The sequence below is a fragment of the Onychostoma macrolepis genome, chromosome 07, assembly GCF_012432095.1.
Source record: "Onychostoma macrolepis isolate SWU-2019 chromosome 07, ASM1243209v1, whole genome shotgun sequence".
NCBI lineage: Eukaryota > Metazoa > Chordata > Actinopteri > Cypriniformes > Cyprinidae > Onychostoma > Onychostoma macrolepis.
The window spans coordinates 8,444,099-8,516,187 of NC_081161.1; the positions used below are offsets into that span (position 1 = coordinate 8,444,099).

Here is a 72,089-nt window from a genome sequence, read left to right on the forward strand (position 1 = left end):
GTTTGCAGCCTCAAGATAAAAGTGAGGTATGGAGCATAGATTTAAACAAACAAAAATACTAATTTAAAACATTTTAGCATTAGGCTGCATCGTAAGAATATGTATTTAAAAAAATGAATACTGAATACTTTCTGAATGCATTTTATGTTATAGTTTAATTGTACAAAGCAACTTTAATTGCATCGAGGGGTATACATTTAATCAGTTTATGCATTCGCCGGAATCAAACCCATGTTGTTACCTTGGCTAGTGCCATGCTGTACTGTTTGAACTACAGGAACACTAGTTAATATGTACAGGCAATATTTTTGTGCTGCTAATGGACTCAACAGACCCACACATGAACTCAGAATTTTAGACTTGGCTTTATTGCTAAATGTTATTAAATGTATAGCAATGTATTACAATTTATAACTTCTAAATGAAACACTCAATGAAACATGCAATTTAAATAAATGTACAGAATAGGGGAAAAAAGATAAGTTACCCATTACATGTCTTCTGATTTAATATGAATCATACAAAGGAAATACTTAGCACTGTGCATCTGTACAGTAAATATAGTGAAACCTCTCTAAAGTTCAAGATTTTGCCCCCAATATTTTTTTATATTATATACACAAAACAGTTTACACATTGTATTCTGCAGACGAAAGTAAATCACAGATTGAGAACAAGTAGTATCTGAAATTGCCCCCAATACCCTCATTCACTATTCCCAACATTAGTCCACTTCAGTGAGTAAATGAAAACAAGTAGTGAACTCAGACAGTGAAGTTGCATCCGAATCTGTAGTATATGGACATTTTATTTTGGGTTAGGGTTAGCTTGAATTCGCAAGCCTTCCAGTGTTATTCGCTTCCAGTTATTTTACCCCTACAAAAACGGTCCGTTATGCTGCTTGACATTGCAATCTGGTATTTTGATATAGTATTTTAATTCATTACCATAATGTTTTACCGTACCGTTTACTGCACTTATTCTTCTAGTTATTTACCTATAGCGGCTAATGAATCACATATTCAAAGAAAACAGCTTACTTGCACATTGCAGAATAAGGTGGATAAGGGTGTAGAGGTGATTTCATACACAGCCAGTGTGGAATTGTTTCACCTCTAGAGGCACCAAATTAACTTGGGGAAAAAAGAGAGATTGTTTTTAAATAAATAATAATAATAAAAAAACTGTTCAACTCATCATGAGCCTGGTCATTTTGGTTCCTTGTGTTTTTCAATAGTGAAGGTGTCCACAGTGGATAAAGACTTGGTATGAGCTGCTTTCTGTTGTTCTGGCCTTGCTGTCTGACACATCCACAGAAAGATAGAAAAGCCTGCCAACAATAAAGATGATTGACAAACTGTATTATATTATATTATTAGAAAGCATTTATTTTGTACAGCATTATGTCTTCAGGTATATTTTACCAATTTTTTTTTTTTTACCTCCACTGTGGTTCTGTGACTAGAGCATACCTACCTTGCATTGTGTTTGAAATGCAGAATATGTAGAGTATCGGGTAGCTGGTGTATCCAGATCCAAGAAAAACCAAACCCCATGATGTACCCAGCAGACACATGAGGCCCAGCACTGTACTGGCATCCTTCACTGGTATTTTCTTGTGCTTGTTGTCTACTTTCTTTAGCTTAAAGATCTGTCTGGACACTGTGATTAGAACTGTTGTGTTGAACAGGAATACGATGGTGAAGTAGGAAAGGTTCACACCATACAGGACGAGAGGCTCTGTGATCCAGCAACTGTAAAACATATAATAAACAATGCTGAAAGCTAAAGAAGAACTAAAAGCAAGGTAAAAATGAAAAGGTTAAGTTATAATATGAGGACTCACACTGGATTTGTTGCATTTGAATTCCATAAGGTCACATATTTGGCACCATAGAATGGATGGGTGAGTTGCTGAACTGACATCAAACTTCCAACAAGGACAGCAGGGACTCCTGTCAAGAGGAAAATACTACAGGATGAGCAAATCTACACTTTAGTCATAATTTTTCTAATATTATCGCATCATGTCTGGGTTTTTGGGGGGGCCTACTTTGTAATACATAACATGTAAACTGTCATTGTTAACCCTGCTAACCCTTTTTCAAATTTGCTGATTTGCTGAGTTTCAAAAGACATGATATAGGAAAGTAATTTATTCTTTTGTGAAGACAAGTATGTGTCAGAGTCATAAGACAAGTTCGGACCTTTATTATGAAATCGAGATGTACATGTAAAATCATGCAAAGTTAGTTTCAAAGTTAGTTCAAAGATGACATTCATTCTAGTTTTGTGTCTAAAAGTGTTTAAAACATAAAGAAATATAGGCAGAATCTCCATTTATGACGCATTATATCTTCAACACAATGCCCGGTTGCTTTTATGTTCTTTCCGCGTTTTTTTGTAACAAATAAAAATGCTGAAATGAAAATAAAATATTGCAATACTGCCCATACTGTTACTTAATATGATGTCTGCTTCATAAATACTGTGAATAGTATGGAAATACATGGTTCTCATTGCTCAAACCGTATAGGGCAGTGGTGCCCAACCCTGTTCCTGGAGATCTATCTACCTGCAGAGTTCAGTTCCAACCTTGCTTTAGCACACCTGCCTGTAATTATCAAGTGCTCCTGAAGATCTTAATTAGCTGGTTAAGCCGTGTTTGATGAGGGTTGGAGCTGAACTTTGCAGGAAGGTACATCTCCAGGAACAGGGTTGGGCACCCCTGGTATAGGGTGTCCTTACTTTCTGGAGGTCATCTAGTGGAAAAGTTTGGTACTACGCCCAAACAAAATCTTACTGAAAGTTAATTATTTGAGATATCAGCCTCAAATTTGGAACACACAAGTTTAGATGTGTCTTTGATTTTATAGCAGTTTTCTATAGAAGATTATTTTTGCATTGAAAAAAATAGACAAAATGTAATTGTCAAGTCACCTTTATTTATATAGCGCTTTTAACAATACAGATTGTGTCAAAGCAGCTTTACAGTATTAAATAGGAAAATAGTGTGTCAATAATGCAAAAGGACAGTAGTAAACACTCAGTTTTCAGTTAAAGGCAGTTCATCACTGAATTCAGTGATGTCATCATCCAGCTCAGTTCAGTTTAAATAGTATCTGTGCAATCAAGTCGACGATATCGCTGGAAATTAAGTGCCAGTATACTGAGACTTTTTTTTCTTAATTATGACTTATATCTCGCAGTTGCAAGTTATAAAAATCCTGACATTTTTCCTCAGAATTCTTAGTTTTCATATTGCAATTCAGTTTATTTTTATTTATTTTTTGGGGGGTTTCTGATAATGTAATTGTCACAGTACGCATAACAGAAATAAAAATGAATTCAGTCATGACAACCCTCTGAAAGGTTTAGCATGGTGATGGATATGACAATGTTAATGTATTTGGTCTCGGCGGAATAGATCTGCTACGCTGCTGCTGTTGGTTATTGCTGTAGTTATTGCAAGTACAGGAACTTGCTACTGCCAATGCATATGGCGATACGGTGCCGTGAGTATTTAAGACATACAGTGGGGCAAAAAAGTATTTAGTCAGCTACCAATTGTGCAAGTTCTTCCACTTAAAAAGATGAGAGAGGCCTGTAATTTTCATCATAGGTATACCTCAACTATGAGAGACAAAATTAGAAAAAAAAAAATCCAGGAAATCACATTGTAGGATTTTTAAAGAATTTATTTGCAAATTATGGTGGAAAATAAGTATTTGGTCAATAACAAAATTTCATCTCAATACTTTGTTATATACCTTTTGTTGGCAATGACAGAGGTCAAACGTTTTCTGTAAGTCTTCACACACTGTTGCTGGTATTTTGGCCCATTCCTCCATGCAGATCTCCTCTAGAGCAGTAATGTTTTGGGGCTGTCGCTGGGCAACACGGACTTTCAACTCCCTCCAAAGATTTTCGATGGGGTTGAGATCTGGAGACTGGCTAGGCCACTCCAGGACCTTGAAATGCTTCACGAAGCCACTCCTTCGTTGCCAGGCGGTGTGTTTGGGATCATTGTCATGCTGAAAGACCCAGCCACGTTTCATCTTCAATGCCCTTGCTGATGGAAGGAGGTTTTCACTCAAAATCTCACGATACATGGCCCCATTCATTCTTTCGTTTACACGGATCAGTCGTCCCAAAGCATGATGTTTCCACCCCCATGCTTCACAGTAGGTATGGTGTTCTTTGGATGCAACTCAGCATTCTTTCTCCTCCAAACACGACAAGTTGAGTTTTTACCAAAAAGTTCTATTTTGGTTTCATCTGACCATATGACATTCTCCCAATCCTCTTCTGGATCATCCAAATGCTCTCTAGCAAACTTCAGACGGGCCGGACATGTACTGGCTTAAGCAGGGGGACACGTCGGGCACTGCAGGATTTGAGTCCCTGGCGGCGCAGTGTGTCACTGATGGTAGCCTTTGTTACTTTGGTCCCAGCTCTCTGCAGGTCATTCACTAGGTCCCCCCGTGTGGTTCTGGGATTTTTGCTCACAGTTCTGGTGATCATTTTGACCCCACGGGGTGAGATCTTGCATGGAGCCCCAGATCGAGGGAGATTATCAGTGGTCTTGTATGTCTTCCATTTTCTAATAATTGCTCCCACAGTTGATTTCTTCACACCAAGCTGCTTACCTATTGCAGATTCAGTCTTCCCAGCCTGGTGCAGGTCTACAATTTTGTTTCTGGTGTCCTTTGACAGCTCTTTGGTCTTGGCCATGGTGGAGTTTGGAGTTGGACTGTTTGAGGTTGTGGACAGGTGTCTTTTATACTGATATCGAGTTCAAACAGATGCCATTAATACAGGTAACGAGTGGAGGACAGAGGAGCCTCTTAAAGAAGAAGTTACAGGTCTGTGAGAGCCAGAAATCTTGCTTGTTTGTAGGTGACCAAATACTTATTTTACCGAGGAATTTATCAATTAATTCTTTAAAAATCCTACAATGTGATTTTCTGGATTTTTTTTTCTCATTTTGTCTCTCATAGTTGAGGTATACCTATGATGAGGCCTCTCTCATCTTTTTAAGTGGGAGAACTTGCACAATTGGTGGCTGACTAAATACTTTTTTGCCCCACTGTACTGCTGCTGCACAATAGCATGTAAAATAACCCAAAGCAGATCTATACAGGTGGAGCTGGGGAAGGTGAAGGGCTTCAGATAACTCTGAAAGCACGCTGCAGGAATCTCAGTGGATACTAGCCAGCCATATGAATGCAAGGCATTAAGCTCATTGGCTGCATGCCCAGCATGAACCAATCAGCTTGTGCCAAGTCATTTAACTCTCTGAATATCATCAGTTACGTTAACAACCCGTCAGCTTGCGCCATCTAGAGTTTCATGGCTGAACTATTTATTTAAAAAACATACTGTAATTGTAATCTCACAATTCTGAGATTTTTCACGTAATTGCGAGTTCATATCTAACAATTCTGACTTTTCTTAGAATTGCGAGTTAACATCAAAATTCTGACGTTGTTTTTCTCAGAATTGTGAGTTCAGATATTGCGATTCTGGGTTTATGTCTTGTACTTCTGAGTTTATATCTCATAGTTCTGAGTCTTTTCCTAGGCAGAAAAGTTTTCATGGGAGAAATGAAATAGGACTTATGTAGCATCTTCATCTTGATCTGATTCTAATGATATGAGACACTTGAGTCTACGACAAACGGTTAGTTATTACAGAGGAGTTATTAGCGATTTCACAATTTTGATCACTGTAGCGCCTCCAAGCACGACATTTGACTAAGCCTCTACGCCTTACGGTTTGGCCTAGTTTATCAGTTTTATGACAGAATAATAATAATAAAAATCCTTACAAATACAATGGGGTTTCCCTGGCTTCACACTTGAACTCCTAAATATGTTGCAAACACTGCCATTGACTTATGAGTTGTTCTACGAGTCTGTTTTTGTAATGTTACTGTACATTTAGTCTTGATGCTCACCCCATCCGATCAGAGACAACTTCACCATGTAGTATTTGATGTAAATGTTGAAGACTTTGGCCAGAAGAAGGTAGAGGTGCAAGGCTTCAATAGCCATCCAGGTGAAAGAACACAGCAGGCTGTAGTGTATCGTCACAGCAATAAACACACACACTTCTTCCACTGTCCATGTAGCGGCCCACTCGTTGAGCATGAAGCTCATGTTGAGGAGCAACAGAGCGCCGCTCAGAGACACGTGAATGCTGCTGGACACTTCTGCTCTTGCGTTCCTGTGAAACACATGTACTGTATGAATTTTAACATTTTTGTCACCCATTGTACATACTTTGATAAATTTATATGCACACTTTTGGGATCAGTGTAAAGAATAATGTGAATTAAAGTGTTGGTTATATACAAAGTTATATAAAAACGGGAGGAACAGCACCTGTTGAAAATGAACGACAAGATAGAGGAAGCAGAAAAGACCGCAGACAGACTGCAGCCTACGTAGCTGATGTACGACAAGATTTCCCATTGCTGACCATCAATGTTATTCACATCTACCTATTCAGAGTGTAGGAGAGACAGAGGGAATGTGGTAGTGGAGGAGAGAATTAAACAATATCAGCGCAGAGTGATTTCTGCTTCCTTACGTGTTTAGTAATGCTTGAATGAATGGCTCAGTACTCACCAGAAGCACAGCAAAAGCGGTCATGTGGTCACAGGAGCACTCCACAACAGTATCATTGATCTGAGTGGTGTTACAGCCATTCGTTTTCCAGGTGTTGTTTCCTACATATTCCATATTATTAATACATTTTAGTCCAAAAAAAAAAAAAATATATATATATATATATTTTTTTTCAGTGAATAACTTCAATTCCAGACAATTTGACATATAGACCACTTTTGTGGCACTTTTACAGAATTCTTGTCTTTTTTGTAGCTTGACACACCACTAAAATGAAACCACAAAAAAAAAAAAAAAAAAAAAACATATACTAAAATGTATGTAATATTTTAGGATTGGATGGACCCAATATTTCCTTTCTTTTTATTTTTTTAAGAAGCGAGAGGACAACAAAATCATCCTCAATGCTTGAAGACTCCATTTAGTATAGACTACTGTTTTGCTAATTTTTTCTCAACAGATTAATTAACAACGCATACGACAATTTTGGACTCTGTGTGCAATGACCTTTAGTCTTGAGCAATATGTCAGTAAAAATGTTAATAGGTTTTAACTATACTTAAATTAATGTGTTTTACTATGGTCTTCTTTTGTGTTCCACAGAAATAATAACAGCATACAGGTTAAGAACAACATGAGTGTGCATAAATGATGAAATGAGTTTTCATTTTTGAGTGAACTATCACTTTAGTTCCCACCCACCTTTTTCATCATAGTATTGACAGGAATATATGTAGCTTTTCTATGAATATAAACACAAAAATAGAATTAAATAATTATTACATTATTTTTGGACATTTTGAGAACATTAAAAGGTATGCTTACGGTCGAGTGGTTTGTGTAATTATTCACTGGGAAAAATATTTTAAGTGGATTGGTCAAATTCACAATGTCACGTCCAATAACTTCAACCCGTATGACTTCAGACATTATAGAAGCATTTCTCGGCTGTAAATACACAACCACAGACAACATGTAGGTTAATATAATAAAGACAGAAAGGGTTAAGAACAGTTTCCATAGATTTATAAAACAGTCAGAACAACAAAATGAAAAACTTTACATTAAACTGCTGATTGGAATTGTAAATAACTATTCCAACTTTCTGCTCGGCCGCAGAGACATTTTGGAAAGGCTCCACTGGGATCAATGTCTGTACTGTCCGAGTTTTACTAGACACCTTAAAATAAAAGATATTAAGTAATTTTTCTGTATCATTAACACTCAGAATTCGAATTATATTATATTTATATGACCTTTTTAAACAGTGGCAAAAATTTAAGCTGCAAACTGTTACATGTGTCATCTTAAACAAAATTCTACCTGGTCTCATAGCATTTACGTACCTGGGTGCACTTTTTAGCGTGACATGAAATACGTACCAATAACTACATATCATTGCAGTTTCTAAAATAAATGAACACTTTCACACAAATTTACAGAGTTGCGATTAATAAAGCGTAATTTTCGCACAATTACTTGAAGAATATCATGCTATGACTGCAAAACAATATTAATATGCTGGGAGATTTGAAAACTGATGCTTTTGAACGTTAGCATCGCACACATCCAGCTTCATATATATGGGTTTTCATCGATGATTGTTCGGTAGCTCACGGAGTCCAGAGACGGACTCAGGAGACGAGAAGCACCGGTTCAAATCCTGTGTAACTACGGTTCGACAAAGCAGTTAAAATCTGCGTAAAAGGAAGTTCAAATGACACAAGTGCATCATCCAATACGTTTTATATCAGTTTTGCATTTGTTAACACTATCGGGTAGGTTTAGGGTTGGATTTGGTGTAGGGCATATTTCCAACAAGACAGAGCATTAACCTTTAGCGACAGTCCCCGGATATTTGAACTCTGAACCGCCGCAATAGGTATCTGAAGCAACGTAATAAAAAAAACAGCAATACGTACCAATATCTACGTAATAAAAACGTGCCAGGATTCACATATTGAACCTGTGTTTTAGCGCCACTCAGTGGACATTTCTATTTGAAACTGCGGCGAAACGTGCAGCAAGGTACGTAAAACGGTGTCGCACAAAAAGTGCGCATGAGGTACGTATTTTTATGAGACCAGATTGACAAAATTATATAATGTTTTGGACCTTTGGAAGAAGAGTCTTACTTTTGGAGCGGTGATTGGTACAAAACCGTTTGTTAACTTCATCTCAACCACAGTCAAAGCCATACACCCAAAATTGTATTCGAAATTCGAATGATTTGTCATTTCCATAATGCTGTGTATGACTTCTTTCTCCGCTCTGCATAATAATGTCATTAACAGGGATACAACCAAATCAAAACAAAATTCATGCAGTTTGTTTAGATCTTAAATGTAAGATAGGTACCTGTTGTAGGTTTTCAAAGTTGTTTCACTTTGTAGCATTTCAGGGCAGTCCTTTGTAAGACTTGGAAATGTCTTTGTTGAACTTTGTTGATCCTTTGAGACGCAAACAGCTCTGAAGTGGTCAATTTCTTTGTTATGAGGAAATTCACGAGACCCACCTGCTGGATTTGGTACAAAAATAGATGAGGAAAAAATGCTGTAAGTAATCAGACACTTTTTGTCTTTTTCTACACTTAGGTCTGTTTGACATTCTAACTCTTTAATTCACTAATAATTAAATCTCAAAGAAAAAAAAAATATCTTAATGTTTATTTTCATTGAATGAAAAATGAAAACAGATTAGCTTGAAATGAACACAATTCAAAATTAGTTTGTTGCAATTAAAAGTGCACTAGCCACAATATTGGAATAATTAAAATCTTTTAATGTTTTTGAAAGAAGTCTTATGTGCTCACCAGGGCTGCATTTATTCAATAAACAATACAGCAATTTTGTAAAATAGTATTACAATGTAACTGTTTTCTATTTAAATGTATATAATGCAATTTATTGCTCTGCAAAGCTGAATTTTCAGCATCATTACTCTTGTCTTCAGCTGTCACATGATCCTTCAGAAAGCTTTCTAATATGCTGATTTACTACTTAACAAATAATAATCGATTATTATTTGTGCTCAATCATTGAGAATTTTCTTCTTATTATTAATGTTGAAAACCTGTTTCCCTGATTCATTTTCAAGTTAATGTGTCCTCACTAAATAAAAGTATTATTATTAATTTTTTAAATATCACTTACTCCAAACTTTTGAATGGTAGTGTATCACGGTTGCCACAAAAATATTAAGCAGCAAAAAAGTTTTTTTCAACATTGATAATAATGAGAAATGTTTCTTGAACAGCAAATTTGCATATTAGAATGGTTTCTGAAGGATCATTTGAAACTAATGACTGGAGTAATGATGCTGAAAATTCACATCGCAGGAATAAATTACATGTTATAATATATTACAACAGAAAACTTATTTTAAATATAATATTTCACACAATTATTGTTTTATTTTTGATCACTCAATGTAGTCTTAGTGAGCATAAGAGACGTCTTTCAAAAACAAAACAAAACAAAATTCAAAACTTTTGACCAGTCGTGTATGTTTACGAAACTGTGGATCATGAATGTGCAGACTTAATGCAAATACATTTGCTCATGGTGATGGGGAAATACGGTATCTCACTACTGTCTCTAAGATGTAAAGTACAAGTTTAACAATATTGAAATAGTGTGATTTGAGGAGGGTTTCAGAGAACTTACCTACGCTGTTGCTTTGTTTTAGACTGTTGTCAGATGGTTGTTGCAGTGACACTTCTGTGGTTTTTCCATCTACTCCATGGATCACGATCAGAAGCAGAAGGATTGCCATATCTCTGTGGAACAAATTAGGATACAGACAAAAATTAAATTAAATACAAAAAGACAAATAGATTACAACATATTGAATACACAATAAACAATGCATTTAATACAAAATATTTCATTTTCTCATTGTTAAAATAGTTTATAAAAACCACTCTATAATAAATACATAAATAAAACATACTGTATGTAGGTTTAATATATGTATAATCCAATAAATATTTACAATTATTTTAATAAATATGTTTAAATAACCTGGATGTAGTCTTTCTTTTCTTACCTCACTGTTTTTCTAGTCATCGAGGATGAAGTTGTGACAGCACTGTGGAAAGGTTGCAGTTTACACAATGAGAAATGAAGAACCAAACTCAAATTTTGTGGCTTCAGTCACACTCACTGATGACAGAGCACAATGATAAGCCTTGTCATCACATTTGGTTTTCAGCAATACAATTAACACACATATACACATACTGTCCACATCTGCATACGAATGGAAAAATCACAATGGCCAGCACAAAAGGGCTGTTTTACTCTTTCAAATGACATTAACTGACATGATGTAATTAAATAATATAATATGACCAAATCCTCAGCATTAAGGGTGAAGTGTAACTTACTGCCACTTTCTGATCATATTGTAATATTGTGCTCATTTTGGTAGTTACCTAGCCAGATTATTTTACATCATTACAAACATTCAAGTCTTTATGAAAAAATAAAACACTATGGTAAATAAAACTTGAAAATAAAACTTTATGCTTGGTATTATCACGATACTATGTTTCTTGAAGTACCAAGAAATACTAAAAAATTCTCTATAAAAAGATTTTTTAAAAAAGAGAGATTTTAACCATGCAATTGCAAATAAAAAGATTTTTTTTTTGTCTCTACAAAAAGATTGAAAAAGTTGATAACTTCCTTCTGAAGACTTGATTTGAATAAATGAGGTCACTTATGGAAAGAGCAAACTATAATTTGACTCACTGTGGAAAACTAGTACAGCTTTGGAAACTAACAAACAAACATGTAAATAAATATTCGACAACATTTAACAACAATATTAACATTTGTCTAAGGTATTTAGAAAATGTAGCCAATTTTATTTCATGCTATAGCCATGAATTGTGTTTAATATGGAGATAACGATAAACTTGTTTTGTGTTACATAAAATAAATGTGGTACTTTACACTACTCCAGCTAGGGCAGAAATTATTATTAATAAGGGGCAGTCATGGCCTAATGATTAGAGAGTTGGGCTTGTAGCAAAAAGGTCGTGGGTTTGAGTGTCTTGGTACCGGCAGGGATTGTCGGTGAGGGGAGTGAATGACCGACCACGGCTCTCTTCCAACTTCAATAACCCCCAACTGATCCCCGGGTGCTGCTGCAAAAAAATAAATACAAATAAATTTGCCTGCCCACTGCTCAAGGTGTGTGTGTTCACTACTCACTGCTGTGTGTGTGCACTTGGGTGAAATGTCAAATTCTGAGTATGGGTCACCATACCTGGCCACACATTGCTTCCTTTCTTTCCTTCCTTCCTTTTCCTAATTATCACTGCTGCACAAAATAAGCAATGTATTTATTTTTAAATAATTTCTTTACATGATATTCATGTCATTTATAATCATCATTATGGTCCCAAAAATCAAAAAAAAAAAAAAAAAAAAACCTTGGATGACCAAAACAGCATGTTCCATTATTAACACAATATTTTTTGACATTTCACATAAACAAGCACCAACTCATAGCTCACTTTCTCAACATCCAGAGCTGGTTTGGCTGTCTACATCTTGATTTACTTACAGTGTAGGCAGCACTTTATTCAAATTTGAATTAAAATAAATTCAAAAAAATGTAAATAATTGCAATGAAATTATCACTGAAATATCTGTATACTAAATTGTAACTGATGTTATATTTTTTATTTAGCAATTAAACAAGATATTATCAATCAAACAATATATTAACAATATTCTTCAACTATCTTGAAATGATCTGCCTTTTCTTTAATACAGTCGAAATCTAGTGAAAACAGTTTTCTCCAATATTATATGAAGTAATTTTAAGGCATCATCATGGTTAAACAAAATTATATTTCATTGTAACATCTGCTTAGTTAAACTAGAGAAATTTAAAAACAAATTGGGCAAGATGTTTTTGTAAGTGTCTTCCCATCAACAGTTTTTCTCATCTGTGTGGGTCTGTGTGTCTAACTGCTCTACTTCCGTGTGTGTTTGAATAAAGGGATTTGAAAAGAGCCTTCATTTGTTTGCGTTGACAGATGTTAGAAAGCACTCTAATTTGACAGCTCTAGACACTCTACTGCTCTCAGCACACAGTCAATTACGCTCTTATCTCCAACATTCACTGCAGTCCTTTAATACAGCTGTCTAAAACACAAGACAGTTCAAATAGACTAAGCTTTTTAGAGGTAGGAGCGAACACAAGACAGACGCCCTGGTAATGACAAGTCTCAAGAATGCAGACTATGATAGATTTAAATGTACAAACTTTTCACAAATATATGTGAATGATTCAACAGTTAAAAGCATACTTCTCATGCTACATTTAAAAGGAAGATTTCATGTAAGTTTTTTTTTTGTGTGTGTGTGTTTTGTTTTCATTAGCTTAGTTTCTTGTACTCTTGTACTTCTTCAAAGTTAATATTAATTCTACAGTTTGTATTAAGCTGTCATTAAAATGTCCAAAGAGTCAAAACATTAAAATGGTTTTAAAAATATACAGAGCACTCTGAACTGTAGTAATTATCATTTTGATCACAGAAGCAGAGACTACTAAATAATAATAATAATAATAATAATTGTGTTCTCCTAATTTTCATGATTGAAAAGACAATTATTTGACTAGGCTGTGTGTGTATCATTTTGTCTGTTACATGTTGTGCATAACAAAATTTTTGGACAAAAATTGGGAATGAACACTCATAATATATGAAGGTGACCTTTGGGCCTCGGTTAAAAATAAAACTAAAATGTGGGCGGATAAATGTGGTTCGGAACATCTTTTAAGAATGGACGGACAAATAAATATCCATTTCTTTGATTTTACAATCAGTAATTTTCTGGAGGTTTACTGTTTTTAATAATCCATCTTCAATTTTTCTAGTTTGTTTTGACAAACTTTCATATTTTTTAAATTAATTGATTAATAAAGATGCTTGGAAAACAAAACAATTTTCATCACTGTCATACCATAACAATACAACAAGCCAGGGTCCATCAGTCTTTGTCCAGATTGAGTGCCTTGTCCTTAAACAAATCATTGTTCTTAGTGCTTTAAAGGTTATAGAGAACTCAATAGATTCAATGTACATTTTAATTTCAAGTCTGAATCTCAAAAAGAGGTTTGCATTTAGAAAATGTACATTTATGGACGTGATACCATAGCTAACAGAAAAATAAGGTTTACAATTTTTTTTTCTTTACAGATTCATTGAATCCAAAAATTACATTTGTAGCCTATATGTAATTTCTAAATTATGATTTATATAACGTTTGATAAAATCAAGAATATCACACCAAAAATTCTAAAATAGGCCTAATTGTAAAGAAATTTTGGGTTTCTGTAAACATAGGCCTACTTTCATCTTCACGGTACTGCCACGCGGGCGAATGACATATGTATGCAATTTCCCACGAAATCCGTCCTGCTAAAATATAAATAGCTATTATTAAAGATTTAACTATTATTTAAGTATATGTTTTTATTGTTTTTTTTTGCACTTTCTATAAAAAAATTGCATAATACAATCTTAACAAAACTGGAACTCCTTTATCAGTTTATATTCAAATTCGCTTTTGAAGATGAAGAGCACCACTACTCAAGTTATGCAGCCTATGTAGCCTATAAATAGGGTGAATTAGGGTAAACTTTTTGAAATTTTGACTTGTGCATCATATTTTCATATGAAGCCAGAACAATATATCAAAATGTTATATCATTATGAAATCCCAAGATGGTCTCTATCTAAATCAGAATAAATTTTTCAGATATTGTAATTAAAGGGGAAATGACACATATATTAGTGCTCCTTTGTAGATTTTCTAATGTGGGACAGCTCATGCTCAAATCTGGGACACTATGTTTTGGGTTATAAATAGTCAAATTTTTACAAAGTAAACTTTACACTCATGGTTAAATGTGAATACACATTTTTGCTTAATTAATTTAGTAGGCCTACGGTGTTTTCTGTCTTCATAAGTCTAAAAAACTAGTAACCTATATGTTCATATATGGAATGTTAAATACAATTATATAACACAGAAATTTTGTTCTGGCAGCAACAATAATAATAACCATGTAATAAAGTCAAAACTGTAAAACTGAACTTAATAAAGATAGCAAAATAATTTCATAATTTTTTTTAAAAATATGAACAATTTGGAACGTGGAATGCCTTTAAAACTGTTATTAAACTTCTATAAACTTCTAATATTAAACTTCTTCTTTTTTTTTTTTTTCAAAAGCTTGTGTTAAGCAAATTGTAAAAACGCTTCATAACAGAAATAAGCAGTCCTGGCAAAGTCATGGACTCATCACGGTCCAGGATCCCATTGTCCTCTAGTCTCTAAATTTTGAATCTGGATCTTAAAACAAATAATACTGCTGCATTATAAGTTCAAAAATTAACAAAAATACATGTATGATATTTAACTTTCTTAATGCACATTTTATCAATTGAATAACATAGTATATTTGACTGTCCCACATTAGTCAAAACATGCTGTCCCACTTTTGAAAACATCATTTTCTAAAGTGTGACGACAAAGATTGCTTCAAATAGAAAATATTCTTAACACATTTTAACAATATTGTGGCAAATTTCGATGTACAAATACATCACAAATATAATTTGATAACAATTTAGAACATTGTCTTATTTTTAACAGATTTATATCCGTAACATTAATTTTGTCTAAATCCTATGCCACTGTCATTTCAGTGAACTTTACAAGAGGTACTTCCTGTTTGATGATTTTCATAGCCACATTTCTGACATAATTTCCAGAAAGTCAAGTGATTTCAATAACTTGACACAACACTGCTTGAATTCAACACCAAGCATGTTCACTTTAATGTTGTAAAAGAAGAGATAAATGCACTGAAGCTTAGGTGTCCCACATTAGTCAGTGTCCCACATTACACTAATCCACCAACAAAACTGTCCTGTAGGAGACGCTGTGTGACACTATCTGACTGTCAGTTTACGGGACGCAATCTCATTAGTCACTAAGCAAAAGAACGATTGTCTCAGTCACAATAACTGTGAGTAGCCTAAATTCTGCCATTCTGTTCATTTTTGTTTTTGCATTGTGTAAATAAATAATCTATAATTAATTAATTCATTATTAACCAGAGCATAGGCTGTTTCTGAATGTCTGGCCGATATTTTTATAGAAATTTATTTTCTAAAGACAACTAAGCTCATATGGGTAGCCAACTTTTTTTTCTTTCTTTCTTTCTTTCTTTTTTTTTTTTTTTTTTAATTACAGAGCTCAAAAGTACTACAAAGAAGAAACAACACGTTAGGATAAATGTCCAGACTGGAGGTGGCACTGGACACTTTGCTGGTGTCCGTCTTGTTGGGCCCCTCCTCCAGCTTCAGCGGGACACGCCGCAGGACTCAGCACAAAGTCCGCGTCCCTCGCTGCACACACGAGGAGCGTCACAACAAGCCACCGGCGACCTGGAACCCGCCCAAAAAAACCGAGAGAAAACGTGGATTTTATCGAGAAGAAACTATCGTATTAAATATTTACAAGCAGGGCGGTGATCCAAGACAGGTGTCGGAGCGTGTCGCAGTCATCTGATAATAATTTGTGCGCTCTTGCATTGTGGTTACTGCGCGAGTCGCGCGAAGACCGAGTTTCTGACCCAAGAAACGCAAATCTCTGTTGCAATAACACCAGCCGTTATTCATGCTTCGTTTACCGAGTCATACTACAAGAGGAAATTGCAGCGTAAGTTTGCACAGCGCCTGCTTTGAAGTAGGTTGTAGCTGTAATTAATTTATAGGCACCACGTGAGTGGGATGAAACGACCCTTAAGTGGGCACACCCGCTGGATATGATACCTAACACACTCAGAAACTTCAGCCAGAGCATCGGACCTCTTTGACTCTTGGGACAGCGCCTGGGACTGGCGTTAAACCTCACTGAATGACCGTAGCGCTGAAGAACCGCGCGCTTCTGCAGAAAGGACACACGACTACAGGAGACCCCTGTCAGAATGATGTTTTTCATCTGAGAGCATTGGACTTTTTGTGTTTTTAGTTACAGACTGTTTGATTTTAACTTCTTTGGTTACACTTCTGAAGAGTTTTAGCTGCTATCACTGGTCCAGATGAGAATGATGGCAGTATTATGGGATGACCCGTTCTCGTTGCTGTGGAGACGGACCGTAATTTATTCTCTTCTGGTGCTCTTGATGAGTGGAGCGCGCACCTTTGGAGATGAGACCTTTAATGGAGAGGTAATTATAATTATTTACGAATCAAAAGTTTTTGTTTTCATATATATAAATACAAACATGCATGTATATATTTAATAAATATATGTTTATATATTAAATACATTTATGTATAATATGAATTATATATATGTGTGTGTGTGTATATATATATATATATATATATATATGAATATAATATATATATGTAAATGCATGTAAATATTTAATATTTTCAAAATATATACTGTACGTGTTTGTATTTATATAGCCTACATAATAAATATACACAGTTCACATACATAGGCTAAATTATGTAAACAAATTTTTTATTTTGGATGCAATTAATCCTGTTTAATCATTTGACAGCACTAATATAGGCTATATATACATATATAATTATATATATATATATATATATATATATATATATATATATATATATATATATATATTAATTGCATCCAAAATAAAAGTTTTTGTTTACATAATGTAGCCTATGTATGTGTACTGTGTATATTTATTATGTAGTATATTTATTATATATATATAATCCACTGTATAAATATTTTTGCTTGCTCATCTGATGTTGACAGCGCTAATAATGTCTATATATATATATATATATATATATATATATATATATATATATATATATATATATATATACTGTATATGTTTCACTGTAGTTTTGCTTGCTCATTTGATATTGATTTTACTGCTCATTCTCTCTATTGAATATGTTTGATATAAGTGTAATCTATATATTTGGTGTGTTTCTCATTTAGGGTTAATGCACTGTCTCAGAGTCTCAGGTCTGGTTTTTATATGACAGCTGATTTCAGCTGAATGCTTGTAACTCAGCATGTGAATGGCTGTAATATCCAAGAGCAAATTAGAAAGTTGTTATTTAGCTTTTCACTAAACTTTCTGAATCACCTACATTCTTACCTCTTAAATTCTTGTAGGCAAGCTTTAGGATGTTTTTAGTTTGAAGTGGTAGGAGGTATGAAGAGTTTGTAGTCTGTGTGGTTTGAGGTTTGTTAGTGGTGTGCCACTCCATGTATGCAGTGCTGCTGTGGCCCAAACCCTGTCATTGGTGGTCTGGCACTGTGCAAAGAGACTGATAGAAGCCAAAGATCTCAACTGTCTCTCCGAAATGATTATTTTACTCATCAGATTCACAAATCTGGCAGGGAGCCTCAACTTGATCCTTTCAGGTATCTGTTGCCTTCTCAAACATTTACATCAGTCCCGACCCAGATTAACCTGAATGATTGGGAATAATGTTAACAATAAAACTAGATGAGCTCCTCTGGGCTGGAAGTAACATTGACCTCACATCGGGCAGTTGTAACCTGCAGTTCCCACACACCTGGTTATCACATCGGCTGTACTATCGCCCAGTAAATTTTGGATACAAAAGCAAACTTTTAGAAAAAAGAACACTCTTAGAAAAAAAAAATACAAAAGGCACACTTTTTAGGTACAAATATGCACCCTTTAAGTACAAAGGTGTACCTTTTGAAAAAATAATGAACCTGAACAATTCAATTCAGTTTATTCATCTAACAGTGTACCTCTTGAAAGATCTGGGCTCCTGCATCACTGTCCTGATCTCTGTGCTGGGCTTATAGTAATAAACGTCTTTAAACCTACAGCTGACCCAAAGCCTTTTAGAAAGAAGCAGCTTATCTCAGTAATTCTACCAGTCACAAATGTTGAATGACAGCAGATAGGCCTGCACATGCCACAGTGGTAGATGGATTTTTGGGGGATTATGTGTTAAAGCTGTACGACCCACTGATTTGGGTGTGTGGTGAGACAACTGTGGGGACAAAGGCTCAAATGCAGTTATAGATATAAGTATATGCATGCATTCCATTTTCTACAGAATATCAGCTTCAAAGGTTGTGATTATGAAGCTGACCGACCCTTTATCTAGTGCTTAAAGTCCATGTTTAAAAAAAAACCTTGTTCTGGATCTACTTCCATTAATTCATTAAGAATTTAGTATGTTTTGCCTACAATTTGAGATTCACGATTAAGAACATGAATATTATAAAAACTGGGTCTCATTCAAAATTCATGGACTATTTGTCTTTAGAAGCACAAGAGAACTCAGGAGATGAACTTGTTTTTAACCTTATTCTAACACTCATGAATTTGGAGTTTTCTAAATGAGCGACCTAGTGCCTAAGGTTAGTCGTTTGCATAAAACACGCCCACGCTTTCTCCATAGGTTGTGTGGAAACCCCTTATTTCTTTAACAGCCGTCCATCACTGTGCGCAAACATATGACACTCCTGCCGGAGAGAGCTTACGCAGCAAGATCCTCAAGCAATGCCAAGTGTATCACCCTCAAAACCAGTTCAAACTGGTTTTATTTGAATGTATTTTAAAATGTCATTTATTCCTGTGATGGAGAAGCTCAATTTTCAGCAGCCAGAGCATCAGTCGTCTTCTTGTCCTTCTTCTTCCTCTTCTTCTTCTTCTTTGTCTTCTTCTTCTCCTCCTCCTCCACCTCCTTCTTTTTCTTCTTCTTCTCCTCCTCCTTCTTTTTCTTCTTCTTCTTCTTCTTCATGTTCTAAATGTTGAAAACAGATGCATCAGCCTTCTTCTAAATGTTGCAAATTTTTGTGGAAACCATAGTAATTGGTTCAATAAACATAATTTATTTGAAAGTCGTTTGTAATATTATGTCACTTTAGATCAATTTAATGTGTCTTCGCTGAATTTTTTTTTTTTTTTTAGCTTTACCTCAGACCTTTTAATAGTACAATTTTCTCCAAAAATATGAAGCTGCACAACTGCTTGAGCACCAAGTCCCGGTTTTAGAATGATTTCTGAAGGATCATGTGACTGAAATAAATTAGGTTTTAAAATATAATTGCAGACAAATTTGTGTAAGTGAATGAGACCCAGTGAGTGAGCAGTAAAAAAGTCTGATTGTAGAATTCTATGTTTTGGATGATCCCTTTGCAATGACAGAAAGTGCAAACTCAAAGCTTGTGTCAGTTCACCCATAGCACAAACAATGTAGACGCTTGAGTGAAGATAGGGAGTGTTGTGAGTTTCTGTGTGGGTGTTGCTCAGAGAGCCTTTTGTCGTACAGTTCTTTACAATACAATACTTCATAGAACAGCATTTGCTTTCTCAAACAAAGATATGATTTCAAAGTGGTGTCTTATGAACGCGTACTTCCTGGAGGAGGGATTGGCAACAGAGTTGCTTTCGGCTGTTGTCTTTTCCCTCACTGATAGTCTTCCTTTTCAGATAGCTTTATCTTGGCATTTCAAACAGGCTCATTTCTAGATATACCATGTGTATAAAGGAGAACTATCAGGCATGTTTAACTAGCTGCTGCACGGAGGGTGTAGAGGTGTTGGCCTGATCTTCTTTGCTGCATGTGATCGCTGAATGCAACAGCTGTTTTCTAAATAGGCCACAAACAGAAACAGTTAAGAGACGTTTAGGACTGCAGGGCTCTCAGGCAGCTGAGGCGCAACAATGAGACTTCTTGTGTTCAGCTGACTGTGTTCAGAGGTGCGGGGAGATAGAGAGACAGGAAGAGCTCGTGGAGCAGGGAGAGGAGGGAGTTTATGAGGACTGTACTTCATAGGGAGCCGACTGTATCACTTCCTGCAACCTTATCTCTATCCTGCATTTAACCCCTGGAGTCCCACTTTTCCCTCATGTTTTTTATCCGCCCTCTGTATCCATGGAATGTAGCATCCTTGTGATTTCCCACAAAGTCGTGGCGAGCTGTTTGTGTGGGGTCTGGGCTGCCTCACTGTGACTGAGAGGGATAATGAGATGTGATTGGACCGTGGAGCCGCATTAACTGCTAATTGTGTCCATGTCTCAGTGGATGACTGCTTCTGACTGGTAGGTCTACTTCCTCTCTTATTAAGAACCAGGGCCACATTCACCAGCTCAATTACTGCAAGGTCATGAGGGGATTGAGCCAGATTCACTAGGCTTGCCATGCTGTCTACTGTACATAGGCAGCTGCTTTATGCACACAGAAATGGACCATCATAAGTGATTGATTTGGAACACTCTTTAGGCAGCAACTCTGAATGCCACACAAATAATGCTCCTTATGTGAAGCATGTGGCAGATGTGAAAATTGATGGAAAATCCAATGGAGTTTGGTGCATGTTGCCAAAAACAAAAACAAAAAAAAAAACATTGCACACACATTTGGTAAATTTTTTTCATTTGATTGAATTTTTTAAAGAATTCTTTTTAGTATTTAATGAAATATATTTATAAAAATTATACTATAACATAATATTATTACAGTTATTTTGCATCATCAGTGCATTATGGCATTGTCCTCCCTGTCAGGATACCTGCGATGCTGATAAATGAAAAATAAAATTGTTAAATTAAAATTTGTTGAATTTTGATGTTATAGCTGATATTAAAATAATATTTTGTATAAAATATAATTTTTTTTTTTAAATGCCTTAAATACTCTTATTATTAATCATAATCAGTGTTATTTTAGAATCTTTTTTAGATACTATATTCTTTAATATTTTAAATTATTTAATTTTATATTTTCCATTTTCATAATTCTTTTGTGTCTTTTTATGTTTTTGTCATTTTCTTTTAGTACTTTTAATATCTGTGTAGTTTTTATTTTTTTAAACAAAATTTTAGTACATCAAGCAAACAAAATTAAAATGAGAAATGTTGCTAAAAAGTTTTATTTATTTATTTATTTAATTTTATGGTAGTCCAGTTATATTGTTTATTTTATTTCAAGTATCTACTGAATTTATTGGTTTTAACTGTTTAATACTTTAATTCTATATTGGCCTATAGTTGTTCAATATTAACCAACATGTTAAAAAAAAAAACAACAACAACAAAAAAACAAACACTAATATTGGCCGATAACTGATATGGCACAGGTATACTGTGTATCCCTATTTAAAATGTCTTTTGGTGATACTTCAACCTCTTTCCGAGAACTCCTTATTTGATTGTCTATTTAATTTAGTTTGGCGTTGCTGTTCTCATTGATTACGGTTATTGATTTACACAGCTGGAAAATGAAACTGACAGCTGATTGATGTGTTTTGTCCTTTGACCTTGCTTTGAGTCTCATTACCCAACTGCCTGCCATTAAGGATATAGCCTAAATATATATTTAAAATATATTTATTGTATTTTCTGGAGTGACACAGCTCCCTGTGGCCCAGTAGACTGGATGTGCAGAGCTGAGAGAGAAGACCACATGGAGCTTAAATGAAATTTGTCATTGCATTATTCCCCAAACCAGTTACCTGAGCTATCAGAGCCAGAATCACGTCTGAAACGCCAAAAGCACAGTCTGCCTTAACTTATTTCACTCCTCCCCTCCTCCATCATGTTCTGTTTTCCTGTCTTCCTCTTAATCTTTTTCACTTGATCTGATTCACTCGCTCCCTTTTCCCTCTCACTTAATGACCACAAAATGGCACGCACCCAAAGCCCAGGAATAATAGCGCTCTCTAGTCGTTAGATTCTTGGCTGACATTGTTCTGGACACACACAAGCTCTCTCACACACACTAAACCCAAGTCTTTTCACGACGCGCTGTGAATCACAGGTTCCTGGAGGACGTGCTGTTGGCAGCGGCCCTCAAGGTCCTGTTGAGCCAGTGCTGGCACAGGGGCTGATGGGAGAGAAGGATGGCTCTCCTTGCCTCTGTTCTCTGCAAAGCCTTACTCTGTATGCATGACATGGGATGTTGTGGTGCTGGAATGGATGCTGAAACACTTTAGGCTTTAAAAGCAGGTCTTCGTTTATCTTATCCTTTCGACATCCTGCAACGAATGATTCCAGGTGCCCTTGACCTAAAGAAGGAGCATATAAAGCATGAAAGCAAGAACATTGTTGTCCTTTATGAGCCAGTAAGCAGAACACTAGGGTAATGTCTTTCTCTAGTGGGAGTACACTCACCTCCCACCTCTCGCTTGCTAAAAGCCCCAGGGCTCCGGGTGACTGAAAGCCAGGCAGTCTTATCTGTGGGGGTAAGGTGTGTCCTGCCCTGCACAGCCCTTTAGCACTTCCCTCTCTCACAGCCTCATGGGAGACACAAAGAGGATTGTTTTCAGGGAGAGGAAGAAAGCTGGGATTGTTGGATTTGGTGTGGAAATACAAGAGTAGTTGACAAATGATATGGAAATGACACTTTTTATGTCATAAATGTAAATGATTGTGGAAAAAGTGTAGATTTTAGATGCTGTGGCCGCCTATTATTATAATTTGTATTTTTTTTGTGCAGTTCATTGTTATATTTAAACATAATTGTTGTGTGTTAAAAAATCCTATTAGTCTCTAAAAACTGCATGAAGAAAAAAAAAAAAATCTAATTATTTTCGAAGTAAACGCTGTGATTGTAGCTGCAAAAGGTACCAACTGTTACGTGTTAGTTCCTGTTTTTCCTTATTTGGTTTGTTTCCTGTTCTCATTAGTTCATTTGTCTTATCATTCAGTCTGATCACCTGTGTTCTATTAATTATCTCGTTTGCTCCTTTGTTTCCTGTCTTTGTCTTGGATTGATGTTAGTTTAATGAAAATTGCATGTTGACGTTTATTAAAGTCTCATTTTTGTCTACTCCTTCGTTGGGCGCTCCTTTCTACAACCACGTAACCGTGACACCAACGTGATGCTAGAGTTGTTATTATTTGCTAGTGCATTGCTGTACAGTTGCTAAGGTTTTCTGAATGTTTTTAACATGTTGCTATACAGTTTCTAGGGTAGTTGCTAGGTGGTTGTTTACAAGCCCAAGTTCAAAGAGCCCACGCCCAAATCTCTTTTATTGTGGTTATTAGATCAAGAACAAATAAAAATTGCTATTGTAATTTAAGGTGCATGTGTCTGTGTGTGTGCATGTTTTAAGTAGTGCTGCTTGGACAAAAAATATGTGATTATATATCAATATGACTTTGCAATAATAATAATAATAATAATAATAATTATAATGACTTATGCCATTTTTACTAAATAAGATAATTAAAAGGTTTAATCAGTAAATAAAGCAAAATGAGAAATATTACTATTGTAATATCTAAAATTACTACTAAAATTACTCTAAAATGACTAATATTTACTGTAAATAAAAAGGAATTTAAGGAAAATACTATATTTTCATTTTACAGTATGACTGTAAAATCACAGCTCTGTCTTAATTTCTTCTTATTCAAACTTTAAACCTTTATTTTGGCAAAATAAATAAATAAAAACAAACAAACAAACAAACAAAAATACAGGGAGCCCTTAAAACTCTTTTGTTGACAACAAGCAACAAGTTTGGGAAGATGCCTAACACACGCACATTATAAGTGACCCAAACTCAGAGCACTTGCAGTGATGTGTTTGTGTTGAGCGCCATATGTGAACTGAGCTGAGACACTGAAAACACGAGATGATGAGCTGCTCGCCTATAAATGAGATGATGGATGCTTCATGCTAAAAAACACAGCTATGTATATCTATTTAATAAAATCACAGCCTTTGCGATTCGACAATCACACTAAGCCAAATTGCAATTTTGCATCATTCAACAAACGAGAATTGTTAGTCTGATGACTTAGAAAAAGTAATAAAACAAGCTGCAGAATTTGAGGCATCATTTGTTCTAAAAACAAATTTAAGTATAGAAATAGTGATGCATGGTAGGGTATAGTCACTTTTTTCTTTCTTTGCACTGTAGATATAGCTGGTTTGGAGCGGTGGCATATTAGCCTTGCCCAGAACAGGGCCAGCTATTCAACTGTTTGACTGTTATTCAGCTGCCTTCACAACACATAAGGGCACAAAGACCTGTGTTTTCTGTGGCTGTGGAAAGTAGAGATCCGGACCAGGCAACTGTGTGACAGGCCCTGGTTACAGAGTAGGAAGAGAAGGGGACATTATAAAAGTAGTGACCCCCTAACCTCTTGAGTCCAGTGGGAGGAACACATTAGCCTTCTGCTAATTAATACCAGGTGAAAAACAGCACTGAAAAAGTCATGAATACAAATCTAAGCAATTAATTCTGTATTGCTTTTAGTATTGCATTTGTTCTCAGTTCATGATCAATTTTTCAGATGCTTCTCTTTAGACAAACATATAATAGAAACAAAGTGTATAGCTAAATTTGTTTCATTACTCACATCAGTAAGTATTTGATGAGAATGTTACATTTGTAGATTTTGGTGATATCGAACAATTTGTGATATTGTTTATACTTTTTGAAATGCTTCAGATTAAACTGTGAAGCAAGACATTTCTCCATCTGCTCTCCATTTGATCTCAGAAATTATTATTTCAGCTAGTTTTCAAGGCAGCATTTCTTACTTTCATTTAGTTTATCCTGGTGTACAAAAATAGCTAAATAAAAAAATGAATAGAAACTATATAGAAATATTTATAAAAAAAAACAATAAAAATGACAAAAAAAGCAAATTTATTAAAGCTAAAATTAAAACGGTAATAAAAATAATTCAAAATGTTAATAAAAACTAAAAAAATGCAGTGGTACTATAATAACACTGTGAAGGGCAGCCTGTTTACTGTTGCCACAGGGTGGGCTTAATAATGGGGCAGTTTAATTACATAATTTGTGCTGATTACCTGACTAATGATGATAAGCAGTAGGTGTAACCACATTTAATGCAAACCAGAGCATCATGTCCAGCTTTCATCCCCTTTAATGGACCCTCTGGCCTTTTGGAATCGCCCACTTCATCCAACGCGAGAGCCAGATGGGTCTGGAGCTGTGCCTCCATGCATGTCTCTGCCCTGAGGAGAGTCCCCCAGCAGTGAGGGAAGAGTGGCTGCTCTCTGCTTCTAAAGCCCAATAAATTGGCCAGCCCAGCTGGTGCCGTCACCCCTCAATCTATGTTCACATCCGCCTCAAGTGTTCTCACACAGTCTGGACCAGTATTAGGTGTCGCTTATAACAGGTGTGACGCTCTTTCAGTCTGTGGCAATGTCTTCTTTCTCCTTCATTCTCATGGCAGTGACAGACTGATGTTTTTTGAATTGCTGTGGCAGTAAAGGGGTCATGTAATTATTCCAAAAATTGAATGGTCCTGTTTTACATAGATCCTTTAAGGATCTATGTAAACACTAGAATTTAATTACACAGTGATATCTCCTTTTTAATAAACTTTTGAGTTCTTGAATTTGCATTCATATCAGTTTTCATACTCTGAACTCTTTCAAATAGGAATGCTAATTTTCAGGAATTTTCCTTAAATATTCCTTGCATTAATTTTGCAAAACATTTGTGACTACAAATGTCATGTGAAATTATATTGCTTTATACTTTTTCAAATATTTTCAGCCCGCTGAATTTGAATACATTTTAACTATGAATTTAATATGCAGCGTATGTTTGCAATTACTGTTAATAACATGCATAAAATGCAAAATACAGGTATGACTCTTTCTACATTAAGACTTCACTTTGTGGATTGTGAAGTATTAATATAAATTTTGACAAAATTATTAATTACAATAACCATGGACGTCCCTGATCACAAAAGGTCAAGGAAAATTAGATTTCTAATGAGATCACTTCTGTCTGTGTTTTTGTCTTAGTCATGGCTGCGGCAGTATGGCTACCTCCCGCAGGCCAGCAAGCAGATGTCCACCATGCGCTCGGCTCAAATCCTGTTGAACGCCATCAGCGACATGCAGCGCTTTTACGGGCTGGAGATCACTGGAGTGTTGGACCCCGTCACCATCGAGTAGGACACTCCATCACATGATCTAATGTATCAGCTGCACTGTTAGAGCTATTACCAATACATGTTCAGTTCATCTTAATCAAACCATTTATTTTCATGAAGCACTTACATCCTGTTCAACCCGTAACTGAATAGAAAAATGAAGGGCACTTTATGGAGAAGGAGAACCTTAAATGAATATTGCAGGTTATTTAATGTCTATAGGTGGATGATCCTGTCGTCATGCATTATCATTATCAGTGGTAACTTTAAAAAAAAAAATGTTTTAAAGCTGGTGTTGACCTGAGTTTGATTGCAAATTTCTAAAAAGGGTTAACAGGTGATTCTATTGCACCAATATATGATAACACAATACTAACATGTAACACATAATGTTGAAGTGTTTTCTGTTACTTTCAAAACAAGATGATAGTTGCCTATTTAAAGGAGTAGTTCACCCAAAAATTAAAATTTGCTGAAAGATGTAGATGAGTTTGTTTCTTCATCTGAACAGAAATTTAATTTTACTTCACTTGCTCACCAATGGATCCTCTGCAGTGAATGGGTGCCATCAGAATGAGAGTTCAAACAGCTGATAAAAGCATCACAATAACTCGCAAGTAATCCATATGATTTCAATTAATCAATTAATGTCTTTTGAAGCGAAACACTGTGCGTTTGTAATAAATAAGTCTATCAAGACGTATTTAACTTCCAGTAATGAGTCCTCTATCCTTAATATTGCTTTCTACGGTGAAAAAAATGTCTGATTAATGAGAGAAATATGCACAGATCAAGCACAGTTTACAAGCGAAAACAGTTCAAAACAGCTCTAAACAAATATGTCAGTGAATTTTGATGTGGGGATGGAAGTTTTCACTGGATTATATGGATTATAATGCCTTAATGATGGATTTCTTTCTTAAAAACACACACCTTTTCACTTCACAAGATATTAATTGATGAATTGGAGTGGTGTGGATTACTTGTGGATTACTGTGATGTTTTTGGACTCTCATTCTGACGGCACCCATTCACTGCAGAGGAGCCACTGGTGAACAAGTAATGTAATGCTAAATTTCTCCAGATATGTTCAGATGAAGAAACAAAATCATTAACATATTGGATGGCCTGAGGGTGAGTGAATTTATAAATACATATTGTCTGTGATAATAGACAACATACCTCAAATGTTTGCCATAGCAAATAAAATCAAAGTCCACCACACTGCGCAGTGATGGATATAATGGGGCCTCCATTTGTTCAGCTTTCTTAACATGCCTTTATTTTGTGCATGCCTATTAAAGTTCCTTTTGTACACTAAGCCCTCATCTGTTCCTTTCTTTTTAGGTCCATGAAGAGACCCCGCTGTGGCGTCCCAGACAAGTTTGGGGGTCAGATCAAGACCAATGTACGACGGAAACGTTATGCACTCACTGGCCACAAGTGGGACAAGAACCACATAACTTTCAGGTGGGTTTGGATCTGACTCTTCAGTCCATATTATTCCAGTGATTTTGATTGTAATTGTAACACTGTTCTTCTTGTTTCTGCCATGGCTGCAGTATTCAGAACTACACTCCTAAGATCGGGGAGTACAACTCATATGAGGCCATCCGACGGGCCTTCAAAGTGTGGGAGAAAGTGACGCCGCTTACGTTTGATGAGATCCCTTTTCATGAGGTCAAATACGGCCGTCGGAAGGAACCTGATATCATGATCTTCTTCGCGTCTGGTTTTCATGGTGACAGTTCCCCGTTTGATGGAGAGGGGGGTTTTCTGGCACATGCTTACTTCCCTGGTCCAGGGATGGGTGGAGATACTCACTTTGACTCAGATGAGCCTTGGACCATTGGTTCAGAAAACGTACAAGGTGAGTCAAAAGGACTTAAGTGTTTTAAATTGTCATATCTAATATACATATATTTGAAATTATGTTAATACACTGACACTCAAAATTGTTATTTAATTTTTTTTTTTAAAGAAGTCTCTTATGTTCACCAAGGCTGCATTTATTTGATCAAAAATACAGTAGAACAGCAGTATTGTGAAATATTAATACTGTTTTATTTTATTTGATCAGAAATCATTCTAATATGCTGATTTAGTTCTCAAACATTTCTTATTATTAGTACTGCTTAATATTTTTTGAAAACTGAGAATGTCTGGCAACATCTGTATCTCTCAGTTCCGTAGACCCTCATGAATCTTTCTGTGGAGTCTAATGATTAAACCTGTGTCAATCCAAGTTATTCTGCCAAATCTACAGCAAACAAAAAGAAAAAGGTCACATTTGCAAGCCTAATTTTTGTGTTCCTTTCCGAATGCTTAATAGCTGGTTTGTATTTGCTGTTGTGAGGTTTTCATGGTCCTGTGGAGGCGGGTGTTATCATTTGAGACAGATGAGTGACCATGTGAGCCAGTGAGCAGCATGTTGATGTACAGTATTTAGTCAGTCAGACATTCCTAGAGACTCTTTTGCACTTTGCAGTAGAGAAGTGGGGTCCAAAGTCTGGTTTAGGATTCTAAAATAAACTGGAAAGGAAACTTTGTGATATTGACCATTTGAACCTATGTACAAAAGGTCAGAAGATACAGAAATATCCTAACTTAGAATCTCTGTTTAGTAGCCATAGTGATTTCAATTAGGATCTGATTTAGAACATTGATCTTCTCAGAGCTTAACCCAAGATACCAATCAGAATCCACCCTATAAAGAGCTCAAGCGGCTATCAACAAAACTGCAGAACATGCTTATTAAAAAAACAGAATGACGTTTCAACATTCAAAGGGGTACGACTAGTACCGATGGTGTAGAATACATTAAAAACTAAGCTGACAGATATTGAATGACGGCCTGTTATTCCCCAAAAGTCAGCTTGGTGTATCACGGCCTTAAGATGGGAAGTTGCTGTAATACGGCTCCTGATTTTTTAAAGTAACTTGGAAAGGCCTCTTTGTCTATAAAAGGGCTAAAGGTTAATCATGGGATGTCTAGTTTTTCAGACGCTTTAATGAATCATTACAACATGATCCATTTGATTGATCACTGACACACTGACTGCAACATTCACTGAGGAAACACATAATGCAACTTCAAAAGGAATCTCTAGGATTTTCCAGAGCCTATTTCCATAGGATTGTAACGTCTGGCTACAGAATCGTCATTGTTAGCAACAGTTGAAGTCTCGGTCACAATGACACAGCTGTGAGGAGAGATGTCTCCTATTGCCATGAAGTTGCATCTTTTAACAGTCGTGGCTTTCACACAAGAACAGCTTTGAATGACAAGTGCATTTGTCTGTGAAAGCCGTCATTGATTGAACTGTCTGAAAGCATTAGGACAGCAAGTTCAGTACTTCTCTTATCTGCACAGTTATTAGCCCTAATGATGGTGCCTCTGAAAAAAAAAAACTCTGAACAAGCAACATTACTGTCCGATGACTTCATACTGCCTGCTTGGATGGTTTGGATTGTCCACACGAGATAATAATGAATATCCTCAGTATTAAAAATGAAGCAGTCAATCACCCATCAAGCATTGAGCCATTTACACCCGCAGAGACACAGATCATTGTGACAGCTGGAAAATGGAGACAGAACGTGATTAAAATCAGTCACCGACTGAGTGCACTGTCACTGTGAGTGTTTCAATAAATCTCTGTAGTGTGCAGATAATTGCAAATGTTCTGCACTGATCCACAAACTACTTTCATATGAATATGCACTGAATGTGCACCTGCAGTATTTAATCTTAAAATGTACTGCAGATTATGTAATATTAATGAAGGCAGCTTACCGTATAAAAGAGCGTACACTTTCACAGCTGTTTCTTAACACACTTTGCAATGCAAAGTGCATTTTACAGTGTAATCTCAAATTTTTACATTTTTCATTTTTCAAAATGAAGCATTATTTGCAAACCCATTTTACTTCAGTGAGGGAAAAATGGTTAGGGCAGAACTTGAGTGAATTGTTGTAACTGTTCCATACTACCATACATGATCCATACTAGAGTTAGCTTGTAAACTTTCCTTCCTGAATCACCTGCCAGCACTCATAAGTTGAAACTTAAGCGGTTTTAGTGACGTCAGCCAAAAAGGAACGTAATTTCAGTCTCATTTTGATTATAGATCACAAAGACAAACATTTGTCTTTGGAATGGCGTGCACAGATGAACTGTTTAGATCAGGGAGATGTATTAAGATAATAAAATGAGGCCATTTTGATTTCATGCCACTTTAAAGTGCACATCATCTCAGCGCTAAGCAAGAACTAACAGCGGGAACCCTTTTCCCAACTCATCCTTAACTCTCCCCTTCACTCATGTCCTATTTACCCAGTCATCTAAATATAGCTATGCTTCCTTATCTTCTGCAAGACCAGTAGCGATTTTGTTTAATGTGCGCACTTAACTGCAACAAATGTAATGTTCTAGTTGATATGCAGTATATCATGTGTCCTTAAGTCAGAGTGCCCATAAAATGCAGCTGTGATCTCCCAGAGCGAATGAAGATTAATAAGCTGTTGTATCAGACATTCTTTACTGGTGACCTCAGTAAATCAGCTCACTGCTGACCATCAGCTCTCTCTAATACCACAGCCTGTGATATTTAATATGTGTCTCCCCGTAGGCAATGATCTGTTCCTGGTAGCCGTACATGAGCTGGGCCATGCCCTTGGACTGGAACACTCCAATAATCCTTTGGCTATTATGGCTCCTTTCTACCAGTGGATGGACACCGAAAACTTTGAGCTGCCTGAGGATGATCTCCGTGGGGTCCAGCAGATTTACGGTAACCTGATGCTTGTGACGTCTTAAACATGGCATTTCTGATTTTGCAGCATATTATTTCTGATCTATGGAAGCAGATTTCCAGCTCGGAATAAAAAAAAAAAAAATAAAGTAGTGCTGTCAAACGATTAATCGCATCCAAAATAAAAGTTTTCGTTTACATAACATATATGAGTGTACTGTTTATATTTATTATGCATATATAAATACACACACATATATTATGTGAACAAAAACTTTTATTTTGGATGCGATTAATCGCATCCAAAATAAAAGTTTTGTTTATATAATATATCTGTGTGTACTGTGTATATTTATTATGTGTATATAAAGACACACACATACAGTATATATTTTGAAAAGATTTACATGTATTTACATGTATATATTTATTAATATAATTTATATGATATATAAATATATTTAATATATAAACATAACACATTTTTCTTAAATATATACATACATGGGTGTGTATTCATATATACATAATAAATCCACACAATACACACACATATATTATGTACACAAAAACTTTTATTTTGGATGCGATTAATCGCGATTAATCGTTGCCAGCACTAATAAATATACACACATGCATGTATATATTTAGGAAAAAGTGTTATGTTTATATATTAAATATATTTATATATAATATAAATTATATGAGTATAAATATATACATGTAAATACATGTAAATACTTTCAAAATATATATTTATTTATATATACATAATAAATATACACAGTACACACACATATATTATGTGAACAAAAACTTTTATTTTGGATGCGATTAATCGCGATTAATCATTTTGACAGCACTAAAATAAAGTAATTTGGATTTTTTATCTGACAATTCTCACTTTTTCTTGCAATTCTGAATTTATATCTCAAATTTCTGCATCTGCAAGGATTTTCAAAAATCTGCAAGGTATAAACTTGAAATTTGAGAATAAAAGTCAGTACTTTTGTATTTCTTAGTGGAAACAAGCTGTATTTCTTAGAATTACAAATTTATATCTCACGATTCAATATATATATATATATATATATATATATATATTTTTTTTTTTTAATTAATTAATTAATTTATTTATTTTTATTAAATTTTTTAAAGTTAATACGATTTTGTACAAGTCGGAATTGTGAAAATAAGCATTCACACTGATCAAGTGTGCAGTTTAAAACAGAATAAGTGTTTATTTGAAGTTATTGCACAGCGGTCAGTGCATTAGACAATGTGCAACATTTGTTCAGGTCTGGTGCATTTAATTTTCCGGATCCTGTTATCTGTTGTTCTCCTTATCATCTCATCTGCCTGTGAGTAAGAAGTGCAGAAAATGTTTACAGGCACTTTATAGATTTACAGCTTTAGATTACATTTTTGTTAGCTGTTAGTTTCCTGGTTCAGTCTGGACCAGAGTTATTTTAAACATGTGGTGTTGTAAAAGTTTATTTGTTTGTTTACAGTAAGTAGTTTAAGTATTCAAGCTTATGGTGTAAGGTTTCTAATATTTGTTTTTTTTGCGCTAAGCTGGTTTACTTTGCATTTGACCAGGTCATGTTTCTTTGAAATATTCCAGTCTTTGTGGACTTTAGTAATGTTTGTTTTAGTTTTGCATGAGGGAGTTTCAGCTGTGGTGAGAACTGTATGCATCATTCCCACTTTAGAAGAAAGTTATTTTGGTTATGTCATGGCAAATTCATAAATCATTTAACTTATTTTTGGAGTTTGCGAAGGCCAGCATCACTATTATTGCTCATACATTACAAATGGAAGAAAATATCTTCTATTTTGCATACAGAAAATGAAACCTTTACAGTACAACCATAAGGATTTAAAGTTTTGTGAAATTTGTTTTCATGACAAATAAGCACATTTTCCCCCCAAATGCTCATTATCGTAATGGTTACTTCCCCCCATTAATTCTCAGTGGTGTCTCTCTACATTATCATTACACATTGCATTAATTAATGACTGTAATACTGTAATATTTTTTATTTAAATCAGTACAACAAATGCTACCGTTTTGTTTAAAAATGGTAGAAATGATGGTAAAAATATTGGTAGAAATATCAATTAACCAATACCAATTTAAATCTACATTAAGAAGGTACAACAAATACTACCGTTTTGTTTAAAAATGGTAGAAATGGTAAAAATATTATAATTAAAATGAATATTATAATTAAAATATTTATTTATTTAAGAAATAATTACATTTTATTTATCAAAATATATTTTATTATTTTATGGGATGAAATGTGACCTGGACGTGTTCTGTTTTGTAAAATTCACATAAAATCTAGTTATATATCTATTATTATATTTATCATAGACTGAACTAAGAGGTTGCCACAATGGTATTCTATTATTTGTACAAATTCTGTAAGTAATTTGAGTTGGTTTGTTTCTTGTAGGACCCCCTAACAGCTCTCCGACTCAGGCTCTCCCCACTGTGACCCCCCGGCGACCAGCCCATCCAGACCCCAGGGCACCCAGTCCTCCTAAGAACCCTCCCGGAGCGCCCCCTCGCCGGCCGGACAGGCCTCGCACTACCGATCGCCCAGATCACTACGGCCCCAACATCTGCGAGGGCAATTTTGACACAGTCACCATGCTCAGGGGAGAAATGTTTGTTTTTAAGGTGAGCTAAAGAGCCTACATAGCCACAAACGTTCTCTGCATTATGGCAAAGAGAATTCAATTTCAAATTTTTTCTTCATAGTAATAAATCGCTAAAAAGTCTAAAATTGCATTTTCTTTATGCAAAATATATTTTCTTTTTTTTGCCCATTGGGTTTTGGATACAAACAGGCTTCATGAGATTCACTCAGCCACTGTAGTGCTTTCTGAATCAGATCCGCTCGAGCGCTGAACAATAACGGTGCACGGTTCCAGGTGAAAGCCCTGACATGCAGGTGGAGGCCCGCTGAGGTCAGCCTGCTCTCAATCAGGCTTTGTTAGGCAATGGGCCGTAAAAACCCCAGTGCTGGTCTTTGTTATGGGGCAGAGCTCCATAAAGAGGAAAGGAGTCATGTATTTAAAGTCTGGAGTTGATCAGGAGATACATCAGACTTCATCTACTTTGTGCCGTTTGCGGTTTTGTGGTCACATCACGTCATGTGATGAAAGAAGTGCTCTCTGTGGCAGAGTGTCTTTAATTCCTCTCTCTTTTTATCTTGGAAAGCACTGTCCACATCATATGATCTTTCACTTTCTCTCCATTAGATGCAAAGGCTTTTAGTCTTGCTGTTGGAGAAATTAGAAGGAATGTACATTGTCTGAAAGAATGAAAAGATGTTTGTACTTGGAAATGCTTGACAAAACATAGGTTATTTAAAAAAATTCTCATGAGGTCATTTAGCAAATATGTCAGTGCCAAGAGTTTACTGCAGATAGATATCTAGGGACCAAAACAGCATGGATACTTGGGGGTGGGTTGTTTTGACCAATACATAAAATGTGAATTTTACATTTGTGTTTTCTAAGATAATTAAAAATATATTCTAAAATGTTTTTATTTTATATATATATATATATATATATAAGTAATTATTATTAATACAATTAATTTTGCTTATTATATTTATTTACATTTTTAGATGTTGTAAGCAAAAATATTTTTTAATATATTTTTGTACATTTTATTATTTAAATTTGAATATAATCTTCATTATTAAAACATTAAAATTAAATTCAGATCATTTTTAACCATCTTATTTGTAGATGTGCCGAGCCAGAGGCAGACCTTACCGGACAAGCACAGATTGTTGGCAAATATTCATGCGTTTTTGTTACAGGTGTTACTGTTTAACTGGCCACAGTAGTCAAGTTATCCATTGGACAACAATCAGATGCCCTTGAGTGAAGGACCACCCAACAGTAATCTACATTTCCCATGCTTAAAAAGGCAGTTTTCTGAAATAAGGCCATTCCCCATGAAACACAGTCCTACAAGTTTCCTCATGCAAGATTGTGTTCCTCCATGGAACAACAAGGGGTGTGTGTGTGTCTGTTTGTGATGAGGTGTTGGGGTTGAGGAGTGTGTAGGGAGGAATCAGGATAAATTTAGAGTGTGTTGGCTGCAGACCCAGCTCTGGTTATAATTTGGGCTTGGTTTGGAACATACTGAAGGTCCTGGTGGAAAGCCAGAAGTGTAAAGGATACAATGAGTGTATGTGTGTACATGTACCTGATGTGTTTGTCTTTACCTATATAGAGTGTATGCATGATTTGTTTGTGTTTGCAAACATTACTACTACTGCAGCTGCTCATGTTATGGGTCTGGCATCCTAAATATTCAACTTCTGTGCATAACTTGTCTGTTGACGACAAAAGAAGCCATTGACTTTCACAGGGAATCGCAGGGCAGGTTGTAGGCCTAGAAGACTGAGAAGACTTTTTGGTTTGGAGGAGAACCAGAAACCCTCCTATTCTTAGCAGTACGCTATAGTCTTTGGTGCATGTCAGCTGAGGGTTGTGGGACTGCTAATAAACCTGACCACCATTAGGAGAGAAATACACAACCATTATCATGTGGTCTCTGATTCATGTCTTATTCCTTCCTCAGGGCCGCTGGTTCTGGAGAGTGAGGAGGAACAGAGTGCTGGATAACTACCCAATGCCTATTGGACACTTCTGGAGGGGTCTCCCGGGAGACATTGACGCTGCATATGAAAGGCATGACGGGCGATTTGTGTTTTTCAAAGGTATTTTCCCTTTCCGACTGCACTTGAAAATTGATATAGCTCTGTGCTGTTAAAAGTTAATATAGACCATAAAAATGCTATATTCATGAGAGAAATTATTACCCAGGCTGGCAGAATTACATCACATTGAAGTGCTTTTTACATTAGAACAAACCATTGATTTTGACGTTTGTCATTTAGTACAGGAAGTGCCCTTGATTTCCCTCAGCCATTAATGTGTTAGTCTGATGGATTTTACAGGTAGACTTTTAGAGACATGACTTTTTGGTTTATATATGAGTTTAAGGTAAATGGACAAAATTACATTTTTTGAGCTGTATAATTCTGGCCATAAATTTTGCAAAGGAAGCAAAACTCAGTGAATATTTGCTTTGCTTCAATAAGGACAGTAAGAATTTTAGCCGTTTCTTTTGTAATTATTTCCAGCTATTGAAAATGTAAAGTTTTTTAAATGAACATTTGAGCATTTTACATGAAGTTCTCTGCCCCACCACCAAAAATAATAACATAGTGTTTTTTTTTTTTGCAATGACAATTTTCTTAATAAAATGTTCAGCAGCTATAGCATAGCCCCATTATACCTATACATTCATAAATATACTTTGCTGTCTGCTCGGTTTGTCACAGTGCAAACATTACTAATTAGTTATAAATTTTTATCCATTCTTACTGGGGCTTCCAGAATTATTAAAAGTAGAGTTTCAGAGACATTACTTTTTGGTTCATACAGTATATGGGTTTACGGTGAAAGAACTAAATGTACCGTAATATGGCGTCGTATCATTCTGAAATTGACCATATATTTTGCAAAGGACAACATTTACTCAACAATAAGACTTTTTTTTTTTTTTTTAACATAACTATAATTGGAAATTAAACACCTAACAAGTAAAGAAAACTTTCAGTGAAACATATTCTAAACTCTAAACTCTTTATTGGTACATATAAAAATTTACAATGCAAACTTGAAGTTTCACTGTCCTACTACCATTTTTTATTTTTTTTTTATTTAGAATTTTACATTTTTGTATGGGTCAGATTTGTAAAAATATTCTTTATTGATATAAAAAATTAAAACAAATGTTACTCCGTTTTATTTATTTACATAATAATGTAACTCCATTACACATAAACGTACTTTGCTGCACAAACATTGTCGATGGCTTTGTAATTATTAATCCATTGTTACTAAGACTTCCAGAACTTCTACAGGTACATATTTGCAATTTCAACAACATCCATGCTAATATCCAGCTAGATAACTTTACCTTGGTGTCATATTTAAATCAGCCCAATTTATAACAGGAAACCAAATGTTTAAATTTCCAAGTCATAAAACTACATGAACAGTGTCAATGAATGGCTCTGGTGCAAAGTCAACTGGCCTGAAACTCGGTCAGTGGGCCACTCTCATTATCAAGCCCTGCCAGCAGATTGAGATCAAAAACTGCTCAAACCACAGTGAGGTTTCCCACATTAGTTATACATATCAACACCCTGCAACCCCTGAAACAGACATCTAATAACTTCCTGGTGAAGATTTCTGTGAAGATGAATGTATATTTGTTAGCCTTGAGGAAAGCTGGCTCCCATAAGGAAACCGTGCATGGCAAGTGATGATATCATTGGCAAGGCTCTTTAAAATGTGGATTTCTGCCATTGGAGAAAACCAGGAGACCAAAATCTTGGGAACAACATCTGTTCTTAGTGAGGCGAGGCCATTGCGTCAGCTAGCGCTTCTACCAGATGCTGACAGCAACAGTTGGACTTGGCCATGGGCCCACTGAATCAAACGGGTCCATGAGGATGGTGCCTCAGTGTCTGCCATACTGTAAAATAATAAAAGCTCAAGCTTATCCCAGTGTTTCTGTAACGGCTCCATGCAATGCTTTTGCTGTCGCTTTAACCACTAAAATGTGGGTTTTGAACCAAACCAGCATTGTTGGTGCATCTCTTGCAGTGCTGTAGTGCAGTTGTTTGAGTTATAACAGAGTAAACACAAATCTGTGGCTGAGTTTTGGAGTCTGTATTACTGTGCCAAAGGTTGGAAAGTCCCTGTACATGCACCATGAAATCTTGTTACCAACAGTGTTGCTGCCTCCCCCTTCTTGTCTTTTCTACTTCCTTGCCATTGTTTTCAACTTCTGTTCTCTTTCTTGATGTCCATTTTTGAACTTTTGAGGTTTTTTTAAAACCTGCTTTCTAGTGTTTAACCAATATGTTTTTTTTTTGATGGGTGGCCGATGTATAAACCTGTATGATAGTAAATGAGAATAAAGCTGTGTCTCATTTGCTGTATTGGATATAGACTTCGAAGGCCACACCTTTAACGTCAGAGAAGGTCATACCAAGCTTTGTTAATTGGATAACGCACCATTTCACAAAGCTCAAATCATCTCAAACTGTTTTTCTCTCTCTCTCAAAAAAAAAAAAGAAAGTCTGTGCTGCAAAGGATCCATTCTTTGTATCCTTCATGGCCTGGGAAACAAAAGGCTGCATTTGAAGAAATATTTGAATTGGGACAGTCTTTTGTTGTGCCGCTGTGACGCATTCGGTCTTGGAATGCAGCCTCTGAATTGGGACACCACTAAAATAATATATAAAAAAAATCTTTCAAAAAACATTTACACAGTATTTATTAGAAAGTGCCGGATTATCACTACTTCCTCCTTTCTCTCTCGTGTCCATCCACCTGTAGGAAGTCAGTATTGGTTGTTCAGAGAAGCCAACCTGGAGCCCGGCTATCCTCAAGAACTGATGGACTATGGCAGAGACATCCCGTATGACAAGATAGAGACGGCCATCTGGTGGGAACCTTCTGGCTTCACTTACTTCTTCAAAGGAGACTGGTGAGGGGCTAGTCTTATTTTTTGTGCTGCAAATAATTCTGCCTCTAATGTTTATTGTCTAATAATTTCCTTTCGTTTTTTGGATGCCTTACTGACCCTATTTACACCTGCTCTCAACATCAGTCTCGGGTGACCTGATCACTTGTGATCAGCCCTGACAGATTGATGTTTACTCATGGTATTAACATGTCTTGCATGCTTCTTCAATGACCACCCCAGATCAGATTTCATCAAGGGGATCAGGTTTTTTTTTATTTGATGACAGATATCCATTTTTCATTAAATCGGTCAATGGGACATGACATGAAAATCTGTTCATTTAAAATAAATTTTTATTATAAATACGATAACCTCAATACACACTTTATATGATTTTCATTTCTAAATAAAATTAATTTAAAAATTTTGGAGGATGCATAAAGTCAAAAATGCCAGGGGGATACAATATATGAACTGTCAATAAATCATAATTCATACAGTATAATTAAAAAAACAATGCGTAGACCTTAAAACAATATTTTATTACAATTTCCCAGAAAAAAAAAAACTGTATTTTAACAAATCTGCCTTGCTTATTCATATTTGAAAAACCTTTCTGCAAAATCAAGTCATGTGGTGCAACCAACATGCAGAAAATTAAGGAAAAGGAAATTATGTTATGGATCAGATTATGTTATGTTATGGACCTCTTTATGACAAAGCAAGGTTAATTCATATTGTAAGACATGTGGTTCGTTTTCCCCAAAAAATGTTTAATAAAAAAAAAAAAAAACATGATATTTGTGAATAATAATAATAATAAATACATTTATACATTTTATTGTTTTATAATTTAATATTACATATATATGTAAAATATTACTTTTTACTTAGTTGCAACATGTAACTAAATTAAAATTTGTGTTTAAAATGTGATAAATCTTGATGTCAACCTTGTTCATATATATTTGGCACAATGATAAAATGTTACATAAGTAGACTTTTTCAGTGTTTGTTTTGCATCAGCATTCATGATAAAAATGCAAAGTGACCACTGTTGAGGTGTGTTTGATAAACTACAGGTACTGGCGCTTTAATGAGCACTCCAGAGCCGCAGATCAGGACTACCCTAAGCCAATCAGTGTGTGGGGCACTTCTGTGCCGTCTTCTCCCAAGGGGGCCTTCCTCAGCGATGATGGAGGTGAGTGAGTGAAATGGTGTGTAGGGTTGAGGGGTCATCCAGTGCCTGTCTCCTTAATGTACAGAATGGATGGAGATCAATCAGATGGAGAAACAAAGGAAGTGAGAGAATGTAATGTGTGAAATGTGATTTGAGGAAATAATGTAATATTATTGGGAAACACTTATATCACTGAAAGCACTTTCCCATTTAATGGAATGTTCCTGGTTTAAAACAAATGAAAATGTGTCGACAGTATCTGTGGCATGCAATCGATTACCATAGATAGACCATAATTTTGCCGTCAAAAAGTCCTAAGTTAGAAAAAAGTACAGTAAAGGACATGTAATAGTACATTTATGAGTTTAAAAGCAGAAATGTGCAGCTTGTAGTTTTGTTAAAAGCAAAAATTTCTTATTTAATGTTACTTGAGCTGTAAATTTCAGTCTGAATTGTCTGTTTATTGGATTAAGTTCTAGTCATGTGTTACCCATGTAATTCGAGTGGCTGGATTTGTCTTTGTAAACGGTTCTGTTCTGGTATTCTTGTAGGTAATGTGCGAAAGGTATGGAGTTTCATTACAAAATTTGAGACGGCTAGCAATCTGATTATTCAGACCACCTAAGGATGACCTCAGCTGTCTGACAATTGCATGAAATTTAAATCTGCTGCATATACCAAAAATAGTAGTATTTAGTTCAATAGTAGTAGTTCAGATTTTTATAAATTTATACTGTACATATTTACATGGTCAGCTGTAAATGTAATGTGCGTAACCTGAGATGGCAGTCTGATCTATCAATAATTATGAGGTGACTAAGTGTCAATAGGCCAAGTGTGTATTTTAATGTTCATCCCATAGACTTCCATTATAAACATTATTAAAAATATACATTTACAGTTGAGCTTCACATTAATTTAACCTGACAGTCTCAACCCATATGGCAATATATTTTACACACACACACACACACACACACACACACACACACATATATATATATATATATATATATATATATATATACATATACTGTATGTATATATATATATATATATATATATATATACATACATATATATATATATATATATATATATATATATACATATACTGTATGTATATATATATATATATATATACACACACACACATACATATACTGTATATATATATATATACATACATATACTGTATGTATATATATATATACTGTATATATATATATATATATATATATATATACAGTGTGTGCAGAATTATTAGGCAAGTTGATATTCTGGTCATATTTTTTTTCCAAGAACATTTTACCAATTCCAAACCACATCAATCTTAGTAACTACTATCAATTTTGTATTTAATCATTTATAAGTGATATATAATTGTCCATGAAGGCTGAAAGTTAAAAACTCCTTATTTCAGGTGTGCAGAATTATTAGGCAGGTTTTCTTTTACAGATAAAATTAGCCAAAAATGAGATTGAACTCAAGAATAAAAGTAAAACAATTATTAAATGCCCATGAGAAGGATGCAATACTAATGCAATAATAGAATTAGCAAAGTTAAGGCATGACCATTGGGCAGCGAAATGCTCATTGGGTCAGCAAGGTCAGAAAAAACAGGTGGAGAGGAAAAGACACATGTTAACTGCAAAAGAATTAAGGTGAAGAATTAGGTGAGAAACCATCAGGAACCATTTAGTCTCCAGCACCATCATTTTCCAGAACTGCAACCTTCCTGGAGTCTCCAGAATTACAAGGTGTCAGGTTCTCAGAGACTTTGCTTGGGTAAAAAATTCTTTAAAATGGCCCTCACTTAATAAGAATAACATGCTGAAGTGTTGTGAAGTACATGAAGACTGATTTTGTATATGATTTATGGACAGATAAGTTGTGAGTGACTCTTGAAGGACCAGCATCACATCCTCTTGTACCACTGTTTGAAGAATTTATCTTCCAGAATCTGGCAGTAAATTTTGGGAGCTCATTTTAGTTCATCTCCTATCCTGAAAAGTCTGTCTTGCAGGATTGATTAAAAATGAGCTCCTAAAACTTACTGGCAGATTCTGGAAGATAAATTCTTCAAACTGTGGCACAAGAGGATGTGATGCTGGTCCTTCAAGAGTCACTCACAACTTATCTGTCCATAAATCCTATACAAAATCAGTCTTCATGTATTTCACAACACTTCAACATGTTATTCTTATTACGTGAGGGCCATTTTAAAGAATTTTACCCAAGCAAAGTCTCTGAGAACCTGACACCTTGTAATTCTGGAGACTCCAGGAAGGTTGCAGTTCTGGAAAATGATGGTGCTGGAGACTAAATGGTTCCTGATGGTTTCTCACCCAATTCTTCACCTTAATTTAATTCTTTGCAGTTAACATGTGTCTTTTCCTCTCCACCTGTTTTTTCTGACCTTGCTGACCCAATGAGCATTTTGCTGCCCAATGGTCATGCCTTAACTTTGCTAATTCTATTATTGCATTAGTATTGCATCCTTCTCATGGGCATTTAATAATTTTTTTAACTTTTATTCTTGAGTTCAATCTCTTTTTTGGCTCATTTTGTCTGTAAAAGAAAACCTGCCTAATAATTCTGCACACCTGAAATAAGAAGTTTCTCACTATCAGCCTTCATGGACAATTATATATCACTTATAAATTATTAAATACAAAATCAATAGTAGTTATTAAGATTGATGTGGTTTGGAATTGGTAAAATGTTCTTGGAAAAAAAATATGACCAGAATATCAACTTGCCTAATAATTCTGCACACACTGTATATATATATACTGTATATATATTTGTGTGTGTGTTATTTTTCGTATAGTTTTTGTATTGTTTTATAGTTTTGATAAGTTGTCTGGTTTAGTTTTTATGTAATTTCAGTGATGCACTTTTAACACATTGTTCTCTCTTCAATCTTGTTTGTCTCTCACACAGCTTATACGTACTTCTACAAGGGTGCAAAGTACTGGAAATTTGACAACCACAGAATGAAGAGCGAGCCTGGCTACCCAAAGTCCATTCTTAGAGACTTCATGGGCTGTAACGTGGACCTCAATCCTGACAGAGACACCGATGTGGATCAGGGACGCAAGTGGCCTGACAAGCCACCCTTCAACCCGGATGCTGGCCGAGACAAAGACAAAGACAAGGAAAAGGACAAGGACAAGGACAAAGACAGAGACAACACCAATGATGTTGACTCTAAAGAGGAGACTGAAGAGAAAACGAATGAGGTGGATGTGGTTCTGAAGATAGACGAGACAGAGCGCACCATGAACATCATCATGGTGACGGTACCCCTGGTCCTGGTGCTGTGCATCTTGGGATTGATCTATGCGATCATTAACACACTACAGAGGAAAGGAGCACCCAAGTATTTAGTTCACTGCAAACGATCACTGCAGGACTGGGTTTAACCTTTCAGAATGACCCTCGATCCCTGTTCTGCCCTTTCATTTCACACATCCAAAAACTTTGCACACACAAAACACCACCATAAACATGCTTACAACATACACACATACACATACAGATACTGACACACATCATGTTCATCTTCACCCTTCTTTTCCTTTCCCACGGTGCTCTCCTAACATGTTGACTAGTCTATTTATATCAGAAAGTTTGCACATTGATTTTTTTGTTCGGTTTTTCTTTTCATAATATTTCATGTTCTTTTGAATCAGTTGTTTGTGTTTTTTTTTTTTTTAATTTCTAATTTTAGGATGTCACAATTAGTCATCTGCAATCACAGCGTAAATGATGAACGGGAAGTCTTGCAGAGCAAAAAGAGAGGAAAAGGAAAGCGGAGAAAGGAATATCTCTCTTAGGAATATTTCTGCATCCATTCACCTTTTCTCAGGACTCTCAGCTGTGGTTTTCCAACTGACCGGGCAAGTCATAATAAATCATCATAAAGACTGTAAGGACTGTGGCCACTTGCATCATAACTTGATAAAATGTTGATATACAGTCGGGTTCAAACGTCTGAGACCACATGGAAAGTCTGGGATTCAAAATCTAACTGAAACCTAAAAATAAATAGGAAGTTTTAGGATTTTTTTATTTTATTTTTTTTGTTCATGCAGCTTGAGTGAAGAAAATCATGGTATTTTTTTTTTCAGCTCAAATTGTTAATAATTGTTAAAAATTGTTAATGCTAATAATATTTTAATATAGAAATCGTTTATTGCATTAAAAAATATTGCATTAACCTTTTCAACAATAGGTCTCCGACTTTTCAACCCTCGTTTTTGGAGCAACTGGACCTGGTTATTCAACCAGTAACTAAGTCCAGTTGTATTTGGCAGAATTTGACCTGCTATTTGTTTTGATGTCATAAAATAGGAACTTTTCTCAAAATTTTGCTTACCTACTGCGATCATAACAAAAAGACACATTTTATTGCCCCTTGTTTTAACAACTGTGCCTTGGTCGTGCCAGCCAGACATGTTTTATGTGGTTTCATCCATGTTTTTAGAGCCCTCTTGATTTCTTCCTTGCAAGCTGAAGTGTTTTTATCTCCCAAAAGTCCCATGATACTGTGGCAATTATACATTTTATTGTCTGAGAAACATAACACTTGAGGCATTGAGCAAGATCTTACTTTGCAGGTGCTGAAGTTATTTGCTGCGTGCATATTTATAATAGAATTTTCATATTTTCATTTGATTGAACAAAAGAGCTATAAAATGAATACCACTAGCGTACGTACGCCAATTTAAAACTCAGTAAAATACACTTGAGAAAGCTTCTTGGGCCCAATTAGAAATAAAAGCCTTAGTGGGGCCCACTGTTGTAGGGAATGTTAGGTAATAGTCTAATTTTAAAAATAGCAGGAGGTGAAAGTCATTGCTAACCTCTTTGTACCCCAACCCAAAGCTCTCCCTACCAAAGAAATATTACTTGCATTGACATAGGTGGGCTGAAACGAGAGGGAAAGAAGCAGGGATAACTGTGAGTTCAAAAGAAAAGGGTTTAGATGCAGAAACCTTATATCTTAAGTCTTTGTGAAAGGGCTTATGGTGTGTTAGTAAGAGTCTGAACTGGATTGTATTACAGTGATGGGATATTTTAGGGGTGGGGGTGTAATAAACAAGCAGGAGTGGGATAAACCCAAAGCAAGCTCCCTCTGGAAGGCTGAAAATACTCATACGCAAATATGTGGACGTGTTTATTTAGTTACCTCAATTTTATGTTGCATTTTCCAGCATTTCCACAAGAGGCACTATAGCGTATATTAGCATAACAGTAAAAGAAAATTAATTTCCAAATAGGATCTTCTGTGGCTAGATGTTTTTTTTTGTTTGTTTTTTTTCAAGCCTCTTACTGTTAGGCAGCATTAGTTTGAAGCGAATCTTGCTGAGCAAATTTAGGTTAGTTAAACTGTCTACATGTTTCTAGCTAGCTACCTGAATAAAACTTTCATTAATACTTGACATTTCAAGGTAACTCCATTACCTTACCTTGAGTACTGAGGTTTGAAAATGAACGCACATTAAGTATATCTGACGAGACAGTCCACTTGCAGTGCATTGGCCTAGCATTCACATCTGCGTTAGCATACTTGCGTAGAGTATATTTTTGGCCTAAGCTTGAGATGCTTGGTAGATAGTGTGTGTAGCAATATCATCCCTATATGAGAGCTTGCTGGCACACAGTCCGATGGCCCACATTGCCAGGGTCCACTGCCAGTTATTTTTGGAGCGCATTCCTTGACCAGCAGCAGAAACAGGATCCCTGTTTCATTCACGACTTATTCATGCTGATGTGATCTACTAGGCAAAGTAGACAAATTAGGCAAGTTTCCTAACATTGTAAGATATAACCGCTGTCAGGTAGGTCTGTGTTTGCTTTCTGTGGTGTTTGCTTAGTCTAGTGTCTAACCTACATAAACTCAGCTAGTATACTCGGACACGGAAAGCATTAAGAAACAAACCACCGCCACTTTTTAAAGTGCCTCTGACAAAATCTCAGTCATTTACTCTTCACAATCAGCGAGAGAGGAGACGTAGAGGAGAGAACAAAAGTGAGTGGTATTATAAATATTGCCCTGTCAGACAAGGTAGAGCAAAAAAGCACTTTGATAAATATTATTGGAAGAGTAGAGGAGACACAGGACAGTCATGATCGGAATGCTGTCACTGATGAATCCCGCCGAATATCGTTGCCAGGCGATACGCCCCTCCTCACAGTGCTCCTGTCGTCCGAGGAGATTTGGAGGAGAGTTAATCAGACATAAAAGCTCTTCCGTCCCTCCCCCGACGCCCTCTACCTTCTCCTTCAGTCGCCCAGATCAATGAGGAATACATAAACAAGCTTGAGGGATATCTGAAACGCTCACTCTCAGGGGCTCACTCAGGCCTTATGGCTGTCTTATTCCCACTTCAGCCCATTCTTTGTCTGATTTTCACACTCCTTTATGGCCTTTTTCCATAATTAGTTACTTTTACAAGGTATTTGCATAGTATTTTGGAAATACTGTAGTACCACGGTAATACCATTTTTGGACAAAACCAAAGGAACCAAAAGATCATGGTTCCTTGAGGCCCCTGGGTAAGCATCTTTGGAGCCCCATTCCTCCTAGTTCCACCTCTATTGGCAGGCCTGCATTAGGCAACAAAATTAGAAAACACATTTTGCTAGGATAACATTAGGTGACAAACAACAATAGCCAAGGGCTTTAGTGATCCAAAGGGAGCTGAAAGGTCAGCAAATGCTGTTTTCGCTAAGGTGCCCAGGGCCCCAGCTATAGGCCAGCTATGGCCATAGTGGTCAGTTCATTCTGTATGCGGTGAGGGGCCTGGAGCCTTAGTAGTCAGCTCGGTCTGTATTCGTTAAGGGGCTAGGGGCCCCAATGGTCATGTCCCACTGTATGCACCGGGTTTCCAGGGGCGCTAGCGATCATGTCCCACTTAATGTGTTGGGTAGCCCAGGGTCCTACTGGTAATGTCCAACTGTAGGCTGGGGCCCTAGAGTAAATGCCCAATTCTATACACTGGGCAGGCCATGAACCTAGTGGTTATGACTCACTGTATGCACCGGAGGTTCTGGGGCCCAGGGCCCTAGTAGTCAGCTTGATCTAGCGAGACTCAAGTATCCAAGGCAGTCCCTTTGGCAGTCTTTCACACAGCCTTAGGCTTAGTCCCTGGGAACTGGCCCCACTGGTACAGTCCTGGGTTAAATATACATCTGATATATTCGCTGTGCCATGGTATCATTGCGGTAAGGTTGTAAGGGCACTAGTTTAGTATGCATTGAAGTTTATTACTTAGTATATTTGTTTCTACACAGATTTGTTTTCGTTATTTTTGTTTCAGAGATGATAAGGGTAACTAAACAAAATTGTGGTAGACAATGACAGATAAATAATCAAAACTGTCTGTTTATTTGTTAGTATGTGATACTGTAGATTTATAGGTCTAACATTTTCTCCATCATCTCGAATCAACTCTTGGCCAAGTTTAGGACTGGCTCTTATAACAATGGCCCCTCTCTCTTGCTGCATTATTGTCCTGCACATTGCTTCTGGCCAACAGGAAGATAGACTGGGCCCTCAGCCAGGACCAGAAAGCTTCCTCCCACCAAGCCTCGCACTAGCATTGCATACTAACAGCAGCCTCTGTTCAGATGGCTTTTGGTGTGAATCATGGACGTTGACTGTTTTGGTCACACCGTTCTCATAAACGCAGCTCAGGACCACTGCTACTTTATGTCTAACCACCCAGTGACGCTACATATGCAGAGTGAATTCTCTCTGTGTCTGTGTATATTCTCCTGATATAAACTTGAGCTCTGATCAGAGGTGCCTCTAAGAACATCCGTCCACACCATTTATTAACCAGCTGCAGTTATTCGACTGCAATCACTGTTGATTTACTAAATAGGTAGTCAAAAAAGGTTGAGACAATATGTTGTCTTCACCTTTGTGGAATCAGCGGAGTAGAATGAGACAGTGTATTTGCTTTTAGTCTGCATTGTTCTGTGACAAAGGTAGATTCAATATCAAATCGGCCTGTTGTGCAAAAATGCATCTAGGCAATGCACACTGTCCTGAAGGGAATCTTAATGAGCCTTACAAAAACATGCTGTTTAAAACTAGACAAAGCATTTTCAGACAGAAATATAGTAGCAAATCACTAACATTTAAAGCAATGCTGTTAATGTGCACAAAGTTGTGCTGCAGTGTTTTCTTAAACACCTCATCATCTTCATTAATGGTGGTAAAATGAAATTTAGTTTAATTATATTTTCAGTTAATATTTTTTCTTAATATCTTAAATTTGGTCATTTTTAAAAATTGTAAATAGTACCTTTTCAATATTTTTCTTTTGTGTGTGTTTTTTTTTTTAGATTTTTACCTTGTTAATAACATTCCGATTTGTGTTTTTGATTTTTTTCTTATGTAGAAACTGAGGATTTTATACATTTGTGTTTGTTCACATCTTCTGAGTGTGTTTAACAATCCATGCTGGACATGTAAACAGTAATAAAAGAAAAAAGATGTTAAAGAATTAAGTCTCCGCTTTCTGCTGAATCAAGAAAGTTCCACAGTTACTTCTCAAAAATGTTGACCTTTTTAACATTTCTTCAAATAACATGAAATTTTTACTTGCGTAAGGCCGATTCCTGGTCTTGTTCACAATTCAACAATGCATCACATTTCACAAGTAAAATGGGTTGCAAAACAATGTCATGTTGACTTGAAACCCTTATACCATTAGCCATTCAAAAGAATGCATGAAAAAGCATTGTTTTACTTTCATCTGATGTTCATTGTTGTTCTTGCCTTTCATGGTTGCCCATGTTTTGTCCACACTGAACTGTACAGTGCAAACCTCCAGAGATCTCCACCGTAAACAAGCCATATCCCTCCCAACCCCCATCGCTGGGCTCTCCTCTCTCCCAGGAGAAAGATCAGGTCCCTGAATCAGCCTACATTTCCTCTCCCTCAGGAAAGATCAGGGCCGCATGGGCCATGGGAGAGTGGGTGGGATATTTATAGAGGTCTGCTGAAACACAAAGAGAAAAGAAGAGAAACAAGTGATCGAAACATGAAGAACAGGTGCCACAAAGTGGACTGCAGGAATCCAAGCAGAAACAATATATCCTGAGTATGCTGTTAAGTTTTATACAGTTTTAATCAGCTGTGCAGGAAGCTTTCTGGATCACTGCTAGTTTTGCTTTCTGACAACTGCATGGTAAACCACTGGCACCTCACAGTATTAGAGTATAATTACAAAGATTTTCAACAACACTTTGGCCTGACATGCAACTCTGTTTCTCAGAGAAACATTATTTATTGCATGTTTAAATGACGAAAGTATAGGTCAGATTTGTGACTTGAGTTCCTTATGTCCTTTTTTGTTTATCAATATTCCCGTTTGCTTAACTACCATCCTCAAATTTCTCTCTCTCTCACACACGCCCGTTTGGTTTTGTGAAAAGTGGGGACATCCCATAGGCGCAATGGTTTTTATACTGTACAAACTGTATGTGCTATTGCCATACACCAACCCTACACCTAAACCTACCCCTTACAGGAAACCTTCTGCATTTTTACTTTCTCAAAAAAACTCACTCTGTATGATTTATAAGCGTTTTGAAAAATGGGGACATGGGGCACTGTCCTCATAAGTCACTTTCTCCTTGTAATACCTATGTCATACCCATGTCATTATACAAATTTATGTCCTCATTTGTCACAAAAACGCACACACACACACACACACACACACACACACACACACACACACACAAAGCCTAGAAAACTATGGAAGCCTGTTTCCGCCACAGAATTGTAATAATAATAACAATAATAGTAACTGAGTTTATATCTTTCTTTCTTACACAAAGATATAAATCGCAAGATGATAACTCAATTCTGCATTTATAATTTTCAATTGTGAGATATAAACTTGTAATTCTGAGAAGTCAGAATTGTGAAACAAGTCACAATCACCTTTTTATTGTTTATAGCAATATTTAACAATAATACTGTTTTTACTGCATTTTTTTAGAAAATAGTCTATAGATTTTACAGAAATAGTCTGAGTACTCTGTGAAATACTCGACACAATTCGGTGCACTCAACTTCACTTTCCATTTCCAGCGTAACAATTGAACTGAATGATGTCATTTGATGTCATTTTTGTTGAGAAATTAGTATCTGTAGTAATTGAATATGTGCTTAATAATCATCAACGCTCTCTCTATTTTGTTATAGATCATTAAACTATTACGCTGCCTCAGAAGATTGTCTGAAATCAGTTTTGGGTAGGGCTGCAAAATGATTAATCACGATTAATCACATTAAAAAAAAGTTTAAGTTTACATAATATGTGTGTGTGTACTGTGTATATTTATTATATATATTTAAATACACACACATACATGTATATATTAAAGAAAATATTTATATTTATATATAATAATCTATATACAAGTATAAATATACATTCACACAAATATTTGAAAAAAATTATACATATATGTGTGTGTATTTATATATACATAATAAACATACACAGTACACACACACATATTATGTAAACATAAACTTTTTTTTTAAATGCGATTAATCGCGATTAATCATTTTGCAGCCCTAGTTTCGGGAGCTACCTTCATGCACAAATGCTGCCTGCAAAGTCAATGACTAATAGGGCTGTGAGCTAACAATTCAGCGGCCTAAGCATTTGTATGTAGCCATGTGTCAGTCCTGACCCTTTTCTTTAACTCTGTTTTCTGACTGTTATTTTAAATGTAAAATAACCAATTTTATTTTAGAAAATAACTGAAGCTGCACTCCACAAGTAGGCTAAATTCATAACAACATACTAGCCTACTATTCTTAAAATCCTGAGTTAATCACTTTCAGATTCCCACCTGGTGTTTGTTAAAGAAACACACTTAACACTCACCCCTCCCTCAGGCACCTGCTATTTCCTAACAGATCATCTTGAAGAAAGCAGGTGGGTCTGGCACTGTCACTAACATACCTTGTTTCCTTTTGACACCACCCCCTGTCTGTTCATCTGTCTTTGTCCCAGCCAGGGAATGAGGTCAGTGTTTTTAGCAGAAAGCATGTGGTTCAGGGTGTTTATTTGTGGAAGGATTAGGGTGGGCAGCGATCGCACACTATAACATCTCTCCATAAAATCCTGTACGACTCTAACAAGACCCAGCAAGCACATTCTTTCTTTGGATTTATATGGTTTCCTTCACGAACAATTTCAAGTTTTCCTTTGCAAACTTGTAAACAACATGGACAAAAACAACTTCACACACCTTAATTGCACACAGCATTTTCATGTCTAATGTGAGCCATGGTTGTACTTCCCCTGAATGTCAAAAGCGACGAGCACCTGCAGCGAGGCGTTTTCTTTTAAATTAACTCTCCGAGCACATGCCTGTTTTTCTAACCTTGACACACTTATGTCCACACGTACGTAACCCTAGAAGTAACCACAAAATGCTTCATCAGCTTGTCTGCCCAAGGACAGTCGAAAGACTGATTGGCACCTCTGAAGGTACACAATGTGTTAAAGTAACAGTGACACAATGGCTAAAAGCACAAAGTGGCTATTAGGATGTTTTGGAAACTTTATTCCTTCAAGGGTCTTTAAACTATTTCCTGATCAGTAAAGTTGTCAACAAACTCCACTTAGTGTATGTCACATTGAATGCATTAGCATTAGCACTCAAACAAAAGTTATACAGGAAGAGGAAAATCAAGACTAAAGGGATAGTTCACCCAAAAATTTAAATTCCGTCATTAATTACTCACCCTCATGTCTTTCCAAACCTGTAAGACCTTCATTCATCTTCAGAACACAAATTAAGATATTTTTTTTTCGGTAATCTGGTCTCACAGAATTCCTTGTAATGACCACGGACCCTTGACTCCGAATCTGTGGTGGCATCGCCGAAAATTCTGTGATGGGCTCACAGACAGAAGTGATAACGATGCAAGTCAGTGACAGGCATCAGCCGTGGTCCATGCACGGATCCATTATACGGAATTCTGTGAGACCAGGTTGGAATTTATATATTGGGTAATAACATTGCCATTATTGCATGTTGGGGTGTGATTTTTCAATGTAAACAGCCACAACAGTTTTATTTATATTACATTATACATTTATGAGCACGTAACCCAACCCCTGCCCCTAAACCTACCATTTGTCAACAAAACAGAAGATATAACAGACAGACACAACTACCGTCATAATTTATTCAAAAAGTATTAATGTTCCAAGTCTTCCGAGGCAAAATGATTGATTTGTGAGAGGAATAGACGCGATCGCCGTCTCCGTCCGCCGTAAAGCTCTTCCTATGTGCTGCAGTCTCTGTGCGTAAATTCAAAAAATACCGCCAGAAGAAGCCTTATGTCAGCTTTGGTTGTGAAATGCCATTGGTTCTTGTGTGTCTCGTGGTTGCCAGAATAATTTTGTAAAACATACAGAAAAACTGTACACATTTAGGCCAAAACTGTAAATTTTACAGTATAAAACTATAATTTATAAACAAGAAAATTTGAATGTAAACCAGTAAATTCAATTCTGCTTTGTACCTTTAACATACTGACAACCACCATTATAATGCAGGTGGTAAAGAGAAAGCCACATGAAGAATTAAAGATTATCACAGGTAGCTTCGCCACAAGCAGAAGTATATGCTAATATATAGAAGGTGCACAGAGTCATTCATGCAAACACAAAACACCACCATGGTAACACACATGATACTTAAATAATGCAATAAACCTTCATTAAACAACAGAAGATGTAACATAAAGCTCAAATGTACATAACTGATAACAAAAACTATTAAAAAAAACATGATAATTTTAACAAAATACATTCAATTATACATTGATTTGTTATTTTTTACTTCTAAAAACTGTACAGTTAACAGCATTTTACTGTAAAATTACATGAAATGTCTGGTTACGTATTTTACAGTTTTTCCCTGTATATAGTATGGGAACTTACTGTTAACCTATTAACAGTTTTTTTTTCCATAGCGTTTTTACAAAGTTTTACAGTTAAAATTACAATTATTTTTTACTGTGTTGATTATGTTCCATGTTCCATGAAATCCTAATGTTTAAGCATATAATGACATTCCAGGGAATCGTATGCTTCTAATAGCAACAGTTTGGACAGGACCCTTTTACATTCTTACATGATAATGCCTCTGTGTAAATGGCAAGGTCCAAAAAGAAATGATTGATTCAGTCAGTGTGGAAGAACTTGACTGGTCTGCAGAAAGCCAAGTCCTAATCCCAGCTGAACACCTCTGGTGTGACTTTAAATGCAGACCTTGAGCCAAAAACTCATCACCAAACACCAATGACTTGTACATATGGGTGCAGTCATTTTAGACATTCCCAAACCTGTTGCAACAGAGATGGAAATTTTTAAATACATGAGTTGTGTTTCCATCTTTGTTGCCACCGTTTTGGAAGTGCCTTTTTCTGTTCTAAAGGAGGGGGAGACCCAATACTTTTGTCCATATAGTGTATGTACAAGTCATTGGTGTTTGGTATTGAAATGTTTATATATTTGAAATGTACTAAATTGCAACTACTTCAAATGTGTAATTCTTACAAATACATTTAAATACATGACATACAAGATTCAATAGAAATGACAAGTATATTTTAGATAGTCTTACTTAAGTGGGTAAAACATGCAAAGGTTCAGCTAATTGCACTTAATATTAATTTAAACTACATTTTCATTTAATTTTGATTAACATGCAGTTAAGTTTCTGAAAACATCATATTCAGTTTACACTAAAGAATATTCTTGAAAAGTATATTATTTCTGCAATTTCCGTAACTCCGTAATCTGTGCTGGATACTGTATCCCATAATGCAGTGTGCCCTACTTGACTTTCCTTTTCCAGTGTGGTGAATTCAGCTGTGGAATGAAGCAACTGTGCAGCATATCATCTTTCTTCTAAATAATTCTATATAATCATTGCATATTGCATGTCAACATGCAATTAATAAGAAAACAGACAATATATCACATACACATGCATTAGAAAGTATACTACTGTTATTCTGAACATAGTGTTTATTTCACAAAACTGATCATCCTTAATCAAATGTGCACAGTTTTAATCAAAAAGGAAGAACAGAAATGCCTTCTTTTGAAAACATGCAGAAGCTTTCACATGTTTCAACACTCTGTGATTTACAAAGATCTGCAAAGACAGAATTTAAAGGCACAGGAGCACGGTGAAGTAATGATTCAGCATTACGGGCCTTTTCTGAAGATTAAAAATTACTTTAGGTAAAAGCGAGATGAGTAGACTCTATACATGAGTTCCGTCTTGAATTAGCACATTTGAGGTCATTTAGCAGTTGGTTAATGGGCTGGTGGTGTAATGGCTGCTGAAGTCATCCATATGTTACACATTAGTGGAAATTATCATTGTAGTGATCATAATGAGATTCTAGCTTGTAATGACCTTCCGTTGGAGCTGTAATGCAGAGAAGCTTTCAGAACGGCCAGTAAAGCCATGTTTTTCTGACAAAGCATCTGCTAAATGGTAGTAATCATAAGCTATATGTGGAAAACATCAGCAATGAATATTAATTTATCTTTGTGAAAAAGAACACTTTAGCATACTTTTAAAAAGAGTACTTATTACGGAAATAATATACTTTAATAGAATATACTTAAGTGCAAACGGAATGTAATGTTTTTGGACACCTAATTGCATGTTTATTGCAATTAATGGAAATTTATTATAGCTTAGTTTAAAGTTAAGTCAACTTATCACTTTTTACAGTGTACACTGTAAAAAAAAAGTTTTTAAGTTTATACAACAAAAATTTGAGAATCTCTCACAAAAATAAGTTGAGTAAACTCTGCAGCAGCTGGTTGCCTTAAAATTTTACGTTTTAATTTTTTAATTTTTTTTTACAGTGTAGTTGAATGTAGTTTGCTTTAGAACTAATTAACTTTGCAGTGTGGAAACTGTTACTGAACTAAATTGAATCCACATTGAATGAAATTTAGCTCAATAATGACACAATTGTCTTTTTAGAGCTGCTTTACAGCTGAAATTGTATTCATTTCATAAATACAGGACTTTACTGCAACTTTAACACTGTTATTTAACTGGGAATCCAGCTAACAGGGACTGTCCTCAGAACTTTAGTTAACGTTTTGGAAAGGTTCCCTCAAAGTTAAGGACAAACGTTCTTCCAGTGATGTTAATAGAACATTTGTTCAAAGTTATCTGGTCGTTAATAATGTTCTTAAAATGTTATCACATTATTAATAAATAATTCATGAAAGATTTTAATGATTTAGTTGCCCTAGTGAAAAATGTATTAAAATGTATTTGAAATGCATTTATTTCATGCTAAGTATACTACAAATGCATGTACATATTTATGTACTTACTAAAAATACCCTGCAATTGTACTTTTACTTTACTTTAACTGGTATACTTAAAGTCTGCTAAATTGGAACAACTAATTTTGTACTTAATGCACTTTAATTGTGTGGAAGTAGTGCTGAAGTCCAACTAAATATATACTTAAACATATTATTGCAAGTATACTTTAGGTACATTTTAAAAACCATACAGTCCTCATCAATAGTGACATTAAAACACATTTTAGGCTTAATATTAGAAAATGCATTGTGCACAAATGATACTTAAAATAAAGTTTTAATTTTAAAGTAATAGTTTTTATATAAGTCTGGAGTGATATGTCAGTAAATATGTGTTAATAGATTTGAACCATACTTAGTATGAAATAAATGTATTTTAAATGTATTAATTTTACTAGGGTGGACATTAAAACATTTTTAAATGTTACAACTTGTTTCAGATTGTTCAGAGAACATTCAAATGTAACATTCCCATAAAGCTTGCACAATTATAAAATATAATGTTCCCTTAATGTTACCATTACCCAGGTAAAAACATTTTAAAACTGGACATTTTTAATGTTCAGAGAACATTCAGAAACAGTGTTTTCATAACTTACTGAGAACATTATAAAAAACATCCCTTGAACATATTTTTGGTATGGTGCTTTTAAACAATTGCTGGGAAGTTGCTTTGAAACTGTATTGTACACTCTCAGGAGTAAAGGTACAAAAGCTGTCACTGGGGCAATACCTTTTCAAAAGGTACACTTTTGTACCTATTAGGTTCAAATATGTACACTTTAAGTACTAATATGTACCTTTACGGTACCAAAATGGACCCTTTAGGTACAAACATGTACCTTTTGAAAAGGTACCGCCCCAGTGACAGCTTTTGTACCTTTATTTCTGAGAGTGTATGAAGTACTATGCTTGTCTATAAAGTCCTGTGACTTGACTAGTACGCAGTAAGCAATTTGCTAGTAGGCCTGTTTTATTGTTAACATTGACGTGCATTGGTTCTTATAGAATTTCCATCTCCCATGACACAGATGCAAAGCGCTCTGCGAATATATTCACTAATGGTCTTGATTTATGTGATCGCTCTTTATGACTAAAGTGTGGAGCTAGATAGTCCTGAGAGACAGAACCTTTTGATCAGACTGTATTTTCAAAAGAAAGAAAAAAACTTTAATGGACTTCACATATCCTTTATAGATTCAGATCAGCAAAATGCCATATTGTGAGAATCAAAAGACATGTGTTTAAGAATCAAGAGCTGTCACATTGCCAAATAAGATGAAATACCTGCTGTGTCTGGTCAGTTATGCTGACTCCAAGACCATAAAACTCCACAGTCTCTTTCTACTCTATACAGTATATCACTCTGCATGCTAAAATATGACAACATGCTAAGAAACGTTAAGAATTTGAGTAACTAAAACGTGGTTTTGTTTGACATTTCTTTTTCCATATGCTGTCTAAGGAAGTCTATGGAATGTTTATGCTTGTTTTATCATATACTCGGCTAAGGCAAAAGTCTGGTTGCTTCAAAAAGCAATCAAAAATGATTTGAGATGATCATTCAAGCACAAATGATACAGGATTAGTTGCGTACCAAGACTTTACTTCTAATCCTCAATATGAGCAATAGTAATAGTGAGACTTGCCTTGCCAAGCACTACTAATTAGTTTACGGGCATTGACATCTGTGAGTACTCTCCGCATTCAAAGTAAAAGCTTTGTTTACGTTGTATGGTTGTGTCTGCTCTGCAGGGCCTCTAGCTGCCTGTAAACAGCACAGGTGTCTTTATGCCCTCCCTGCAGGATAGAGTGAACAACATCAGATGCTAATGTTAAACGCATTACCACAAATAGAAGGGCTTGGGAAAAAAGCAGGCCAGAACTGGGTCGTGTGAATGATTTTCTTGTTGGTAAAAGTCACATTGTGATTTGCTACAGCTGGTAATGTAAAACTATGGTCCTGTCCCAAATGTCACACTTCAGGTGAACTTGCAGTGTTGTGAACTTACAATGGCCGCCACACGAGGTGAGCTCCACAGCAGACTGTCAAAGCGGCATTACATTATCACAAAGTTTGGACAACCATGAAAGCCTAGGGTGCAGTTTGGGGCAGAGCCTATAACACAACACATAAACAAAATTCAAAAACACATTCTATTGATAACTAGCCTGAAATGCATCCTCTCAATTGCAGGCGATGAAAAGGGTATTTATTAAAATCAACCCCAGCTTGTGAAAGCAAAATTCTAAGGCCCTGTCCACACGAACGTGGGTATTTTCAAAACCACAGCTTTTTCTATGCGGTTTGGCCACACGCAAACGCTGCACCAGGTCACTGAAACCGAACATTTTGACCGTTAGAAACCGAACCGAAGATTTTCAAAAACTCTGGTTGTTGCAGTGTTATCATGTAGACAGCAACACCAGAGATTTTGGCTTGTGACGTCGGAGCATGCGCTGTTATCTCCACCTACTAGAAACTTTTTCAGGCTTCTGATTGGCCAGCATTGCTTTACGGTTGAGATTATATCGCCACCTGTTGGTTTGGCATGCTCTTGACAGCGCTTCATAGCGTGGTTTTGCGTTTTCCTGTGGACAGAGATTTTTTTTTAAATGGAAGAAGGAAAAACTCGTGTACGTGTGGACATGGCTTAAATGAAACAGCATATTGTTTTGTCTGGACAGAATAATATAATCCAGAAGAGAAAATAATACTGTGTTGTTACCTGGATGATACACAGCTGTTTTTTTGTTTTGTTTTGTTTTTTTGTGATAGTTGTTCATGAGTCCCTTGTTTGTCCTGAACAAACTGCCCGCTGTACTTTCCTTCAGGTCCCACAAATTCTTTGGCTTTCTAGCATCTTTTGCATATTTGAACCCTTTCCGACAATGACCGTATGATTTTGAAATCCATCTTTTCACACTGAGGGCAACTGAGGAACGCATACATAACTATTACAAAAAGTTCAAAAGCTCACTTATGCTCCCGAAGGAAACACGATGCATTTGAAGATTTGGGTAAACTGAACTTATTTTATCTTCTGGGAGACATGTAAGTATCTTCTGTAGCTTCTGAAAGGCTGTACTATATGAAAAATTTAGGCAAACAATATGATATGCAGGCAAAATAAGAAAAATGTACACATATTCATTCTGTTCAAAAGTTTACACCCCTGGCTCTTAATGCATCGTTTTTCCTTCTGGAGCATCAGTGACTATTTTATCTTTTTGTAATATTTACATATTTTGGTAAATTAATTAACATTTTGCTGATGTTAATAAGTGTATGCAAAATTTTGACCACAACTGTAAGTCTATTACACTTTCTGACATATTATGACAATGTGGTGTAATGAAAAAAATAAAAATATATATATTTCGAATGTAGTTTTCCAACAACACGTGTTTTCCAGATATTACCAATCATTGGCAAACACTTTTTGTCTCTCCCACTTGTCAGGTCAGTTACACCCCTGCATAAGAGTCCTTTTCTCTGTTCCCAACCCTAGTGTAGAAACCTGCATGCCACAATGGAGACCAGCATCCAACCACATGGTAGTCTTTTCAGCAGGGAGGAGTAATGCAAGACAAAAGAGTCACTCTGTTTCTGTTCTTAAGACATTCACACTCTTTTATGCTGCGTCAGGCTTATAAAAATCATTCTGATAAATTATTAAAATGTGTGATGGGAGGAGTATGCTTGTATAAGTGCACAAGTGTATGTTACATTACTTAGCAGACTCAGCACATCTGCTCGTGGTCCTGTTTGCCGATTAGTCAGACATTCCCGGCCCATGATGTCTGCTGGTGTTGCAGCTGTGCAGTGGAGACCCCTACCAGGGGCTCAGCATCTGGACTCCATACCCTAATTTCAGGGTGTGTTCAAAGGTCAGGCAACAAAAAGAGTCCTGGGAAAACTTACGGGATATGGAGTCCATCAAATATCCTCCTCGATTTCAACTGAATATTAGAGAGGTGGGGAATTAGGGACGCACAATTTGATCAGAGTTCAGAGAATAGACAGATTCCAATAATCGTCCACTTTCCAAAACTCAAATCCCATATAGATATATACACCCAACTTGATGACTGATTACACATCCTGGATGACTGTGATGATTCCAGCATGAAAGGTCATTCCTCCCTCTCTCCCCTTTGCCAGTGCTTCATTGTGCTGCACTCATCCACTCTCTCACTGCAGCACTCCATCCATCACGCTGGTTCTTGTTGGCTTGTCACCCAGATAAGATCACTCACATAAACTACTTAAACACTAGAGAAAAGGAGACCTGCCGGAGAGACACTTCCTCTTCCTCTGTGGCATGCTAATTAGGGAAATAGACTCGAGAGTCAGGATCACGGAGACTTGATTCAAGTTCTGAGTTCATCAGCACAAAGACAAGCATCCTCATGGGGGCTATTATTCTACTTTCCTTTTGTCATTCATCATTTAGCCTTTCAATCTGGCTACATGAAAACACTGCATCTTAAATCCATCAACTTTTATGTATGTATAAATACCAGATGCATATGCAGTGCCCTCCAAAATATTGTAACAGTGAAGACAAAATTGTTCTGTTGGCTGTGGAGTCAAGACATTTTCAAATATGATGAAAAGATGAATATGAGACAAAACTACAGAATGTCACATTTTATTATTAGCCGTTTCAACACATACATGTTTTACCAAATAAAAAGAACAGCACTTTTAGAGTTCATCCCACTCATTGATGTGAGCATAAGTATTGGGACAGTTGAACATAAGGCAGATATAAAAGATTAAAAGCTAGTATTTAGTTGCAGATCCCTTGCGCACAATCACAGCAGTGAGTTTGTGACCCATAGACATCACCAGACTCTTGCTCTCGTCCTTTGAAATACTTTCCCCAGCCTTTAATGCGGCCAATTCCAATTGTCTCTTTGGGGAGTTTCTGCCTTTACTCTCCTCTTCAGCAGGTGAAATTCATGTTAAATCAGATTTAAATCTGTAGATTGACTTGGGCAATCTAAGACTTTCCATTTCTTTGCCCTTATAAACTCCTTGACTGAACTGGCAGGGTGTTTTGGGTCATTGTCCTGATGCAATGTGAAGCACTTCCCAATGAATCTGGTGGCATTTTCTTGAATATTGGTAGGCAAGATGGTTTTGTACCTTTCCAAATTCATTCTGCTACTGTCATAATACATTAAGTCATCAGTAAAGTTGAGAGGGACTGTTCCAGAGACAGCCATGCATGCTCATGCCATGACACCACCTCCACCATACTTTACAGATGAGGCTGTATGCTTGGGATCATTTGCAGTTCCCTTTTTTTCTCCACATTTTTGCTTTCCCATCACTTCGATAAAGGTTCATCTTTGTCTCATCGGTCCATAAACACAGTTCCAAAACTCTTCTGGCTCACCGTTGTGCTTTTTTGCTAACTCTAATCTTGCCTTTCTATTTTTGGAGCTGGTCAGAGGTTTGTATCTGGCTGTGTAGCATCTGTAATTCTGTGTCAAAGTCTCCTGAGGACAGTAGATTGTCAGAGCATCACCCCAGCTTTCTGGAAGTTGTTGGTGATTTTACAAACATGTCCTTTAGGATTCATTTTCACAGCTTTTATGATTTCTCTGTCATCAACTACTGTTGTTTTCTCAGCCGATCAGGTAGTTGTTGGTTGCTGGTGTCGCTGGTGGTTTCCAAACTCTTGATTTCTCCATGCCCTTTGTTTTTGCTATAGCTCTAATTGGCTTCCTCTTTTCTTTTAGCATCCAAATTGCTTGCTTTTCTCTCAGTCAGCTCTCTCTTCTTCATCCTGGTTTGTGTGTGTCATCATCGAATGCAAGATTCAGAATGCAGAAGTAATGAATATAACTGATACGACACATTCCCTGCTTTTAGTATCTGAAGAATTAATGCAACAGGACACAGCTGATCACTTAGAAAGACCTGCGAGGTGACTGTTCCAATACTTATGCTCACATCCGATAGAGGGATGAAACTCTAAAAGTGCTGAACTTCTTAGCTGGTAAAACATCTATGTGTTGAACAGTGATGGGAATAACGGCGTTAAAAATAAACGGCGTTATTTTTTTCAGTAACGAGTAACCAAACAAATTACTGTTTCCTCCGTTACAACGCCGTTAAGGTTACTGACAATAAAATGTGGCGTTACTATATTATATTATTAGAATTTAATTTTTCAGTTCATTTGAATGGATGCGCAGTGTATTTGATGTAACGTTACCATAAACTCTAGTGTGAAGGCTTTTCTTTCATAACATGCAGAATTGACGCGCTACATGTAAACGATATTCTTTGTTGTATTTTCCTGTTAAAATAACGGAGTTCCTTTGGAATTCTTCAGCTTTTAAGAACTGCCGGTTTCTCTGGTAGTGGGCGGAGCTAATGCGCAAACAACAATCTCATTGGCTGGCACTCACCTATTATCATCCCTGTTTTGATTTCAGCAAATCAATTCGAGCGAACGTAGACAACGTGATTAATATTCATGAACCAAGCAGCTCATTAATCCTTAGTGCGTTTTATATTGATGACAAATATGCATTCATCCTTGGTTATTCTAATTACTAAAGTTCTATCTGTTACGTGTTGCTCTCAAGGAGTACGGGGAGGAACGGAGGAACGGAGGAACGGTGCAATCAGGTTCTTTAATGACAATAATGAGTTCAGTAACAGAGTAAACAACACAAAGATAACTTCAAGACTTGACAAAAGTGGACTTCAAACTGAATGCTTATAAAGCAAACTAAAACTAGGGAGGAAACGAGATAATGACAAAACCCAGGTGAACCGACTTAACCTTAATTAACTAAAAAAGAACTAATGAGGAAAACCGGAACTAAACCAAATTAGGGAAAACAAGAACAGATAGAAGAAACAGAAAAAGACCAAACTGGGGTCCCAACTCCTAACACTATCATCATATAATATTATATTATAATGCTTGACTGACTGATACTAAGTGTCAGTAGATAAATAGTGTAGATTAATGTACAATGTTTTATAATAATAATTTATTCTTTTTAGTGTCCATTTCATTAATTTAACATTGGGGGCATCCAAAGTTATTTGACATTTTAACATTTTTTAAAAAGTAATGCAATAGTTACTTTCCCTGGTAATTAGTTACTTTTATAATTATGTAACTCAGTTACTAACTCCAGTTACTATTTGTGAGAAGTAACTAGTAACTATAACTAATTACTTTTTTAAAGTAACGTGCCCAACACTGGTGTTGAATCACCCAATAATAAAATGTGACATTCTGTAGTTTTGTCTTAAATTCATTTTTAATCATATTAAATGTCTTGTAAATGTATTGACTCCACAGCCAACAGAGAAATTTTGTCTTTACTGTACCAATACTTTTGGAGGGCACTGTAAATGTGTAAATATAAGTAAATATTCCTTTTATTTTATTTTATTTATTTTTATATTATTTTATTAAGATTTTATTATTATTAAGATACTGAAAATTCAGCTTTATCATGACAGGAAAAAGTACATTTTGAAATTATTAATATACAATTAAAAAATAAAATACAAATTCTAATAATATTTCATTACTGTTTTTACTATATTTTGATCAAACAAATGAAGCCTTAGTGAGCATAAGACACTTCATTCAAAAACATAAAAATATATTTAAAAAAATTGAAATCTGAATTATTTCCAAACTTTTGGTCGTGTAGATGTCAAGATACAATGTTTTCAATAGCCAAATGCGAAAGACTAAATGATGAATGGCATTATGGACACTCTTTCTATATGGCTTTTAGTCGAGCCAGAGACTTTTTTAATAAGCCTGTCTACAGTCTATACAGTCTAGGCCAAGGGACTACATTATTAAAGGTGTTTGCTAAGGCTAACATTACCAGTTAGTGATTAGATTTTTTACTAGTTAGTGATTAGACTATTTTCATCTGGTTGATAACAAAACAGGTGAAAAATCCCTAAGACTGAGGAAGCACCTGAGCCGTATATAGGGACCGGAGTATCTCAGAGGTTCTTTTGAGTTGGGCCAGTAAGTGACCACCTAGCATCCACCCAGGACTCCCTAGCAACTGCACAGCAATGCCATGACAACCATCCAAAACACACATTGTGGCAGTGAATTTTGCACAGCACCACTAAATAAGAACATGAGAAAATCTGGTGTCTGTTCCAGATATGAGTGTCCTCTCTTTTGCTAATTTTGCTGCGTTTGAATGAATAGGGCTTTTATGCAGGTGGTGAGATGCTCTGGTCTGGTTCTTACCCCAACACACTGCACACATTCCTTTCTCCATTCCTCTCAACACACTTGAATAGCATCACTGTGTGTTAATCAGGATTTATATGAGCCTTTGTGTATTGAATTGCGATTCACTTGGCTCTGCTAGAGCCTGAAGAAAACGACATAATTTTGACAGCATAGTCGTAGGTGAAATGACTTTACTTGAACTGCTTTAGGGGAAAAATATGTGGGTTTAAGGCTGTGCTATAACGGTCATAAAATTAGAAATCAAATTGTAAATTATGCAAAAGTGAAATGTAAAAAAGAAAAAAAAAAAAAAGAAAAGAAAAAACCTTCTCTCAAGTACAAAATGTCCATGTATTAAAAATAAGCAACAAAAATGTCTTGAATAAGACAGATGACAACAATATTTGACTAAGTAGGAGAGCACTATTTGGTAACACTTTAGAATAGGGAACACTTATTCACTATTAACTACGACTTTTCCCTCAATCATTTCCTAATTTGCTGCTTATTAATAGTTAGTAAGGTAGTTGTTGAGTTTAGGTATTGGGTAGGATTAGGGATGTAGAATAAGGTCATGTTGAATAAGGCATTAATATGTGCTTAATTACTACTAATAAATGGCTAATATTCTAGTAATATGCATGCTAATAAGCAACTAGTTAAGAGACCCTATTTCTCATTTCATGTACATAAATAAGAGAGTGTTTACATAGAAGGAAAAAAAACTAGTGGAAAATTGTAATCAAAAACTACATTATGACCACTCTTTTTAATATTTTAGGTTCCTTATATTTAAAAATAAGCGTGGAGCCAAAGCCACTGTCTCTGTCTTTGCCTTTTCAAATACTTTTAGTCCAGTATAATCTTTACAGTTGAATTCTCATGTGATTTAAACCAAAAGAAGCCAATGATGCAGAAGAGATTTCACACATTTTCCTTTGATATACCATCCTGATCTCTATTTATGCAACAAGAAAAGGGCAAGCAGGCTTTAAATGTCCCAAGGTAGAGTTCATGTCTAAGTGAGGGTTAACAGCAATTTCCCCAAAAAGGGATTTCTACAACACTAGTGTCCTTCAAACAGAGTCAGAGGAGGAGTGAGATGAAAGGCTTTTGGGCAGCTAGATAAGCCCACATCCTCCAGCTCTCTTTAACCCTCAGCCAGCTGATGATAAACAGAGAGATGAGCAGTGGACCATTAGAGGATGTGGCTTAGATATTCTGGTCAAGCTGCTGAAATATCAGTGAGTGGGAGTTGCAGACGCAAAACCAATAATTTGTAGGATGAGGCCGGCTTGTGAAATGATCACTCGCTGATTTATTCATTTTTCAGTCATTCATACAGTATGTGTCTTAGTTTTTGAGGAGACCTGACATGCAAACTGAAAGTGAAAATCCTGCACATAGAATCAGAACACAGCTTATCTGTATATGTTTGATGTTTATGCAGCTGTTTGGAGAAGAATTTTAAACCAATAAGATTTTGCTATTTTGACTTTCCACTGCATTTACTGTTTTAAAGACATAAGACTTCTGTTCATCTTCAAAACACAAATGTAAATAATTTAATATTGTCTCATCATTTTATTCCTTCCATTGAAAGTTCATGCAACCAAATCTTTCATGCATTAAAAAGTACAAATAGACATTGTAAAAATAATCCATATGAATTTAGCGGTTTAATCCAAGTCACAATTGCTTGATGACGAGATTTAATTTAGACTTTTTTTATTCACAAATAAACACTGATCAATGCAACACAGAGGCTTAAAAGTGCAAGAACCAAACTTGGATTGTACCCCTTTATTTATTTGGTTTATTCTCTAAAAGATATGTTTTCAGCTCAATAAGTAATTTACTGCTAACAATCAAACTCCTGCCACCAGTTTAGTTTACCTTTGACTCGCAAACTTGTGTGTCAGGTTACTGTCGCTGCCACTGGTTAAATCAAATTTTAAGGTTAGGCTTGTGGTTAGGGTTAAATTTAAGGTGAAAGGCCATGACACATCAAAACCGAAGTTCGTTCGAAGGCCAAAGTTGGCGAAACACTTTGGCACTAGTTGGACCCCATCAGCGGCTTTTTGAGAAAGCACTTGGATTGGCTGTTCAGCTTAGTGAATCAGTGGATGAGAAGAAAAAAAAAAAACTCTTACCTGAACATTCTGATATGCAAATATTTTCATAGCAAGGCCTCTAATGAAGACAATGAAGATCAATTGATCAACATGATTCATATTCAAAATGATACAGACAAGTGCTTCTTCGTTTACAGTTTGTACTGTATATCCACAGTTCTAGTTTTGATTTCTCTATATTGCTCAGACAGTTACTTTCCTGCATGCTGACATGCAATGTGTTCAAGCACAGCTTTTTGGCCTAGACACAGGCAATGAGAGGCAACAAGACAGTTGCTTTTTGTCACCTCTAGTTCTTTGATGTCAGTTTGGTGTATAACGGGTTTCAAGTTTGATTCTTAGCAACCTGTCATTGCCTTCAAGAAACCCGATTCCAAAAAAGTTGGGACACTGGAAGTTTCAAATTTCAATATTTTATTCAGAATACAACATACAGTGGGGCAAAAAGTCAGCCACCAATTGTGCAAGTTCTCCCACTTAAAAAGATGAGAGAGGCCTGTAATTTTGGAGGAGAAAGAATGCTGAGTTGCATCCAAAGAACACCATACCTACTGTGAAGCATGGGGGTGGAAACATCATGCTTTGGGGCTGTTTTTCTGAAAAGGGACCAGGACGACTGATCCGTGTAAACGAAAGAATGAATGGGGCCATGTATCGTGAGATTTTGAGTGAAAACCTCCTTCCATCAGCAAGGGCATTGAAGATGAAACGTGGCTGGGTCTTTCAGCATGACAATGATCCCAAACACACCGCCCGGGCAATGAAGGAGTGGCTTCGTAAGAAGCATTTCAAGGTCCTGGAGTGGCCTAGCCAGTCTCCAGATCTCAACCCCATCGAAAATCTTTGGAGGGAGTTGAAAGTCCGTGTTGCCCATCGACAGCCCCAAAACATTACTGCTCTAGAGGAGATCTGCATGGAGGAATGGGCCAAAATACCAGCAACAGTGTGTGAAGACTTACAGAAAACGTTTGACCTCTGTCATTGCCAACAAAGGGTATATAACAAAGTATTGAGATTAAATTTTGTTATTGACCAAATACTTATTTTCCACCATAATTTGCAAATAAATTCTTTGAAAATCCTACAATGTGATTTTCTGGATTTTTTTTTCTCATTTTGTCTCTCATAGTTGAGGTATACCTATGATGAAAATTACAGGCCTCTCTCATCTTTTTAAGTGGGAGAACTTGCACAATTGGTGGCTGACTAAATACTTTTTTGCCCCACTGTAGATGACATATCAAATGCTTAAACTGAGAAAATTTATCATTTTAAGGGAAAAATAAGTTGATTTTAAATTTCATGGCATGAACATATCTCAAAAAAGTTGGGACAAGGTCATGTTTACCACTGTGTGGCATCCTTTTTATAACAGTCTGCAAATGTCTGGGGACTGAGGAGACAAGTTACTCAAGTTTAGGAATAGGAATGTTGTCCCATTCTTGTCTAATACAGGCTTCTAGTTGCTCAACTGTCTTAGGTCTTCTTTGTCGCATCTTCCTCTTTATGATGCGCCAAATGTTTTCTATGGGTGAAAGATCTGGACTGCAGGCTGGCCATTTCAGTACCCGGATCCTTCTTCTACGCAGCCATGATGTTGTAATTGATGCAGTATGTGGTCTGGCATTGTCATGTTGGAAAATGCAAGGTCTTCCCTGAAAGAGACGACGTCTGGATGGGAGCATATGTTGTTCTAGAACTTGGATATACCTTTCAGCATTGATGGTGCCTTTCCAGATGTGTAAGCTGCCCATGCCACACGCACTCATGCAACCCCATACCATCAGAGATGCAGGCTTCTGAACTGAGCGCTGATAACAACTTGGGTTGTCCTTGTCCTCTTTAGTCCGGATGACATGGCGTCCCAGTTTTCCAAAGAGAACTTCAAATTTTGATTCGTCTGACCACAGAACAGTTTTCCACTTTGCCACAGTCCATTTTAAATGAGCCTTGGCCCAGAGAAAACGCCTGCGCTTCTGGATCATGTTTAGATATGGCTTCTTTTTTGACCTATAGAGTTTTAGCCAGCAATGGCGAATGGCACGGTGGATTGTGTTCACCGACAATGTTTTCTGGAAGTATTCCTGAGCCCATGTTGTGATTTCCATTACAATAGCATTCCTGTATGTGATGCAGTGCCGTCTAAGGGCCCGAAGATCACGGGCATCCAGTATGGTTTTCTGGCCTTGACCCTTACGCACAGAGATTGTTCCAGATTCTCTGAATCTTTGGATGATATTATGCACTGTAGATGATGATAACTTCAAACTCTTTGCAATTTTTCTCTGAGAAACTCCTTTCTGATATTGCTCCACTATTTTTCGCCGCAGCATTGGGGGAATTGGTGATCCTCTTCCTCTTCCCACTCTGAGAGACTCTTTTTATACCCAATCATGTTGCCAATTGACCTAATAAGTTGCAAATTGGTCCTCCAGCTGTTCCTTATATGTACATTTAACTTTTCTGGCCTCTTATTGCTACCTGTCCCAACTCATGAAATCCAAAATGAGCCAATATTTGGCATGACATTTCAAAATGTCTCGCTTTCAACATTTGAAATGTTATCTATATTCTATTGTGAATAAAATATAAGTTTATGAGATTTGTAAATTATTGCATTCCTTTTTTATTCACAATTTGTACAGTGTCCCAACTTTTTTGGAATCAGGTTTGTAATTTTTAAGGATACTGTAGGTAATGGTTAGTTTAGTAGGACTTGGCTTTAGGACCATGTTTGTTTAATAAGAATGTTGATCCAGGGCCAACAGAAGATTTTGATCCAGGAACACATCCTATCTGACAAAGTCAGAGTCACTGTACACATGATCACTAAACTCTTTATTGCGGTGTTCCTAGTTAGGACAAAATATATATATTTTTCCTTTCCCTTAAGTGGAACTCATCATTGTGAACCCATATTGCTTTGCTGCTGTTCCTTTATATCTTTTCCTGCAGTAGAGGAAATGCTTGTCAGACAGCACAATAATGAGTTATTTATTCATTAGTGTTTCCTCATTTGCTCACTTTTAGATGAATACACAGAAAAACATCTCTTAAAACACACAAACGCATCCCAGGGGGCTAAGATGCCTCTCCTCCGTCTGCGACGGGTGTTCTGTGTAATTTATAGGCCTGTTTATTCTCTTCAGCCCTCTAATGCACCCTTGTCATGCACACTGAAGCTAAAGCTGGATTTTCTTTGGAAATGTTACACAGCAAAGGCTATAAACGGCCCAGCAGAATGGATTGTCAAATCCCCTTCCAGATTCCAATACTTGTGTAGCTGGGCGTCCCTGTGCACTGTCACTAAATTAGGCTTCTGTTGCCAAATAGGGAATTATGTTGATTATACATTGACTTTCATGTTTACATTCTCAAAACTGTGTCTGCGCCTTATTCCTTGCACATTTCCATGTCAGTTATCTGCTGTGGGGATATCCCTTACCAAGCGAACTTGATGTTGTTTGCATCAGCCATGCCGGTCAACCAACTTTACCAGCATAAACAAACCAGCATAAACCATGGAAATCATGTTGGTCTAAGCTGGTCTTTTCATCAAGGTGAACCCATCATCCATCTCAATTTCAAGTACATGATGAAAGGTCTCTCATTTTCCCCTTATTTTGAATCCTGTGTCTCTTGTCATGGGCAGTTGTGTCCTTAAGATAACCAAGGGCCCTGGTTTTAGAGATATTAGACCACACAGAGACCCTTTCACCAAATTAGGCCCTGTGCTGCTGTTAAAGCATGTAAAGCTTTAAAGCCTGAAGCTCTTTAAAAGTATCTGATGGCTGACCGCCATTATGAGGCTCGCATATCTCACTGACTGGACCTCCAATGGTGAAGCCAGTCCACATGTATTCATGCTGACACATTCAGAAGTGTTTTTTAAAAAACAGGCCAATTCATTTGCTTCTGAATAGCAGGGACAAAAACATGAAATTTAAGTCAACAAATCTTGCTTTCAGCTAAAACTGTCAATCTCTCTTACACTTTTGCACAAACCTGGCATGGTGGCAGTACAGAACCAATGAAGTGTGTGCAGTTTCTTACACAGCAAGAGACATGAAGCCACAAAATCAAAGAGTATCCATTATATCAGTAATTCTGTCTACACTGGATGTCACGATGAGACACTGATAGAAAACTGATGACATACTCCCACATTTGTGCTACTCCCGACAACAGCACAAACGGATTTAGAACTTTCACTTTGGTGCGTTCAGTGTAGACGACGAAAGTCAAGCTCGGTGTAAAAATGGTGTAACCGTGACATTTAAAAAAAAATAATATTGATATTGTGTTAATACTATACACATGATATCGTAAATAATCCAATGCTAGTAACTGGTTGACACTCCAACACAGTAGGTGGCGGCATTGCATGCTGGTTGCCACCTGTCATAAAATGGAAAAAGAAGACAGTGTATTAATCAACCTGATCTCACAGAATTCCGTGTAATGTTCACGGACTTAATTAACCTCCGAATCTGTGGTGGCATCACGGAATCGCCGAAAATTCCGTGATGGGCTCACAGAAGGCATCAGCCGTGGTCCATGCACGGATTCACTGGTTCAACGTAAAAAGAGTGACTCCGATGCAGTTATACTTTCACTGGAGTACCTGACCCCACCCCTACCCTACACCTACCCAGTTCTGAACAATAACGACGATAAATGTCCCAGTATCGCGTCGGCATATTGATGCTAAGGGTTTCCGTGCTTGGAGCACGGCTGATGCCTGTCACTGACTTACATTGGTATCACTTCTGTGAGCCCATCACGGAATTTTTTCTGTGAGCCCATCACGGAATTTTCGGCGATTCCGTGATGCCACCACAGATTCGGAGGTTAATTAAGTCTGTGAACATTACACGGAATTCTGTGAGATCACGTTGGTATTAATGCAGTGCAAAATCATGTCCACTGAGATATAAGATGAAAACGAGACACTCTACTTGCATCTGACAAAAGTTAGCTTGCCTGTTTGCTGAAGGCAAGAAATATTTGTGACTGGCAGTGAAGCTACACAACTTTAAGTATTCCTTTAAGTATCAAGTTCATACCTCTAGTTACTTGTTCCCTGTTGAAAAGTTCCTTTGTGTGCTGGGGAAATATTAAATATCACAGTGATATTCATATATAGGGATGCCCTTGCACTGAACTTTTGGCTAAATCGTTTTTACTTGCAAATACACACCTCTACTACATCTCTGGACTTGTTTTTCTCAACAACTGAGCTGTCAAAGCTTCTTTCACAGAAGCCAGCCAAGCACCGAGCTGAAAGAAGACATTTTTGTGAGACTGGTAAAGAAGCATTGTCAGTATTCACATGTCTTTTCAAAGAGTGAGCAACCACACAACATTTCTGGACAAAAGACAGAGACACACACTCTTTCTTTTTTTGAGGGGTTGTTAGATTTTTTTTCTTTTCCCACCAAAACCTCAACAGGTGCTGACATCAACATCCCCACGTTACATGATGAAATGGCCACGCTTGCTGTGAAACTGATATTAATGTCCGTTGCGTGCCTGGCGAAATGCATTTGGACTTTTCTGTGATAATCCACAGCGTTATCTGATGCAGCCAGTTTAAGAGAGCTGTGTGAGAATGATGCTCTGTCAGAAATCGAGAGCCTTGAGCATCTAGGAGTTTGCTGACCTGCTTGGCCTTTAGGCCACATTATCTCTTGGGTTTGAATTATGTTGCTCATCAGTATGAGAACTACCCAAAACCCTCTTCTGTTTTTCTCCTCATTCCCTTAGAATTTGTCATCAGTGTTTGAACTGAAGGGGGGCCGGTATGAGCCAAGCCACCCATATGAGCCAAGAAATTAAACTTTAGGAATTAGAAATTAAATGTTAGGAGTCAGGAAAAAATATTTTTAAAGTAATATTTAATGACTGTTCTTATAACTTTAATATTTAATATACATTTTTATATAAGAAAAGAAAAAGAGAAAACATTAGTTAGCGCAACATTAGTTAACATTAGTTAGCGCATTAGTTGCGCATTAGCAAAATTGCAAAACATTGCTTTTAAAAGTATCTTTCCCCAACACTGATTTTGGGTGAAAATAAAGTTTGTAGAATGTTGTAAGAAACATATTTTGTAACCCCTAAATAATATTATATAATTATGACATTTTACCATCGTTAGAAAA

At 36.3% G+C, this 72,089-nt stretch overlaps 2 protein-coding genes and 1 long non-coding RNA gene across 8 annotated transcripts; 2 read left to right on the forward strand and 1 right to left on the reverse strand.

Moving 5' to 3' along the window:
* Nucleotides 1-365: 365 nt before the first annotated feature.
* LOC131544452 (adhesion G-protein coupled receptor G2) lies at nt 366-9,112 on the reverse strand. 3 transcript variants are annotated; one of them, XM_058782655.1, is made up of 11 exons: nt 8,991-9,112; nt 8,768-8,903; nt 7,696-7,812; nt 7,458-7,580; nt 7,335-7,374; nt 6,633-6,733; nt 6,387-6,505; nt 5,960-6,228; nt 1,847-1,955; nt 1,477-1,754; nt 366-1,330 (listed from the first exon to the last, which is right to left on the reverse strand). In XM_058782655.1, the coding sequence occupies exons 1-11, from the start codon at nt 9,026-9,028 to the stop codon at nt 1,209-1,211; spliced, it is 1,452 nt and encodes a 483-aa protein (XP_058638638.1). In that variant the 5' UTR covers nt 9,029-9,112; the 3' UTR covers nt 366-1,208. The 3 variants fall into 3 exon arrangements, with proteins under 3 accessions (XP_058638638.1, XP_058638639.1, XP_058638640.1); XM_058782656.1 differs by lacking the exons at nt 8,768-8,903; nt 8,991-9,112 and adding an exon at nt 7,979-8,176; XM_058782657.1 differs by lacking the exons at nt 7,696-7,812; nt 8,768-8,903.
* Nucleotides 8,575-10,548, forward strand: LOC131544453 (uncharacterized). Of its 3 annotated transcripts, none has more exons than XR_009272139.1 (3): nt 8,575-8,660; nt 9,026-9,187; nt 10,320-10,548. It is a non-coding gene; the product is annotated as an uncharacterized LOC131544453 (long non-coding RNA). The 3 variants fall into 3 exon arrangements; XR_009272137.1 differs by having other exon boundaries at nt 8,643-8,697; XR_009272138.1 differs by lacking the exon at nt 8,575-8,660 and adding an exon at nt 8,704-8,784.
* A 5,446-nt stretch (nt 10,549-15,994) lies between these two features.
* mmp15b (matrix metallopeptidase 15b) lies at nt 15,995-48,600 on the forward strand. 2 transcript variants are annotated; one of them, XM_058782711.1, is made up of 11 exons: nt 15,995-16,895; nt 20,604-20,759; nt 26,461-26,609; nt 27,939-28,061; nt 28,154-28,461; nt 31,223-31,384; nt 33,808-34,034; nt 35,961-36,099; nt 38,798-38,948; nt 40,010-40,128; nt 43,054-48,600. In XM_058782711.1, exons 3-11 carry the CDS (start codon nt 26,506-26,508, stop codon nt 43,533-43,535), a joined length of 1,815 nt encoding a protein of 604 aa, XP_058638694.1. In that variant the 5' UTR covers nt 15,995-16,895; nt 20,604-20,759; nt 26,461-26,505; the 3' UTR covers nt 43,536-48,600. The 2 variants fall into 2 exon arrangements, with proteins under 2 accessions (XP_058638694.1, XP_058638693.1); XM_058782710.1 differs by lacking the exon at nt 20,604-20,759.
* The last annotated feature ends 23,489 nt before the right edge of the window (nt 48,601-72,089 follow it).

Coding starts and splice junctions, on each gene's coding strand:
- LOC131544452 (XM_058782655.1), bottom strand. CDS start 9,028: ATGCTACAAAGTGAAACAACTTTGAAAACCTACAACAG. Junction 7,581..7,695: donor ATTCCAATCAGCAGTTTAAT/GTAAAGTTTTTC, acceptor GTGTATTTACAG/CCGAGAAATGCTTCTATAAT. Junction 1,956..5,959: donor GTTGTCTCTGATCGGATGGG/GTGAGCATCAAG, acceptor TCCTCTTGACAG/GAGTCCCTGCTGTCCTTGTT.
- mmp15b (XM_058782710.1), top strand. CDS start 16,767: ATGAGAATGATGGCAGTATTATGGGATGACCCGTTCTCGTTGCTGTGG. Junction 16,896..26,460: donor ATGAGACCTTTAATGGAGAG/GTAATTATAATT, acceptor TTTTTGTCTTAG/TCATGGCTGCGGCAGTATGG. Junction 36,100..38,797: donor GCGATTTGTGTTTTTCAAAG/GTATTTTCCCTT, acceptor ATCCACCTGTAG/GAAGTCAGTATTGGTTGTTC.